The sequence below is a fragment of the Halichoeres trimaculatus genome, unplaced genomic scaffold (genome assembly GCF_033239565.1).
Source record: "Halichoeres trimaculatus isolate MK-OKI-2021-1 unplaced genomic scaffold, fHalTri1.1 fHalTri1_scaffold_13, whole genome shotgun sequence".
Classification (NCBI taxonomy): Eukaryota; Metazoa; Chordata; class Actinopteri; order Labriformes; family Labridae; genus Halichoeres; species Halichoeres trimaculatus.
Window position 1 is genome coordinate 7,616,395 of NW_027437191.1, and position 51,965 is coordinate 7,668,359.

Below are 51,965 nucleotides of genomic sequence, written 5' to 3' on the forward strand. Positions count from 1 at the left end.
AGGACAGAAGAGTCTGAATGGACTTATTAGGACAGAAGAGTCTGAATAGACTTATTAGGACAGAAGAGTCTGAATAGACTTAGGACAGAAGAGTCTGAATAGACTGATTAGGACAGAAGAGTCTGAATAGACTTATTAGGACAGAAGAGTCTGAATAGACTTATTAGGACAGAAGAGTCTGAATAGACTTATTAGGACAGAAGAGTCTGAATAGACTTATTAGGACAGATGGTCTGAATGGACTTATTAGGACAGAAGAGTCTGAATGGACTTGTAAGGACGGCTGGTTTAAAGGGAGTGCAGTTGTCCAGCCTGGAAGAAACCAAAGCATGGACTAGTTTCTCAGCATCGCTCTCAGACAAAATGTGTCTAATTTTTTTTTGATATTATGAAGATGAAACAATGATGTCCTTGAAACCTGTTGGATGTGTAGACGGAAAAGTGAATTTTTTTTCTTTATATATAAATAAAAAAACAACCCTCCTCCTTTATCCGGGCTTGGGACCGGCAAAGTGACCAATTAGGCACGATGGCGGAGTTATTGTTTTTTTTTTGTTTTGTTTTTTTTGTTTTGTTTTGTTGTTGTTGTTTTTTGTTTTTTTTTTGGGGTGGGGGGGGTGGGGGGGTGGGGGGTGGGGGGTGGAATCAAGTTTTTTTGACATCAAACTTGACTTTGTCTTTTTATTTCATGCCGTCTTTGTCCCCCCTCCTCCCTCTTTTTTTTCTCTTCCTCCTTTTTTAGGCCCCCTTTCTCTCCTTTCTGCGTTTTTTGTCTTCCTCAGATGTACATGCCCTCTCAGTATTCTCTCATTCCTTCTACTCATCTTCTCCATGAAAAGTTGTCAGTGTTTCTCCTCCTGCTCTTTCTCTCAGTCTTTTCTTCCTGTCTTTGTCTCTTCTCCTCCTGTCTCCGTCTCTCTGTTTCCTCCCGTCTTTTTCCCCTTCTCCTCCACCTCCTCATTTCTTTGTCTTTTCTTCTCCTTTTCCTCCTGATTTTTCCTCTCCTCTTCTTCCTGTCTCATTTTCTTCTCCTCCTCCTGTTTTTGAATTCTTTCTCTTCTCCTTCTTCTCCCATCCATGGTTTCTGGTCTCTGTCTCTCATCTTCGTCCTGTCTCCTTCTCCTTTCCACATTTCCCTGTCTTTGTCTCTCCTTTTTCTCCTGTTTTTGTCTCTCCCTCTTGTGTTGGATCCTTTCCTCCAAGTCCTGCTGCTTCTTCTCCAGTTTAGTCCTGTTCCTCTGTTGCTTCCATATCAGCCTTTCCTTCCACTCTGGAGTGTCCTCTGAAAGAAAGAGAATATTCAAGGTAAGTTTGGAGTGCAGTTGAAAAAGTCTCTCTTCTTTGACTTGACTTGGGCAGATTTTTGCTGAAATTGTGTCAGTGTTTGATAAAAGACTTAGAAAATCTTCTCTACCATCTCAGTAAGACATGAGAAATCACCAAGTGATCACAGAATGTGGAAATCCTTTTTCATGACAATGACAAAGAGTTTAAGTTGGTTTCTTACCTCCAGCCTTGATCTTGGCCTCCTTCTTGTGGGTCTCCTCTTCCTGTTGTCTTTGTCTGCTTTCCCTCCTTCTTCTTCTCCTTTCCATGTTTTCCAGTTTATGTCTCTCCTCTTCTCCCTGTCTCTGTCTCTCCTCTTCTTTCTCTCTTCCTATCTGCTCTGCCTCCTCTAAAAGTCTCGCCAAGTCCTCATCCTCCTCTCTGAGTCTCTCCATCTCCTTCTGTCTTCTCTCGTTTCTGTTTTTTTTATCCATCATCTCCTGTCCTTCTGCTTCTTCCCTCTGCTGTCTTTGTCTCTCCTCTTCCTCCTGTCTTTGTCTTTCCTTTTGCTCCTGGCTCAGTTTTTCCTCCATCTTCCATCTCTCTCTTTTTTTTCTTGCTCCTGTCTTTGTCTCTTCTTCCTCCATCTTATCCTTGCTAAATTCACTGGGTTCTCCATCTCTAGTCTTGTTGTCTTCTCCTCTTCCTGTCTTTGTGTCTTCTATATCTTTTCCTTCTTCTCCTCTCCTCCTTCTCCTGTCTTTCTTTCTCTCCCCTGCCCTGTCTAAGCCCCTCCTCTTAGTCCTGTCTTTTTCTGTCCTCTACTTCTTTTTGTCCTTGTTTTTTCTGTCCTGTCTCTGTCTCTCCTCAGCCCCCTGCCTTTGTCTTTTCTTTTCCTTCTCCTCCTGTCTCTGTCTCTCCATTTCTACCTGTCTTTGTCTATCCTCCTCCTCTTCCTCCTCCTCCTCCTCCTCCTCCTCCTGTCTTTGTCTTTTCTATTTCTCCTCCTGTCTTTGTCTCTCCTATTCCTCCTGTCTTTGTCTCTTCTCCTCATCCTGTCTTTGTCTCTCCTCTTCTTTCTCTCTTCCTATCTGCTCTGCCTCCTCTAAAAGTCTTGCTAAGTCCTCATTCTCCTCTCTGAGTCTCTCCATCTCTTCCTGTCTTCTCTCGTTTCTGATTCTTTCTTTCTCTGTCATCTGGTAAATGGTAAATGGACTTGAGCTTATATAGCGCTTTTCTAGTCACAGACCACTCAAAGCTGCTGTACACCACAGGTCACACTTACCCATCCTCACCCATTCGCTCTCACATTCACTCACTGATGGATCCAATCTTTACTATGACAGCTATCCATCAGTACATCTAACACAGTCACGCCCTTTCATACCCATTCACACACCACTGACGCAGCAGTGGGAGCAACTTGGGGTTAAGTGTCTTGCCCAAGGACACATCGCCATGTGTCACCCAGAGCTGGGCTTGAACCTGCAACCTTCCGATCACCGACCAAGCGCATTCTCCAACTGCGCCACCGACGCCCCTCATCTCCTTTCTTTCTGCCTCTTCCATCTGCTGTCTTTGTCTCTCCTCTTCCTCCTGTCTTTGTCTTTTCTTTTGCTCCTGGCTCAGTTTTTCCTCCATCTTCCGTCTCTCTTTTTTTTCTTGCTCCCGTCTTTGTCTCTTCTCCCTCCATCTTATCCTTGCTAAATTTACTGGGTTCTCCACCTCTAGTCTTGTTGTCTTCTCCTCTTCCTGTCTTGGCCTCCTTCTCTTCCTTCTTGTCTTCTCCTTCACCTGTCTTCCTTCTTCTCCTCTGCCCTGTCTCAGCCCCTCTTCTTCATCCTGTCTTTGTCTGTCTTCTTCTTTTTGTCCTTGTTTTTTTCTCTTCCTCCTTTTTCAGGCTCTCCTTTCTCTCCTGTCTACATCTTTTGTCTTCCTCCTGCTGTTAGTCCCTTCTTTAGCTCCTGTATCATTGTCTCCTCCATCTCCTTTCTATCTCTGTCCTCCTCCTCCTCCTCCAGTCTCAGATGTTCATGTCCTCCAGTCTCTTATTCGTTGAGGAGACTGGTCGTAAAGTCCTGTCTGGTAATCTACAGAGACCCTGGAGGAAGCTTCTCTTGCTGGGGACTTCCTGTCTGTGTCTCGTCCTCATGTGAAATAACATCTGGATCTTTTTCCAGCATCACAATCGTTTGCTGTCCAACGTTGTCCTGATGTGTCAAACAGGTCTGAACCTGGCTCTGTTCGAACCACCTACATCGGAGGTGCCCAGATTAAAAGTTCCCTACGCTGGAAAGCATATTCTCTTCTTTCTTCTTCCTTTCTTTCTTTTCTCCTCAGTCTTTTCTCCCTCTTGTGTTGGATCCTTTCCTCCAAGTCCTGCTGCTTCTTCTCCAGTTTAGTCCTGTTCCTCTGTTGCTTCCATATCAGCCTTTCCTTCCACTCTGGAGTGTCCTCTGAAAGAAAAAGAATATTCAAGGTAAGTTTGGAGTGCAGTTGAAAAAGTCTCTCTTCTTTGACTTGACTTGGGCAGATTTTTGCTGAAATTGTGTCAGTGTTTGATAAAAGACTTAGAAAATCTTCTCTACCATCTCAGTAAGACATTAAAAATCACCAAGTCATCACAGAGTATGGAAATCCTTTTTCATGACAGAGACAAAGAGTTAAAGTTGGTTTCTTACCTCCAGCCTTGATCTTGGCCTCCTTCTTGTGGGTCTTGGAGATGGCTTTGACCGTCTTGTCCCTCCGGTATTCCAGGAAGCGCAGTTTGAGGTTTGATAATAAGCCTTTATTTTGAGAAGCTGGATCTCTTCCCCTTTCCTCTTCCTTCTCTCCTTCAGCCTTCAGCTCCTCAACTTCTTGCTCCATTTTCTCATCCTGCTCCTCCTGTTCTTGTGTCAGCCTCTCCTCTTCTTCCTGTCTCAATTTATCCATCTCCTCCTGTCTTTTTCTCTCCTCTTCTTCCTGTCTTTTTCTCTCCTCTTCCTCCTTTCTTTTTCTCTCCTCTTCCTCCTTTCTTTTTCTCTCCTCTTCCTCCTGTCTTTTTCTCTCCTCTTCTTCCTGTCTTTTTTTCTCCTCTTCTCTCTTTCTTTGTCTCTCCTTTTCCTCCTGTCTTTTTCTCTCCTCTTCCTCCTGTCTCTGTCTCTCTTCTTCCAGTCTTTTTCTCTCCTCTTCCTCCTGTCTATGTCTCTCTTCTTCCTGTCTTTTTCTCTCCTTTTCCTCCTGTCTCTGTCTCTCTTCTTCCAGTCTTTTTCTCTCCTCTTCCTCCTGTCTTTTTCTCTCCTCTTCTCTCTTTCTTTGTCTCTCCTTTTCCTCCTGTCTTTTTCTCTCCTCTTCCTCCTGTCTTTGTTTCCCCTTGTCCTTCTTATTTACTATCTGCTCTGCCTCCTCTAGAAGTCTTGCTAACTCCTCATCCTCCTCTCTAAGTCTGTCCAACTCCTCCTGTCTTCTCTGTTGTCTTATTCTTCTCTTTTCTATCATCTCCTGTCTTTCTGCTTTTTCCCTCTCCTGTCTTTGTTTCTCCTCTTCCTCCTGTCTTTGTCTTTTCTTTTCCTCCTCCTCCTGTCTTTGTTTCTTCTCTACTTCCTGTCTCATTGTCCCCTCCTTCTCCTGTCTTTGACTTCTTTCCCCTCTCCTTCTTCTCCCATCAATGTTTTTCTGTCTCTGTCTCTCCTCTTCCTCCTGTCTCAGTCTGTCCTCTTCCTCCTGACTCCGTCTCTTCTCTTCCTCCTGTCTCTGTCTCTCCTCTTCCTCTTGTATTATTCTCTTTTCCCTTCTCCTTCTTCTCCTTTCCATTTTTTCCTGTCTCAGTCTCTCCTCTTCCTCCTGTCTCTGTCTCTCCTCTTCCTCCTGTCTCAGTCTCTCCTCTTCCTCCTGTCTCTGTCTCTCCTCTTCCTCTTGTCTTTGTCTCTTTTCCCTTCTCCTTCTTCTCCTTTCCATTTTTTCCTGTCGTTGTCTCTCCTCTTCCTCCTGTCTTTGCCTCTCCTCCTCCTCCTGTCTCTGTCTCTCCTCTTCCTCCTGTCTCAGTCTCTCCTCTTCCTCCTGTCTCTGTCTCTCCTCTTCCACTTGTCTTTGTCTCTTTTCCCTTCTCCTTCTTCTCCTTTCCATTTTTTCCTGTCTTTGTCTCTCCTCCTCTTCCTCCTGTCTCTGTCTCTCCTCTTCCTCCTGTCTTTTTCTCTCCCCTTCTTCCTGTCTTTTTCTCTCCTCTTCTTCCTGTCTTTTTCTCTCCTCTTCTTCCTGTCTTTTTCTCTCCTCTTCTCTCTTTCTTTGTCTCTCCTTTTCCTCCTGTCTTTTTCTCTCCTCTTCCTCCTGTCTTTGTTTCCCCTTGTCCTTCTTTTTTACTATCTGCTCTGCCTCCTCTAGAAGTCTTGCTAACTCCTCATCCTCCTCTCTAAGTCTGTCCAACTCCTCCTGTCTTCTCTGTTGTCTTATTCTTCTCTTTTCTATCATCTCCTGTCTTTCTGCTTTTTCCCTCTCCTGTCTTTGTTTCTCCTCTTCCTCCTGTCTTTGTCTTTCCTTTTCCTCTTGTCTCTGTCTATCCCTTTCCTCCTTTCTCAGTCTCTCCTCTTCCTCCTGTCTTTGTCTCTCCTCTTCCTCCTGCTTCTGTTTCTCCTCTTCCTCCTGTCTCCGTCTCTCCTCTTTCACCTGTCTCTGTTTCTCCTCTTCCTCCTGTCTCTGTTTCTCTTCTTCAACCTGTCTCTGTCTGTCCTCTCCCTCCTGTCTCTGTCTCTCCTCTTCCTCCTGTCTTTGTCTCTCCTCTTCCTCCTGTCTCTGTCTCTCCTCTTCCTCCTGTCTTTGTCTCTCCTCTTCCTCCTGTCTCTGTCTCTCCTCTTCCTCCTGTCTCTGTCTCTCCTCTTCCTCCTGTCTTTGTCTGTCCTCTTCCTCCTGTCTCTGTCTCTCCTCTTCCTCCTGTCTCAGCCTCTCCTCTTCCTCCTGTCTCTGTCTCTCCTCTTCCTCCTGTCTTTGTCTCTCCTCTCCCTCCTGTCTCTGTCTCTCCTCTTCCTCCTGTCTTTGTCTCTCCTCTTCCTCCTGTCTTTGTCTCTCCTCTCCCTCCTGTCTCTGTCTGTCCTCTCCCTCCTGTCTCTGTCTCTCCTCTTCTTTCTGTCTTTGTCTCTCCTCTTCCTCCTGTCTCTGTCTCTCCTCTTCTTTCTGTCTTTGTCTCTCCTCTTCCTCCTGTCTCTGTCTCTCCTCTTCTTCCTGTCTCTGTCTCTCCTCTTCTTCCTGTCTTTGTCTCTCCTCTTCTTTCTCTCTTCCTATCTGCTCTGCCTCCTCTAAAAGTCTTGCCAAATCCTCATCCTCCTCTCTGAGTCTCTCCATCTCCTCCTGTCTTCTCTTGTTTCTGATTCTTTCTTTCTCCATCATCTCCTGTCTTTCTGCCTCTTCCCTCTGCTGTCTCTGTCTCTCCTCTTCCTCCTGTCTTTGTCTTTCCTTTTGTTCCTGTCTCAATTTTTCCTCCATCTCTCGTCTCTCTCTTTCTTCTTGCTCCCGTCTTTGTCTCTTCTCCCTCCATCTTATCCTTGCTAAACTGACTGGTCTCTCCATCTCTAGTCTCATTGCCTCCTCCTCCTCCTTCTTCCTTTGTCTTCTCTCCTGTCTCATTCTTCGTCTCTCCATCTTCTCCTGCCTAAGTCTCTCTTCTTCCTCCTGTCTTTTTCTCTCCTCTTCCTTCTGTCTTTGTCTCATCTCCCTTCTCCTTCTTCTCCTCTCCATCTTTTCCTGTCTTTGTCTGTCCTTATCCTCCTGTCTTTGTCTCTCCCCTTCCTGTCTTTCTTTCTCCTCTTCCTCCTGTCTTTGTCCCTCCTCTCTCTCCTGTCTTTGTCTCTCCTCTTCCCCCTGTCTTTGTCTCTCCTCTTCCTCCTGTCTCATTCTTTTCTTTTGCTCCTGTCTCAATTTTTCCTCTGTCTCTCGTCTCTCTCTTTCTTCTTGCTCCCGTCTTTGTCTCTTCTCCCTCCATCTTATCCTTGCTAAACTGACTGGTCTCTCCATCTCTAGTCTCATTGCCTCCTCCTCCTCCTTCTTCCTTTTTCTTCTCTCCTGTCTCATTCTTCGTCTCTCCATCTTCTCCTGTCTAAGTCTCTCCTCTTCCTCCTGTCTTTTTCTCTCCTCCTCCTTCTGTCTTTGTCTTATCTCCCTTCTCCTTCTTCTCCTCTCCATCTTTTCCTGTCTTTTTTCTTCCTCCCTGTCCTGTCTAAGCCCTTTGTCTTTCTCCTGTTTTGGTTTTTCGTCTGTCTCCTGTGTTAGTCCCTTCTTTTGCTCCTTTATCAGTGTCTCCTTTATCTCCTGTCTCTCTCTGTCTTCCTCCTCCAGTTTCAGTTGTCTATCCTCTACTCCTTTCATCTGCCTGTCCTCCTTTTCCCTGTCCTGTGTCAGTCCTTTCTCTTGTTCCTGTCTCTGTCTTTTCACATCCTCCTGCCTGTCCTTTTGATCCTGTCTCAATGTCTCCTTCATCCCCAGTCTGTCCTTCTCCTCTTGCTCTAATCTCTGTCCCCTGACCCCTCTCCTTGTCTCCTCCATACTTACCTGTCTTTCTTCTGTCCCCTGCTCCTGTCTTGGTGTCTCCATACTTCTAATGTCTCTCTTAAAGTCTCTCCTGCCTCTCTCCTCTCCTCTTTCTGTCCTTTTCTCTCCTTCCATACTTACCTGTCTTTCTTCTGCTTCCTGCTCCTGTTGTGGTTTCTCTTTCTCCTCTTGCTCTAGTCTAATTTTTTCTATCCTTGTCTCCTCCATACTTACCTGTCGTTCTTCTGTCTCCTGTTCCTGTTGTGGACTCTCCATACTTTCAATTTCTCTCCTCAAGCCCTTCCTGCCTCTCTCCTCTCCTCCTTCTTTCCTTTCCTCTCCTGTCACACTCACCTGTCTTTCTTTCTCCTTCCCCTTTTGCTCTAGTCTCATTTCTTCTCTCCTTGTCTCCTCCATACTTACCTGTCTTACTTCTGTCCCCTGCTCCTGTCTTGCTGTCTCCATACTTTAAATGCCTCTCCTCAAGCCTCTCCTGCCTCCCTCCTCTCCTCTTTTATCCTCCTCTCTCTTCCGGTGATGTTTTTGAATCAGTTGGGTTTTGAGTTTTGCTCGCTTCAGTGTTCTGCAACATCAATCAATCATAACAACTGTTTTATTGAAATGAAAAAAATTTAACTTTCCAATATAGCACGTCTCCATCTAGTTTCATTCATCTCTTCAAACTTATTTACAGTTTACTAAAGGACACTTTGTCCTGACATTAATCATTATGAAGAAGGTTCAACTTAAGGACTGTGTATTTTAAGTTCTGGCTGATAGTTGGAGTCATAATAATAACACCAAAATTCACTGCCCTTTGACACCACTGTAAAGCGTGATACTTTAATCTCTTGGCAAATGACAAGAAAAAAAAGTCTTTTTATTCAAGTGTTACAGAAACAGTCCCTGAAGACATGTCAACAGGTCAGTATCAATCATGAAGGCTTAACAAGGAGGCTTTTCCTTCACAATTTATAGACCAACTGTAGTCATCACAAGAATAGAAATTCACTTTTCATAAAATGAAGTCAGCATTTTTAAATCACCATCACTGTCATATGTCAAATTCATCCACAGAATTGCTGTAACACATTTTTAAGTAGGAGTTTAAAAAGTAGGATGTCTGAATGGGAAGAAAATTAATCCTGTATCCATCGTGTTGTTTTTAGTGTTATACTGCTTTCATGTTTATCTAGTTAGTCTGTCAACAGTAAAACAGAATCTATGCTAGCTAGCCCCTGGCATTAATTAAGAGCCTTGTGTGAGCTTTTGTGGTATGAGACAATCTCAGCTGACAATATTAACTGGTCAGACTTATTTAACTCTCTGGCCTGTAAATTAACACCACACTTTCTTCATGATTGTCCAAAAAAGGCCCACCTGCAGAGTGATCCAGATTTATTATTATTATTATTATTATTATGTATGTTTTTGCTACTTTTACTGCATAATGTTATTGAACATCTGTGCTTGTCATTAAGTATGAAATATTCACAACTTTTTGTTTTTAACCCTTCAAATGCCAATTTGTTTACACAATGCACCTGTTGGAAAAAGAAACCCTCAAAGTTTACATTTTGATAAATTCTCAGTGCCATCAATAATTCTTGTGTAATAATAATACAGATTAAATTTATTTCTATTTTTTGTGCAGTGATTGATTTAGAATTTTAACCCTTGAAATCCCCGTTAGATGTGTATGAGTGTGCGTTTTGCATGTGTGTGTATGTGTGTGTGCGCGCTCAGGAGCAGCAGGTCTTGCAGACCACTTCATAGCGGGCCTTGCAGGCAGGCTTTTCACATTTGGAGCACATGATTTACATTTTTCTTTTTGAGGTGCACACCTCACACTTTATCCTTATTTTATTGGAAGGTTAAGGTTAGGGTTAGTGCCTGATACAGTGAATACAACCTTCTTTCCATCTTAGGAAAGAAAAATGACCTGGGAGCAGCCAGGCCTCTTTATAACCTAAGCCCTGGCTGCACCTGAATAAGCATATCTATAAACAGTGCCAGAGATATTTTCTCTTTCCTCAGTTGCTTTATCTTTGACAAAAGAACAACATGTTCTTTTAACATGTACATCAAAGCCAATTTGTCTCAGAAACTGAAAAACAATCAATAGACCTGCACATATTAAAAGATACAAGTCACTCTGCATTATAATACACATTTGTGCTGTAATTTCACATTTAAAAAAATCATGCACAAACACATATCATTTCTTGGCATCCATCAGATCACACCTGGTTAAAATTGTGTCATTGATTTTTCTCCAGCAAGTGCAGCAAGCCACTAACACCCCCTACTGGATGCTAACAATATTACATGAACTTGCTCCTTCGACCAAAAATGAATTAATGAAATTAACTGAAATAAAATACATTAGAAACTACAATTTTCAAACGTTGAGTTTAAAATAAAAGCTATTTAATCTTAATTTTATGATTTTTTTTTACAGCAAATAACAAGGAATGAAAACATGTGGTTTGAATGAAGATGGAGCTATTCATGAAGGAAGGTAGTATTTGAAATAAATGGTATATTTTTTGATAAATTTGGGCGCTGAAGCTGAAGAATTGAAATTGGGGCGATGACACGAATCCTGGGAAAGTTTCAGCCCAGCAGCATTAACTCAGCTAAAATGGTCGCAACAAAATAAAGTGTCGTAAGCACAAACTGCCAGGTTCAGTGCCAGAGGGGAAACTGTTGTAAATGTATCTCCGAGGTCCATAACTGTACACACCACTCACACGTTGTCCTCCATCTCTGTTTAGGACTGTAGTGCAGCAAAGTATAGCCAATAAACGTGCAAATATATCGGAAACTATCTTTTGTTGCCGTGCCAACGGTTTTGCGACAACCAGTTTATGTTGGAGAGGTTGTTTGTGTGTGAAATGTGGTATGACATGCTGCGGACGTCTCGGCTGACAATATTACCCAGGCAGACTTCATTAACTGTTGTAAATGTATCACCGAGGTCCATATTTATACACACCACTCACACGTTGTCCTTAATCTATGTATAGCACTGAAGTGCAGCGAGTTGTTGGTAAAATATTAGCCAAAAACACTTCCAAATATATCAATAAGTAGCTTGTGTTGCCGCAGCAACGGTTTTGCGACAACCAAGTTTATGTTGTGAAGTTGTTTTTCCTTAAAAGTCCCGTTTTCAAATAATTTCGTATTAATATATTATTTTATTATTAATAATATAACAAATACCTCCCTGAATTTATTAATTTTAGCACAAAAAGCGTCTTTATTTCAACACAAATCTGTACGATTTAAGCTGTATCTTGTTATGTTGACACTTCAACACGATCAGAAACACGGCCTTCTCACAAAACCGTACCATCAGTCATTTGTCAAATTTATCCACACAATTGCTGAAACACATCAACTAAGAGTTCAAGAAGCACGATGCTCAAGAGGGAAGAAAATGATCCTGTATCCATCGTGTTATTGTAAGAGTTATACTACTTCAGTGGTTTTTAATTAATTCGCCAATAGTTACACAGAATCTATGCTAGCTAGCACTTGGCATTAAGTACGAAAACATGCAGCTGTGTGTGAGCTCTTGTGGTATGAAATGCTGCGGACGCCTCGGCTGACCATATTACTCGGGAAGACTTATCAAACTGTTGTGAATGTCTCTCCGAGGTCCATGATTGTACACACCACTCACACGTTGTCCTCAATCTATGTATAGCACCGACGTGCAGCGAGTTAAAGCTAAAATATTAGCCAAAAACGTGCAAATATATCAGAAACTAGCTTGAGTTGCCGTGGCAACAGTTTTGCGACAACTGAGTTAATACTGCAAAAGTTGTCCTTTTCCGATTAAATCCATATTAAAAGGAGAAAATATAACAACACCTTATTGATTTTATTGAATTCATTGAATTTTTCTTCAAATCTGTAGACTTAAGAAGCTGTATCTTGCTTTGTTCATATGTCCCAATATGATCTGAGACAAATCAGTGTGGAAAATGTCAAAAACTGAAACTATCACAGCTAAAACACACAAAACAGCATTTTAATACTAAGTGTTCACTCATTTTCACATTATGTAGTTAAACTAAGCACCCATTTCACAAAAATCATGGATTGACTAAGGTCCGTATCATCGCTGATAACTAAAACTCCGTCAAACCTTGAAAACGAACCACAATCCACAACAAGATACACAGAAAAACATTTATTTGATACCCAACAAGAAGATAATCACGACTAAAACAATGCATATTTTAAGACAGTACATTAGCCTAGCTTGACTCTCAAAAAGTGCGACATACCTCTCCAATTGCATTGGTGAAAAAGGCGGAAGGAACGCTCGGCGTGCATTTATACCCCGATGGAATTACCAGATTCGAGAATTAATTTGCACCAATCAAATTCATACGTAACCTGTGCGTGTTCTGTGCGTCCATGGCGTAGCCGAATTAAAAGAAAAATAATTATTAAAAATGCAAAAACAAGTCAAAATAATCAAATTAATACATAAAAACACGTCTAAATCATGGGGCATAAATTCTATTACAGTAAGAGGGCAGAAGTGACAACGAGCCGTTTCTTGAGATGTGCGGACTACGCGAATGCAAAGGTCACCCCGGGCCACTAGGGGGCCCCAGAGCTGCATGTTCATCCTCATCTGAAGAACCACGAATTAAAACGACCTACCTTTAGCAGCTATCTCATGTGTTTATTATTTCCCTAAATGCTAAAATTCTTAAAAGTTAAATATAGGATACGGATAAAAATATCTGTGACTGTGTGACAGTTTGTGTTAGTGCGTAGTGTTCTTGTGGCATAAATTGAGTCACCTTCGTCGGTTGCACTGTCGCACTGTGAGTAACGTGCAATCCTGGTATTAATCACTTCTATAAAGCAATGATTTATAACTGGACATCATTCTAGTCAGTGACAGCGAACAGCGTTTATTTTAGCGGAGGAAGAAAAGCGGAGGAAGAAAAGCGGTTTCAGGATAAAGGTAAGCCATTGTCCGTGTTTATTTGTGTAACGTGTTTTTAGCAAGTTTGCTCACTATTTGTCCTGCTAGGTGGCTCAGCTAGCCCTAAGTAAAGTTGGCTGGTAAGGATTTGCATGCATGAACTGCAATGTTAACGGACTGACAGACTGAAGTGAGTGAGACCAGACCCGTTTGACAGATAACAGAAGCAGCGTGTTGTTGTTATCTTGCTTGTCATATCCAGTGACAGCTGTCTGGCAGATATTTGCCACTAAATTTGACTTTATAATCACTCAGTATTATTTAATTAAATTGAATTTACAGTTTATTTTACAGGCCCCTAACTACAAGTGATGATGCTTCAAAAATATTTTTAAGTATTGGTATAAGCACCTCATGTATGTTAAAGGTTTTGGACTTTTGCGACTGGTTGAATTATCTTTTTTATTACTTTGACTACATTATGTGAATAAATGCCGAAACCTTGACAACTTTGTAACTGGGTACATGTTTTAAAGGGACACTGTACACTTCAATATTTAATCAGTATTTAATATAAAGCAGACTACTTCTATAAAGTGCAACATCACTGTAATTAATGTAACAGGAATGTCTTCATATAATCTAGTTTGCCTGATAACCTCAGGAGCTTTGTCTTTGCAGGAGCAATTTTAAAACGCTTTGGAGGTATGGAAGCAGAGGAGTCTTTAGAGCATCCTGACCAGGAAACTCCAGGAACTTCATATTCTGCAGGAGCTCCGCCTGACCAGGAAGTAGCAGGGCTGCCTTCATCTGCAGACTTGCATGTTCAGCTGCCTATTTTTTATTTTGGCCCAACCAGTGTGACGAGCTCCGTAGGACATTTAGCTCTGCAGATGAAAGTGACGTTGATGGAAAAGAGCTGGCTGTGGAGATGAAACAAAAATCCTGCCAACCCTGCTCTCTGATGACATGACTGCTCTAGAGCTTCTCACTTTCATCCACAAAAACATTTGAAGGAACTGTATCCCAATCTGTGGATTGTCCTGAGAATCACCTGTGCTCTGTCTGTGGCCTCAGCAAAGAGGAGTTTTCTCAAAGCTGAAGCTCATCAAGAATACCTACCTTAGGTCACCCATGGGACAGGATCGTGTGTAGAGGGGCAGTAAGTTAGTGGATTTTGCCATTTCATAAACATGTTTATGTATTTATTTCAACAGATGATGAATATGAACCACTACAGCCCTCCAGCTCTGCTGGGCGGATGATGGTTTTGAAGGAGAACCGTGGCTCAATTGAGAGTTTCAAGTTTTTATGCCCTTTGTTGTCCTTGTTCATTACTGTTTATCAGTTAATTAAAATATCAACAGTTGCTGAGAATAAATTTGCCTCCATTGGAGTCAAACAGAATCCCTTTGTATGGATTTCTATGAACTCGGTTATGTCAATATCTTGGGGTATTATTTACTTCTTTAATCTTTTCACTACTTTTAGACGTCTCTTTTCTCAAACCTCCGTTTACTCTGCTTTACTCAAGCCCCATTTCCACCATGTGGTCCGGTTTGGATCAAACAGTTTGGTACGGGTTGGATCGGTAAAGCTTGATCCTGTTTGCGTTTCCACAGCCAACCATGCCTCCTTCTTGGTCGGCGGTGTGTAAGCATGAATGCCAATAGCTGAGTCAGCTGCATAACAGCATGACGCAATAGAAGTGTGACACAGTGTACCATGCTAATAAATCCAAGGAAGAAGAGAAACATGACACAGTAAACAAAGAGCAACAATGAAGACATTCAGCAATTCATCTTCTTTGTGATCGGCATGTGACTCTTTGTTACAAAGCGCAACCAAGCTTTGTTTCACAGAAGGCTGTGTGTTGCCAGGAGAAATACAGCAGCTGTTGTTACACGCTAAATGATAATTCTTTCAACCAATCAACAAACTGCGGCCTTTCTAGCTTTGGAAACAGAGCTAGAAAGTTTCAGGCTCCACTTTCTGGGGTTGGATCGGTTTGTCTCACACCCAAACAGAAGGGTCCCAAAAAGTGGAACGGTACGGGTTGGTAATTTGGTTCATTTGTCATGGTCTTATTTAAAAGACCAGTTTCCATTGACAAAAATCAGAGCGGGGATCACAAAAAGGCAAATTGCTGGATATCTTTTATTGTTGCTCTTTGTTTACTGTGTTGTGTTTTTCTTCTTTGTTGGATTAATTAGCGAGGTACACTGTGTCGTGCTGCTAATGGTGTCATGCTATTAAGTACCGAGACTAAGCAAACTGTACAGCTTGGTGGAAATGGGGCCTTTAACAGCCTTACACTTGTCACAAGTGACATCTGGGTTTTGTTCCACGGTTTGATTGAATCTTTAGGCTTCTGTTTTATATTTAAAAAAAGAACATTTACTATAACTGGTCTACTACTGTTCATATTTTTAAAAGCAAACTCAAGACCTACCTTTTTAATCTGGCTTTTAGCTGAACTTTGTTTTATTCTTTTAATCTGCATCTTATGGGGGTTACTCCATTTTAATTTCGAAGTCACTATATAATGTTTTAGCACTTTTTATTTTTCAATTGTTTGGTTTTAAAATAGTTTTATCTTAATCAACTTTTAGCATTTTATTACCTTTGTCATATTTCATTATGGTTGTATCTATTTTATTTATTTATTTATTTATTGAGTCAGTTTTAGCCCCAGTGTTTCCTCATTTTCAATTCAAGATAGCGTTTCCTCAGTCCTCTGTGGATTTCTAAAGAGTCCTGTGCTTTATAAATTAAGTTTGATTTGATTTGATAGTGATTTTTTATGCAAGGATAAAAATTCTTCATTTCTGCTGTGTTTCATCAAAATTAACTCCGACACAGCTTCTTTCGTTACCTTTATTGTGATACCAAGATGATGCACACGGAGCTTATCATATCTGAGATACCTGATTTCTTTATAGAACGTCATTTGTGCCTCAAAGAAGGACTCAGGAAAGAAAAGCTCAAGAGAAGCAAACATAGAGGCAATGTAGGTGAACCTCAGACTTTGAAGAAAGTGATTAAAAATAATCTCTTGAATTTTCTGTTGTTATTCAATGAGACAAGTTTTGTCTAATTCAGTGTCAGACAATGAGTTTTATACAGCACTAGTAAACTTCTGGTGTCCCCTCTGCACACAGAACAGCTGATGACCACAAGGTGGCACAACAGCTCAACTTTCTACCACCTGAGCCAGAGAGCACCGTTTCTCAAACCTCCTTCTACTTTTCTGTCATTTATGTCACAACATGCTCTTTCTTAATGTGGCATATACTGTTTATTAAAATTTCAAATAAAAATATGAAGCTTTAAAATGTGAGAAAGGTGGAGACCATATTTTGGAGACCACTGAAGATTCATAAGCAGATTTATGAACATCACTTCTCACCATCTGAAAACTAGTTTGGTGTTTACACAGACATGGGCAGAGTGAAACCGTTAGGTTGTCAGCCCCTTTTTATGGATACAAACAACTGCTCCACGCCCAATAGTCTGGCTGAAGCAGACAGGAAACTTCAAACGTCTGTGATTCATGAGGAGAGATGATGGAGACAGTCTTTGGATGGGCTTGTCCTTTTACAGTAGTCAAGACCCCAGAGGAAGCAGACTCAGGGCATCGGGAGTAACAGATCATTTTAATCCTCTTTCCAAAGCTAAAGTAACGCCATCAGATAGTTTCTGTAGTGGCCCCAGCCTGCTGTTTTATTTTAAACAGAAGTAAATCTATTTAAGGGGGTTGTCAGTAGTGTTGGGTGTGTGTCAGAGTGTATGTGCTGAATAAAACAGGAGAAAACAGTCGTCAGGGCATACACACTATGCCAGGAAGAGCCACAACCAGAGCCAGAGTCCGAGAGGGAGGGAGACATGAAGAGAAGCAGGGGAGCTCTTGAAGTCAGAGCGTCACATCCAGGTGCAGCTGAGGACCCCAAGCCAGGACACGCCCCCTGCAACACACACACACACACACACACACACACACACACACACACACACACACACACACACACACACACACACACACACACACACACACACACACACACACACACACACACACACACACACAGGGTGGTTTGGAAATCCCCTCTGTACCAGCAGTGGCATGAATTCACCTATGGGCCAATCCAAATCAAATGCACAAACTACAACAACAAAAAAAAAAACAGGCATCCTTCATTTCTGTGGACAGAAACATTCCAGGTGCTGATGGGGAGACATGAGTTTAAGTATTTTCCATTTCTGCTATCTTCTTTGATTTGATTCTTTGTGCAATTGGGTGTTTTGCATTTCTGACCCTTTTTTTTTGTTTGTTTGTTTTGGGAGGTGGTTTTCAAAGGGGAAAGCAGAAATGTCATTTATTGATGTTTGAAAGTGCCTTGCATCTTTAGCCAAGTGGATCAGGGTTTTGACATTATGTGATGGGAAGACTGGGCTGGAGAGCTTGGTTGAGGTTTTATAAAAATACACCAGAAGCTCTTCTGCGTAACCAAGAGAGAAGATCCGGGTACACTCACTAGAGTCCAGCAGTACAGATATGGCAACAGACAGCGTCAAAAAGTCATTATAACAACTGTCTTGCAGAGTGCCTTGGAGAACAACAGGTCCTGTGTGGAGTAAAAACTACTGGAATTCTGTTGCTTTCCACCTGTCCAGATCAGACAGACTTTGTGGCTGTCGAGCAAATTCTCATGGCAGCTTTCCACAGAGGGACAGGAGTCTAGCTGAAATCTGACCAATTTGCCTTGAGGACAGCCTACACTCTCTAGGTCCCTGCTTTAGAAAGTTTAGCAATCTTCTGACAACTCCAAGGGAGACAACATGCATATAGTCCAGCACAAACGGTTTTATGCTCTGCAACCATGCGCTGATGAGGGGTGAGCATCCAGTTTGGTGGCTGGGATATGCCTGTTGGCTGAACTCCTCTTCTGATCCTGCACTGACCTCTTTTTGAGACTGGTAGTTGTAGACCACTCTGTTACTTACATACTGTCCTTCAGTGCTGCACCTCTTGCAGCAGTTGTAGCCAATGTGGGACTTGATGCATTTTAGGAATGCTCTAGCTGGGGCATCACAAGTAAAAACATTAACTTTTACATTTAATGTTTCATTTTGGAACTCCAACCCATTTTATTGGAGTGCCTTTAGTTCTGTTAAAAAGCTTCTTGTGTAATCAGCAACACTGTTTGGTTTTGCAGCTCCACAAAATGGCTCTACAATAAATGGATCAAGCTTTTTTTAGCCCACAAAGAACAGGCCAAAATTGGACGTTTGAAGATTCAAACAATGGCACACCATCTATATTGAAATTTAACTGTATGTTAGAGTCTGTTGGGGAAAAAAAGCCAGAATGCTCAGAGCACTATTTCAGAAATTCTGTCTCCACACTAAAATACAGGAAGTCATGGGACCATAGATCCATGACTTCAGCTTGAGGTGGAGTTCCCAGAACCTTTTGGCAGTAGATGCCCATGTTTCAGCAAAACAGATAGCAGCTCATCAATGGATGTGCACGTTTCCCTACTTTTACAACTCAATTTGCCAAATCAGTTTTAAGGTTACTCGATTCTTCCTCAGACAAATGTCCCATTTCATAGTCACTTTCACCATCACTGTCAGGAGGGTGATGAGCATCTTGGTAGTCAGCTCCTGTATCCAGCTGGTTGTGCAGCTGTACATCTGTTGTATCAGTTTGGTCCTGCGTCTGTATGTCTGTTGCAGATGAGGGACTGCAGCTTCATCAGACTCACTGGACTCCAACATTGCACACAGTTGTGCTTTTTGTCTCCTCCACTTTTTGAGATACATCCAGGAGCACAAGACAATAAAGTAAAAAAACATATGTTTAGTTTATATCATAGACTGTAAAATAATGAACGTCATCTTGCTGGGCTTGAAGTGAGGTCTCCACAAAAACTGCTCCCCCTGGTGGCTGGCTGCTGTACAAGTAAAAAATCTAGCTCTCCAGTCATCCCAGATGGGCTGTGGTCAAACTTTAAAAAATGTTTCTCACGTCCAAATGCAGTGGTAATTTAAAGATATAATTTGACTGCCTTGTATTCAAGTTGCCTTCTTTCTGAAGAGTTTTGTTTTCATTAGTTAAAAGAGGTTAATAACAAGGTTTTACATCACGTTTAATGATAAGTGACAGCTGCCGTTCTTGTTTATTTTTTTTCAGTGATAGTAAAATATGTCAGGAGGTAGAGTCAGGAAAGGATTAGACTCTGGAAAGAAAAAAATAATTTATATTTTTGTCAACTGGCTCCATTCAGATTCTTCTAGAATCCCTCATAGTCTCTACTGTGTAGACTCAGGCTGCACAACTGCTACCAATGGCTGCACCTGTGACGGAGGAATTTTGGCTTCAAAACTGTACAATGGGAAATGGCTGAGCCCCACTGTCCACTCTATATACAGTCTATGGTTTATATGATTGAAGAATAATTAGAAATTTAACCAATTTTACAAAAGAAAATCAAAAAACACAAAATGAGCTGCAAAATGCATTCAACTTGTGTAAAAATCTTCCACAACATGTATGGTTGTTTTGTTTTGTTTTTTTATGTATATAATTTGATAATTATGGGGGTTTCCATACGTTACTTTAAAATCAAAACAGAGTGTAAGGATAGGTTTGGGTTCAACTCACCGTTGATGACTTTAAGTGGTGGCCTGGAAAAGAAGAGCCAGAAGAATTTGAATCGAGAGGCTTCCCAGTAGGGCTTGACATCAACTTTTTTGCTCACCCGCCACTGGGGCTGGTGGTTTCCCAGAGTTACTAGCCACTCAGCATTTTCACAAGCCACAATTTTGTTGTTGGATAATTATGTTTGATATGATTAAAGTCGACAACAAAATGCTAAAGTTTACATGAATTTAAAACCTTTTTATGACCCCGGTTCACACTCAAATCAAAACTACATAAATGTTTAAAGGTACAGGTCTATATCAGGTATTCAGTTTTGAAATGGTTGTGTGTAAGGCTGTGCTCCATTGATATGAAAATATGCAGTTCAGTCAGGAACACTCGTCATACAGTGAACCATTTATTGCCAAATGGATACAGCTAGAACTGGCGTTACAGCTCTGCTCTTCAGAGTACTCTGCTCAGCTGGGTAGCAAAAGGTAGCAGGGATAAGACAGAGTGATGACGTGAATAAATACGGCGCCTTGTTGTTAGACACACACTGAGATTGATTGAGAGGGGTTAGAGATTGAACGTCAGCCTGTCAGCTCATCACGGCTGGGCGTATGACTTCTGTGTCCTGCATGAACTTTCGCTAACTCCACTTCAGTCTGGAACACTCTCGTCATGCATTGAACATTCATTGCTAAATGGATACAGCTAGAATTGGTGTTACAGCTCTGCTTTTCAGATTACTCCTGGGTTAGCCGAGCAGCCTGCTCGAGCTTTACGGGGAGTGCAGAGCAAAACCCAAAACAACAGGGCCAAACACCAATTTGAACTGTATGCTGCAGCGAACGCCCTCCGGGCAAATGTAGTGACCGTAAGCTGAGAGTTACCAGTGTCCCATGATTTCAAAGTAGACGCGGAACCAGTTCAGCAGCAGTGGTGGTTTCTTTAATGCAGGACGAGTGTGGGGTGCAGAGTTGAGGAGGGAGACCACATCTTTGGCAGAGGAGACGGAGTCGTGAGGTGAACCAGGATCTTGACATGACTTTTCCTTTGTTGGTCAGGACTAAGGGCTCATATGTTTTTTCAGAGGGACGGCATTGAAGACACCAGGTCATGGATGACAAAGAATAAAGAGAATGTTAGTTCCTGAGATGACGATAGATTAAACTTTAAGGTCTCTATCAGATTTAGAATGTTTAAGGTAAACAGTGCAGGAATAAAGATCTACAGAAATATCTGACACAGTGAGGTCATGCAATGGGGAAAAGCATTCAGAGCTAGATGTGTATTCACCGCACCCAAGAAACCAGTAAAAGTTGTGAGGAAAATCGTTCGAATAAAAGATCCACAAATGCTCCAAAACACCCCTGACTTAAGTGAGACACCAGCTTGTGAACAGAAGATAAAGTAAATGGAAGGCACTAATCCTTGCTGTCCGGATGCTCATTTTTAACACCATTGGACAGGAGATAATGTCAGGGTTCCGTTACAAGCTACTTAATGCTGGATCTAAACATCTCAATTGGAATAGAATACCCACAAGATATGCTTTAATAGAACTCAGCTCAACAGAACTCAAAACAGTGAGCCATGAAAGCACAAATCATGGGAATGTTAACTGGAATGACAATAACTGAGAATGAAGAACAGAAAGAGGTCAAGTGGAACCATGCAGAATCATACATTCTTTAAAAATTGTTTTTTGCTAGTCCTTGACACATGCGTAAGATGCAGAGTTCAAGTAAGACTGCAGGGGCCCTTCAATCTAGGACGGGTTGTCTGAATGGTGGGCACTGCAAGCCTTGGGGTGCTGCAGGGGCAGAGGTCCCTGAACTCCTGGAATTTAAATCCAGGGTTCATACACATTTTAACCAACAAATTTCCATGACTTTTTAATAACTTTCCCATGACTTGGCAGCAAGTTTCCATGACAATATGTGACCTCTAAAACATCAATGTATGCATGAAGCATAGGAATAAAACTATGTCAAAGTATTGCTGCAGTGTAAATGTAAAAAAAATAGATCTCATGACAATTATGGTTTTATACAAAATGAGGTTTATTGGAAAAAGGCATCATAAACATGTTAAATAACAAAAAATAACATTTAATGTGGAGAATCAATTTACAGTTTGAACTGACATTGTAATTTAACAATAGAAAAGACAAAAGGGATGAATAGGACACCTGTGCAAAAAGAAAAAGACAAGACAAAAGAAAAAGACACTTTTCTTTCCATGTTTTGGCTGTATTAAATCCCCAATGACCTACCACTAAGAGGAAGAGTACATGTGTGAATTTAGCTCATTTCTGAACCAGGTTCCTCAAAAATAAAGAACGACCAGGGCTGAGAGTGGGTCATGTAAAATGTTAACACTGAGAATCTACTCTGTTTTTATGCAAATGAGGCTGCATGAGGGATTCATCTCTCATCATCCACTGTCAGGGAGACACAGGGGAAGCAGACTGAACTACAAAAATAAGACTGAACATCTGCATTTTGCCACATTTGTGTGAAACAGCCTCTGCTGTTTTTATCCTACAACAAAGAGAAAACTTTTTAACACAGTGCATCAAGGAGGTGAACCACAAAACCTTGTACACAGTTTCCTGCTGTATGTGATTGGTAACAGTCAGCTTTGTGATGGAATAAAAACTTAGTACTACTACTCTGCTTAAGAAAAAAGGTAGTTGAGGGACATTCCTGCTTCTTTCGATAAAGTGCAAAATCCCTAAAAGTGAAGCTGCACAAAAGGCTTCGTCTGTTTATAGGACTGGATAGAAACAAACATCATTTTACGATTCAGTTAAAGTCTATCTAAAAGGAAAATGTTTCTGAGCTCTAGATTTCAGAGGCATGTTGCAATGAGAGCAGGATTTTATGGAAGTGTTAGGACACTGTAAAAAAAATGTTGAGCTCTGACTTTTTTTTTTAAACCCAAGTTCACATTAGAGTGAAAGCTTCACATCAGTGTGCAAGCTGGAGCCTCCTCCCATATCAACAGTCCATACATCATTCATTTTTTCATTTCTGCCAGTTTCTCATCAATTTGCTTTTCAATCATCAGCAGAGAAGCTCTCTTTTCTTTTACAGTACGCCGGAAACTGTTGGATTTGGCTACGTATGTCAGTTTGCTTGTGGTCTCTGCTTTTTCAGCATATTCATTGGCTGACTTTTCTAGGGCACAAATATCAGCCTCAACTGTAGCCCTCTTCTTTTTCAAATCATGGAGTTCATCAATGAGGGCCTTCTGCTTCAGATCAACAGTTTGCTTTTCTAATACTCTTTTCTGTTCATCCAAGTAGGCATAATACTTCTGTCGAGCACCTGCTGCTGACATGAGCAGCTCTTTAATGATGTTTACCTTTGTTACACCCCCAATAGATCGAACATGGTCGACAATGAGTCTCTGTGCCACCAAAGACAGTTCTTTCTGATTTTCCACAATCAATTCTTTGTTGATGGAAAATCCTCTTTCCATATTGGCCTGTCCATGAGACAGGGCCAGTACAAGCTTCATCAGATCCCACACTCTGCAAAAAGATGGGTTTGTCCCTACTGTCTCATAGAGAAGGCTGTCAACTCCATCTGTGATGGGATCAAACTCCCTGAAAGCAGAGTGACAGCGAGCCATATCACAAACCTCCCTAAACTCTCTGAGGGTATCGTCACATACAGCATCATCTATGTGTTTACATTCAACAAGTATGTGTAACATTCTTGTCATTTGTTTAACACACTGTTCCTTGGATTTAGCCATGCGTCTTGGGTCAAGGCACTGCATACTTCTCACTAATGTGTGCTGCAATGGAGCCTTTTTCAGCAGCTTCTCAAGGAGGGTGATCAAAAGCCTCTTGCAGTCTAATCTCACCTCGATCGCCTGCCTCTCTGACACCTGTTTTGAGGATCTGAGTTGCTTCAGGATGGTGTCTGCTGAAAATCCAATGTCAATTTGTGAGGCATCCTTATGTAGGCTGTTGTCCTGGAAGGGCACCTCCAGAAGTTTGAGTGTGGATGTTGCCTCTTGCAGGTGTTTGTCCACCACAAATCGGCCCATAAGCCCTGCAAATGATTCAAACAAAAGGAATGCTTTGTTTGAATGGATTATTAAAATATGTACATTGTTCATGTAAAATAGAGTAAGTAAACAAATGAAGAAAACAATGTAAGCAAGTAGCTGCAATTTGAAGACTTTTGTTCAAATGTCTGAAAAGTGCAGGGCTGAAGCTTCACTCACATAGTCCCACCCTTTCTCTGTAACTCTTGACTGGTTATAGGCTTAAACCATAACACAGCAATACATGCATCACTTTCATTTGTGTTAAACATCTGATGTTTCTGCATTTAATTACTATTTACCTCATTCTAGCTTATCCAGTTGTAGTAGCTAGTTATTTTGCACAAAACATAATTTAAATAAAGTTATTTTTTTCAAAATCGATTGAAATTGCTACAGAGTGTTATTTCTATACCGCATAACCACAGTAGCATGCCTGTGTAGCTTGTACAACTTACAAGTGAAGCTTTCCAATCACGTATTACACATGCTTGTTGCTCATCAGGAGAATAAAATGATCAGTTACTTATATATAACATATAGTAATGTTCTGACAGGACAGTGGCAAAGGTGTGTAAACTCACTAACTGTTGTTAGTGTTTTCTTCACAGTGAGCTCTCTGAGAGCAGAGGAACATGTTCTGATTTACTTTAGAGAGAACATGTTGGGTTGTGTATAAAGTATGCAAAAGACACATCATCAGACAAAATAGGTCCTACAATGAGGTAAAGCAGAGGTCACTCTGCCCACTTCAGAGTCAAACACAGTGGATATGCAGAGACCTACCACAGGGAAACTAAACCTCAGTGCTGAGCTCTCTTCAAACTGTCTGTTCCTTGTGTTTCAGCTGCTCTGAGTGATGATTATATATATATATATATATATATATATATATATATATATATATATATATATATATATATATATATATATATATATATATATATATATATCACATTTATCTTATACAAAATAGCTCATTTTACGTTTTTTTTCCCTAAAGACAGAGACATCATGTAAACAAATTGGCATTTAAAGGGTTACAACAAAAGAAATGATTAATATTTTTGATTAGGACTGAAGCTGGTGGAATGATTTGAGCAAAAAAAAAAGCAGAAATATTAATCTGTTAGATTCTTTAGCAGTTTTTGGTAACCTCAAAGGTTTGTATGCTATGAATCTGACACTGCAAAAAAAAAAACAATGAATAAAAATATGTTTAAGCAGCAAACTTAGATACATTTAAGCAGGATATTTCTTTATTCCAAGCCCTCTAACATGTATTATACAAAAATTAACTCATGTTATATGTGATTTTTAATAAAAACGCTGACATCATATAATCAAGTTGGTATTTTTAAGGGTTAAAATAAGAAGAAATCATTACATCTTTGGTGTTTTCGATTTGAGCTTAAGTTGACTGAATGATTTGTGCAAAAAGAAGTACAAAATTAATTATTTTGTTAGATTTTTGTGAGTGGGCATTTTGTTCTATGGTGACCTTAAAGGGTTGTATGTCATGAATCTGACACTACAAAAAAATAATACATAACAATCAGTTTTATCACCAAACTTTGGTATATTTACGCCTGATTTTAGAAAATATTCCCAGCTGTCTAACATTTTTTATATTGAATGAAACTGTTATATATTAGATTTTTTTTCATAAAAACAGGTACATCATGTAATCAAAATGGCATTTAAAGGGTTAAAATAAAAGGAAATCATCACATACATTGTATTTTTTATTAGAACCTAGGCTGATTGAACGATTTATGCAAACGCAAGAACAAAAAATAAATATTATTACATTTGATAGCAGCTTTGGTAACCTCAAAGGTGTTTAAATCCACAAAGGTTAAATATGTTATGTTTGTGCTCAAAATTCTGCACTTGGCTACTACACACCTTTTCATTTTCAAAGCAGTGTGTTTTTACCATGAAAAGACTGGATGTAACAAATCAAAAGCACAGCAAAAACATTATAAATATGTTTAATCTTACCTTTGATCAGTTTATTCATATCCTCGCAGAGGCAGGGCAGCATAGGTTTGTCCGTCTGATACAAGATGAGGAAGGGGTTGATTTCTTTTGCAATGCTGTTAAACGCCGCCACCTTCACGGTGAAAAGAGGATCAGCACATCTGTTCTTCACCTCCTCGAATGACTTCACCTTCGGCTCGGGAAGCTCACCTGTCCCTACTATCCCGACGTAGTTTTTCACGTGCGGCCAGAGCCGCAATCCTCTCTTTGAAACGTTGATATTTTCCACCCACCGATGCTTGCAAAATTTAAGCATTGCTGTGTTGCATCCAGTTGCTTTCACAAAATCTTCGTGTCGGGCTGGACTATCGTGAAACAGCCAGTAAAGACTTGAGAGTCCGTGCTCAACTTCCCATCCTGTCGATTTGCATCCATCTCTAAATGCGTTGTGCAGTATATGCAAACCACACGAGCCTATGTTGATAAGTGTCCTTCCCGCATCAGTCTGCACTTGCTTCTGGAGTATTTCAAACACTTTCCAGTTTACGTTCGGTCCGTCCATAGAGATTTGGATCAGATTCCGAGTTCCGATCTCTGAAAGCAAGTTGTTCAGAGTTTCAACAATGTCTGCAGCCGTTGCATGGCCCAGAAACTCCGAGCCGACGTACGTCGTTTTCACCTCGGACCCGTCCCACACTCTGACATGCATGTCTACCTGTTTAGTCTGCAGGTAGTGATCCAGGCTTTCGTCAAATAACATGACATATCTTTGTTTTGACACTCGATGTAAAGTGAGTCCTTTAAAGTAGGGCGCCAGTCCAAATGTACACAGATATGCGCATTTGCGCTCGCCACATGCAAATTTCGTTACTATTTGGCTGTCTGGAAACATAGCCTGGAAAAGCTGGCTTATGTCCTCACATGACTTGTATGAAAAGTGGGCATTTGCTACCTTAAGCGCCCACAAAACTTCGGAAGTTAGCACTTCATTTCTGGTGACAACATGTGAGAGAGTCCCTTGTTTCAACGAGGAGGTGGTAGTGCTGCTGCTGCTGACTGTCGGCGTCACCGTGGCCATCACCGTGGTCTGTGGTCGGAAAAAGCTCGTGATGGCGCCGTCTTCGCGCAGTCACAATAGCGCGGTGCTTTGCTCCTTTAGCATGGCTAGTCAATGCTGCCTCCCCCATGTTAGAGATATCAAACGTCTTATTGCATAAGACACATCTAGCATTGCCTTTGTCCTTCGTCTTCTCCAGCCACGATTGATACTTATCAGAGTGTAGCCACACGTTGTTAAATGAGCACTTTCCTGGCATCTTGGCGAGCTTAACCGAAGCATGTCAGCGCACATCCGACCTGCCCCTTGCTAAGTTACACTGCGCATGTCAGCATTACACGCCGGGGTCATAGGCTAATCAGATCAACTTCCGATGTGAAATATTTATTGATCGATTTTAAAAATCAACCTTACAGACTGTTATTACCTTAAGTTACATTTATGTGAGAAAAAAATCATGACTTTTCCAAAACTTCTGGGGTAAAATTACGTTTTCAAAACTTTTCCAGGTCTGGAAAATGGCATTTGCAAATTTCATGACTTTTCCAGGTTTTTTCAAAACGTACGAACCCTGTTAAATGATCAGAATGAAGCATCTGTAATTTATTATTGAGGCCTGGCACATGTGCTGCACGAAGGGTAAAATTACCCATGAAGCAAGACCACATGATGCCACGATGTAATCTATTGATGAAAGGAACAAAAAAATGCCCTTTATAAATGCCATTAACCATGCCAATGCCTTGTTATTGCAAAACTACGATCTGTTTCTAGACCTTTTTTTATTGAATTTATTTATTTTAAAATATATTTTATTCATTTATTTTATTTTTTTATTTTAACTTCTTTTTAAGTCATTTATTCATTTATTTTTTACCCAGAGGACACATGCCACGACTATCAGCTAAAGCTTCAGTAATACTGTAGAATGCAAATCTGAGGGAAAGACTGCAGCTCTTTTAGCAATGCACCTGCGAACTACTAATGATAAAAAATCCCTCCGAAGCCTACTGGGGGAGCGGCATCTATATAGAAATTTAAAGGGGACATATCATGCTTGTTTCTCCTTTTCACTATGCCAGACTAGGATGCCTGTAAAGCATTTCTGCCCTCAGTACAAGTTATTTAGTTCCTTCATTGCTCCACAATAGCATTCTCAATATCCTCATTTTAGGCCATTCTGAAGATCTTGTTAAAACGCTTCGTTTCGAGAATGACCTCCAGTAACCTCGCAACGTCACAGCCCTTTGTGCTCTGATTGGTCAGTTCTATCAGAGGGGCAGAGGGGGTAGAGCCAGGGGGTGGTTTTTGCAGCATGGCAGTATTTACAAAATCGCTATATTGGATGGGGCGAGTTTGCCGTTTGCCAAAACTTCACCGTAAGGCATTGATAGCAGTAATAAAATGGCAGAGTGTAGGATACGTCCCATGGACCCTGAGTCAGACCTGGACGGTTCTGCAGCTCAGGAGGAAGAAAATCCACCTCGACACAGATCATCTTAGGATGCTTCAGTGTGGTGAGTCAAACCGGTACTGTAACATGTATAGTTTATGAGTGGAAATATAAGCAGACTTCACCAATAAACTATTTCTATAACAGGGCTCCATCCTGCTCCTTCATTTTTCTCTGTCTGTTTTATCCATCATGCTGAAAGTGTAGTCTAAAGATCGCCTCTACCGTCAGTTCGTCACTATGTTAGCACTCAGTCAAGTTAGCCAGAGCTAGCAGGGAGCTGTATTTATACTCGGCTCTTGGTGGGTGTATCCCTCGGTGGCGGTTGTGTGACTAACTGACATCACAGAGGAGGAGCTGCTTTATCAGATTACTCCAATAAAAAGAAAGGATCCTTGTGTCGTCACAAAGGTCGAAATCTCGAGGCCAAATAGCAATGACCTATTTTCAGACGCATCAAATCTCGTTCTAGGATATCAGAATAAATACAATATCTCATTTTTTGAAAATTCAGGAGGTGAAAGGTCTTGTTTTCAACTTTATTATTTTATATGTAAGTATTAAATCACGGATCAGCATGATATGTCCCCTTTAAGGTAATAGAACTATCTGTGATATCATTATAGAAAAAAAATGTCATTCCAACTGTCACACAGTATTGACCTGAAACTGAGGTCAGATCTACACCCTCCATCCAAAATGACAAGAGAGTTCACTGTCTAAAAGTAATGCCTAAGAATTCAACAGATGTTTATTTTTATTCATTTATTTTTTATTATTTTATTTATTTATCAATTTATTTATTGGGATCAATTGTTTCCTCGGTGGAAAGGGGAACACTAGGTTTGTTACAAACGTCCTTAAGTGCTCTGATGCAGCGAACTGGTTTAGACTGAGGGAAATCTACCAACAGAAAATCATCCAACAGAGGGAGAACAAAAGGTAATTTGAGGTTATTCAGTAGGATCCAAAACAGAACTACACAGAGAGAGTAAAAGAAGCATGGACTTCAACAGCCTAATGGCTGCTTTGGCAGAAAGGATTTATCATATTCAAAAACAGAGTTCTGCCATAAGACACTGCCAAGTCAGACATAATACTAAGTAAATCTTCAGTTCAAATCTTGGTTGAGGATATAGCTCACAGATAACGACTCCGGGTGCGTCTCAATGCGTTAACTTCGTGCCTCCTCCGTCCTATCGCCTCTGCGGCACCAGAAGTACTTTCTTGGTCGCCATTTTAAAGACTGTCCCAAAGCGATAATCGTGCTCAGAGGACAGAGGAGAGAGGATGGAGGAGACTGATCGAGGAAACACGAAAGCTGGCTTTGCAGAGGTCTTTTCACTGACAGACACATCCTCATATGGAATATCACAGACTTCACATGAAACTTAACAAACACAATGGAGTTTAATGAAAGAGACAAGACGAGCTGAGGACCGGCACAGAGGATCGTTCAGAAACTGATCATAAATCTGGTAATCAAGTGTTTGTCGTAAGTTTAAAGCTCAAAATACTGAACACAACCATCATGAAATCAATATAATAGAGGATTAAACTGAAAACGGAAAAATAATATCTTCCTGACACACAATAAACGGGGTTAATTGATAAGTTTCACAGTTCATGATCTAGATAAAGGCTAAATAACTCATAAATAATTTAACAATTATGCTTTTTTTGAAGTGATCCATGAGCTTCTAAACAGCACACAAAATAAACAGAGAGCAGGTTTTCTTCACGGTAACATGTTTGTTGAACAGGTTAAAGAAACAGCCAAAGCTCTATTACTGTTTATGTTTTATTAGAGTTACTACAGCGCACATGTGCTGAGTGCAGACACTCAAAGGCCCAATGCTAATGTCCATACTCACACACTCACTGACTTTGAGGTGCGCTCCCGCAAAGTTCATGAGGGCTTAGGGCTGTCCCACAGTCAAATCACAAAGTGCCTGAGGGATCTCTTGCTGACTTGGATCTCTTGGAGCCCTTACTGCACCCTTTCCGTGAGTCTGCATGGTTGAAGACTTACTGTGAGGGAATTACCCATAGTGCCAAAATCCCTCATCGTCTCTACTGCGCAGACTCTGGCTGCACAACTGCTACAATGGCCTGGGGCATGGCGTGCTACAGGAGAGACGGCAGTAGACACTCTGCGACATTACGAACAAGAAGTAAAGTTTATAAACTGTCCTGGATATTTCCTGAACTGTTCAACAAACCTAAGGGCCTTTGTAGCACTCAGATTATAGTTAATTGGTATTTGGACTTGAGTGCATAATAGTTGTATAGGCTAATATCAGAAAACTTAGAGTTCGCTCATGGAGGCTGAGGACCAGCTTAATAAACACAGAAACCCAAGGGTTGAATGCACTTGAGAAAATTTTATACAGTGAACAAGGTGGATAATTATTTACATATATACACAAGGTTGACCATGACCAAATTTGGCATTAGCATTTATGAATGACAGAAACAAGTAGAATTCATCAATCAAATCAAAATGTTCATGTTATGTATCAGTGAGAAAAAGGGAATCAGTATAGGTTCATGAGTCTTTTGGTTCAGAAATCAGTTTGAGTGGACAGTCTTTTGCTGCAGGAATCAGTTTGAGTGAACAGTCCTTTGCTGCAGGAATCAGTTTGAGTGAACAGTCTTTTGCTGCAGGAATCAGTTTGAGTGAACAGTCCTTTGCTGCAGGAATCAGTTTGAGTGAACAGTCTTTTGCTGCATTTAAGTGTGAAATGGGTGCATGGGGCATGGGCTTAACGCCTCCTACCACACAGGTGGAACTGATGATGAGGATGAGGATGAGTGTCCTTCATAAAGGTTCTGGGTAGCTCGCCATCCAACTGAGGATCCAGGATCAAAATCAAAGGGAGAAGGAGGGAGGGAAAACAACCCGGCCTCAACCAGTCAGAGGAACTCCACGACTGACCTCGCGACTTCCGCGTCTCATCTGCTGCAGCCCACTCAGGTTCTCCCCTAAAGAAGTAGAAGAGAGCTTGGAGGTCATCAAAGGCTGCATCAAGAGCAAGACCAATCTGGATGATTCCAGTGGCGAACCGTGAGTACTACAGCTGGGCCTTCACCTCAGCCCTCACAGCCCAGAAAAGAAATCATCGCAGAAAAAAGTAGTTAACAAAAAACATTTTCATTGAATAAATAAATAAATAAAAATAAAAAAAGAGGCTTTACATAAATCAATGACTAAAATTATTAAGTGAGTTTACAAAACTTACTAAAATAACCTAAAATGATGAAGAAAATGTCTTTAGTTTTTATCTTTGTCAATCTGTGTCATACATAAACTCATTACTTTTACCCATCGAGAGTACTGGCAGGCTGCCAACACTCCTGAATATGGAGGGAGTCTCCCATTTTTAAACCCCTTCTCTGGCTGTTCTCCTGGCTTGTGATTTCTCCTTATTGTCCCCCCCACTTTAAGTATGCTCCTGTGATCGCTAATATTTTTTGAAAGTAAATTAAGTCCCGTACTTGGGCGTTATATCGAAAACTCAAAAACCATCCACCCCCTCCCTCTTAGTTGGTTTGATCCAAAGACGCTGCAGGAGACCTCAGAGACGGTGACAGATAACTGTGCTGCGCTTGATGGAGAGTTGATCAGAGCCTGAGCTGTGTTCTAACTTTCTTTTTTGGTGTTGACATGACATGTCGTGAGTTAAACTAACGTAGCTCTGCTCTAACGCAGCATCCTCTTCAATCAGGAGAGTCTAGAGCAGCGTGAATCATATAGTAAGAAGGCTGACTCTAAAATAGTGAAACTTGTGTCGTTGTGAAGTTCTGTCTGTCTTCGGTGTGTGATGCACATGTACGCGACAGCGCTCTCTCTTTAGAACAGGGGAGAGTTCAGATGGAGGAGACTGACTGAGCCAGTGAAAGAGAGGGAGAATTCAAACCACAATGTCTTACACAGTGCTCGTGATAGATGGAGTATTAAGACATAAGCCCTCGCACGACCAGATGAAATTTTTACTCGCACACGCTGAAAAAATGCTAACAAGCTAGCCACAACTTCGCTCTTGTCTTCTGCCATTCCTCTCACCGCTCTGCCCACTGTTCGGACTTCACGAAGGCCTATGCTCTTCTGTTTTTGTCCCGCCCCCCAAAAAAATCAAATTGTGATTGGTCAATTGTCCTGTCTCTCTCCAAACCAAAACACAGCCTGGCCTTCGTGAAGTCCTAACCACTAAAGGAGCCAGCAAACCGGGCTCCGATAGAAATAACGTGTTTCAAGACAGTAACCCTTTCATTGCTGAAGTGAACTTTGCAGTACACTTAATTTCAAAACTTACATGGTGTATTAAATTTATTTTATTCAACTAAATGAGAAATTATATATATTCATATAGATATATGATACGTATATTTTTTGGTCCAGATTTTTTAAGGCCTTCTCTGAAGGCCTAGAAGTCCCTGAAGGTTCCCCACTGGATGATTCCAGCACTCAGCCACTGAAGACACAACCTGAGCTACCAAAGAGAGCCAAGACTGTACTTTCCATTTCACCATTTCTTAAGTTTTTTGAAGGGGTCCTGGAAAGTAACCAGTCCAATGTGCCAGATGCCAATGGAAAGTGTGAGGAGAACCCATACTACTGTCCTGATATCATCAGTGTTTTGCTGCAGGATTACATGGGGATCTTCCCACTTTGTTCAGGCCTTATGCTGCAGGATCTATGCAGATATGCAAGTGATGCAGATCCAAGCAAAGTTGATACAGCAGACACCAAAACAAGGCTTACTAACTGACATGTTGAAAATTGGTTTTCAATCACAAAGAACCAGTTTCTACTCAGGGAATGCTTCCTCAGACCTGGCTCTTTCATTCGGAAGCTGCATATCTCTCTGTGTGAATGCTACAAGGAACACATCTTGCAGCATGGCTTTGATCGGGTGCTGTTGGGCAGACCATTGAAAGACACAAAAGAACATACTGAAGAGCAATGGGGAAAACATAGTGTGCCTGCAGCTCCGAAAAGGACAAAATATTTCCACCCTCCCAGATCCCAGCTCCTATGGGAGTGAAAAGACACATCCAAAGACAACAGATGAAGACCTATAAAAAAGTATGTAATAAAGATGCATTGTCAGATTTAAAAAAAAAATGGATAATTACAAGACCTCTGCAGGTCAAATGCTGCAACTACTTTGTTTAAAATGTAATATTTATTTCAAAGATTGAACATGTTGGCGCTACCCAAGTAGCTGCCTGTTGCAGCAGCTCTCTCGTCTTTGTCTGTTTCTTGTAATTTTTTTCGTCTCTTTTTCGTCATCTTTGTATTTGGAGTGGATCATTTCTTTGAATGGTTCATTGTCGGTCAGGACACCAAACTTTTTGTGGCTTCAGCGATATTTTTACTTCTTTTCTCCTGTGTTTGTCTGGAGATCCTACATGTAACCATGGCTGCATTGTTTACATGGGAACTCAGCTGTTAGCAGCCTGTAGCATGTCAATGCTAACTAGTGTAGGGCTTAATGATTTCCCTCGAGCTGAGGAGGAGGAGGTGAGGACGACGTGCCGGTTCTCGGATGTGAGCTGGGAGATGACAACGTGGACCTGTCCTTCCATCCATCGTTCTTGGGAACGTGGGATCTAGCTCCAGGGGATGGACGAGCTAGCTGTGATAACCCAGCGGCATCGTGCTGTTCATGGACGTGGCTGACGGAGCTGACATCGGACGTCGGCGACACATCGGAGGAGCTTCGCCTGCTGTGAGCAGACAGGATCCAGGAGACAGAGAATGAACAGACTGCTGGGGAGGCTCAGTCCTGGACCCTGTGGAGGTGGAGACTGGCTGGGCTGGAGAGTGGCGGACGAGTGGTGGATGGGAAGTCGTCATCTAATTTCTTATGGACCTTTTTGCACTTTCTATACACTTTCTTACTTTTGTTTTCTTAAATGCTGCGGTGACTCCTGAATTTCCCCTCGGGGATAAATAAAGTATTTTCTATTCTATTCTATTCTATTCTATTCTATTCTATTCTATTCTATTCTATTCTATGTTCTTCTCATTCTCATAAATTGATATGTTGATGTTTATAAGATATAGGCTTCTTTACTGTAAGTCAAACACTTACACTACTTTATCATATTTAATTTTCCTGTGTACATGTTGTGCATATTCTTTGATTTGCTTGATTTAATTCTGATTTATGTGATTTTATTTTTCAGAAGGTCGTTAAAAGGTCAAAAATTGGTTCACAACAGAGCACAGGAGACACTGGACAGGTATGGCATTATATTTTCAAAAGTTTTCTGTTCTGTTGGGCAGTTTACAAATCCTCCTTATATTCTGACTTAAGCAGATCTACCTCTTAAATATCATAGATACTTGCAGCTAAAGATGACCAACAAAAAGGGGATGACCAGACAATCACCACTTCAACAACAACAACAACAACATCATCAACAACAACAACAACAACAGCAACAACAACAGCAGCACAATTGGTATTGGTGTTTTGTTTTTTTGTTTTGATTGGGCTCACTTTGCTTCAGCTACTCAAATTAATAGTCTATGAAAAAAAAATATTGTTTCATGCTTATATAACTATTTGAATGCTCGTTCTAAATTAACAGCAGAAAATTTGATGCAATACAGACTGTGAAATGATTTTCATTGAAATGATTTTTGCTGTCATTGAACAAGACCGACACAGACATACTTAGAGGGAAACCAATTCTCTGGCACCACACAATTGGCTGCTGGGTGAGGTAAGTATTTCTTACATAACAATCATCATCTTTGCATTCACAAAGAATCTGAAGTTTTAGAGAAATTATTTATTGAATTATTTATTTTTCAGACAATCCAGCTACCTCAGAGCCATTCTGAACATGAATGCTTTGGTGAAAAGAATATAACTCTTAAACCATTACTTAGCTAGAGTAAAGGTTTTTGGAGCACGGTCTGCCATGAGTAATCACTGATTGCGCATGGTAAATATAATTGATCTGTATAAATTAAAATGTATAAAACATAAATATTACTTTTAAAAACTGCTTTTATTTGCTATAACTGTATAGGTTGACTTTGACAACTATGATGGAGTGATCATCAGTGTCGGGACACAACCACTGGAAATTCCTGGTGAGTATTGTAAAACAAATACTTAAAAAGAAATAATAAAATAATTGTGAAATTGTAATGGCAGGTTTTCATTTTAGTTTCTGCACAAATTGAACAACAATGTGTACATCATGGATCCCATGGGTCAGACTGAGGACAGTGACTCAGGCGAAGCTGCATCACGGTTTCGGTAGGTGTGATAATTTTAATTTACAGTATATTATCATGTAACACCTGATATTGGACCACTTTACACACAATTGCATATTGTGTTATTTAGATTTTTTTTAATCAAATAATGGTTAATTATCTGCATATACTAATCATTTCAATGTTTTTTTTAAAAAAAGCTTTTGTGGCAAAGTATGCCCCCCATGACATCATAACAATAAGGCTACATTTTTTACTGCATTTTTCAACAATCACTACAGGCAGTACTTCACCATACAACAAAACCGCTACCAGAAGACTGATTGGGTGGGTGTTAAGTGGAAGCCAGCTACAATTTATCACTCCATCCAAAAAGATGGTTACAGCTGCGGCGTTTTTGTCATGAAGGTGAGCTGTTAATCCACGGATCAATTTTCTGAATATTGAAAAAGAACAACCTTTTTTTCACATGATAACCTTGATTTTACTATCTAAAAAAGTAACATTTTATGTCTACTCTTTATTTCACAAAGAAAAATAGATGGCTGAAATTGTGGTCGGGGCTTTTCCTGTAGTCCCACAGGACATCAAAATACCCACATCACGGAAAGCTTTAAAAGACCTCAGGATCAACATGCTGAAAAGCATTCTGCAGTGCTCTGGTTTGTTGATTGTTGTTGACATGATGTGACATTATCACAATCAATTACCTATATTGCATCCAGCCAACATAGATGTTTCAGCTTAATTTTAGGGGAGTTGTCATAGGATTCATGTCTAATACAGTCAGCTGTGTCAACTCATGTAAATATGTTTTGACTTGTATAAACCTGTATGTTGATTTCATATCCATTACTTACCAAGTCTTAAATCAACCACGAGGCAGTTTTTAGAATTGCAATATTTCAGTTTTTAGTGAAAAAGACCACTGCTCATGTTTTGGCGAGGAGAATCCAAAAGGACAGGAAGGAATGACAAAATGGGTGAGTTTACTTTAAAAAATTATATATTAAAATAAGTTTGATGACAGATCATTCATCAATAAATGAAAACAGATGTGATCTAATTATCTGTGTAATAACAGTGTATAGTATACAAGTGTTCAAAATCTAATACTGTTGGATAACTGATTTTAATTTTTTTTTCCAGATTTAATGCGCAAAATGCAAAAGGTGGTACCACCCATGTTGTGTGGGAATATCAGATTCAGAGTGGCACCTCGAACAAAATGTGACATCATAAAAATGGCAATGTGGCCTCTGTTGATTTCAGAAAGGTATTAGGTATCAGAAAACTTTGAACACTGACATTGCAACTTTATCTTTAAATATAAACCCTTTAGGCAAACTATCTAATTCATTTATAGGTGTAACCAAGGCCATCATGGACAAAGGATCACAAGAGTGACGTTCAAAAACATCAGGTGAATCCTGTGTTTTTTCTTGTTTGAATTATTTTTCTTGTTTGTTCTAGAAAAATAAAAAATAAATGACTTAATTAAACATGCATTGTCTCTTCCTTTAATGACCATGAAATCAAAAAAGAAACATGATCACGGAATAAGTTGTTCACATAAACAAATCAGTTAACAAACAAAACATAAAACAATAGCCCCAAAAAAGTATGACAGATTGTTAGGTACTGAGTAGGTAATTCATATTTTTTGGGGGGAAAACATGTTTGTAAAAGGGTCATAGTGACAATCTTGACGGATGACAGTAGAAGTTGGTAAGTTGAAATTCCAAACTATTTCAAAATTAAAAAAAAGAAAATAATCAGTTATGTTCAATGATAATTGATTGTTTCTAAGATATATTTACATGATTTTCTGTGAGATAATGGTTGTGTAAAATCAATATTCACCTCACAAAAAGATGACAAATAGAATGAGGTTGGTAGTTTGAACTTCCTGTGAGCAATTTCAAATTTAAACTGAGAAATAGTCCCCAATTAGGTCAATATTAACTAATTATTTTTGGGACACTTTTACTTAATTTTCTGGAAAATAATGGCTGTGAAAGATCAGTGCTGACCTGGAAAACAGATATGCAGTTGGGTTTTTTGGGGGGAGTTTGAAGGTTGGAATTCCTGAGCGCCATTTCAAAATAAACCTGAGAAATTTGCAAGACTTTTGATTTATAATAAGATGTACAACAATTAAGATGTATAATAAGTTTTTTAAAAGAACGTTTTTTTTTTTTTAAATATTTTCTGTCATTGTCTTAACTGAAAATTCAGACATAGTAATTTTATGATGGTCCCTAAGCGCCCCGGCTGCCGCACGCTACTCCGACATTCAGCTATGTTTTTTGGAGTTTTCGCCACTACTGCCGAGGTTGGTGAGTTGATGAGACCTGTGAAATGTTTGATTTACTTATCTGTACAATATAAGACCAACCTGGCTGGAATTGGTACGGTTTTCATGGTGCTATAAAGATTTGAAACAGAAAAAAACAGCAAATCTTGAATATAAAACAAAATTTACTGCGCCAGAGTATGGCACGGCTTGAATGGCCAGTGTGACTGCGCAGGAGACTACGTATAAATGAATCGTGGAGGAGGAACGATATTTGAACATCTCAAAAAGAGTCAACCAAACAAAGTTTATTTGTAGCTCTTAACACATTAACAGTGTGCAGTGATTCCCCTTCAATTTGTGGCAGGATGATGTGTCTGATCCATGCTTCATTATGAGCTGCATTGTCAGCTAGTGACCTCATGGTGGCACTCGATAAAAGGGAGTGTTGGCGGCCTCCCCTCCCTCTTGCTCTGGCCATCCCCGTCACTTCCGGGTCCCGTCGTTCCTTTCCCCTCGCTGTTGCCGGTGCAGGTATTGTCGATCATTTGCTAAGTAACTGTCTTAACCTGTTAGAGCCCCCGTAGTTGCTGGGTGTTGTATTGTGTTTGCACCAGCAGTGGGCAGAACTGATTTGGTTTAATGTTGGATGCCTACCATGAGATATGTGTTCCCTCAGTTACGGCTGGATAGTAAATCTTCAAGAGAACTTATCGTCTCGTCAGTTAGACTCCTTCCCAACAAGTTATCAAGTTCCTTAAACAACTATTTACATGGTGTCAGAATGTGAACGGACTCATCGCCCGTGAGTATCCTCCCTGCACTCCACCGAGCTCTAAAAGTGTTGGAGAAAGCGCTAATGCTAAAGCTAGCCGGAGCTACGTCGCTGAAATGGCAGAGTGATTTCGCAGACCAGGCCCTGTTGTGTTTGATGGGAATATCGCCGAGAGCTGGCGGATGTTCGAGAGGGAGTACGACATCTTTATTGCCGCAGCACACTTAAATAAACCTGCAAGGACCAAGGCATATGTCCCCCTCAATCTAGCGGGACCGGAAGCCATAGAGCGGGAACGTTCGTTAGTTTATGCAGCTTAAGTGCGCGAACCAGGTGAAAATGGAGCAGTTATCAGCCCTGCGGAGTCCAGAGAGGACCCAGAGTTTTTGAAAAGGAAATTTCGGGAAATCTGCAACCCCCAAAACAACAGAACCATGGAGAGGCACAGGTTTCATTCAAGAAATCCGAGACAAGGTGAGAGCATCGAGTCATTCATCAGTGATTTAAGGATTAAAGCTAAGAGCTGCTATTTTGGAGATTTGACTGATGAGCTGATCTGTGACCGAATCGTGTGTGGCATTACCAGTTATGTTTTGAGAAAGACGCTCTTGAGAGACAGTGACCTGAGTCTAAATAAAGCGATAACCGTCTGCCGCATTCATGAAATGACAGAGGAAAGCAGTAAGACGTTAGCCACACAAGCAATCAATGTTGACGGCATAAAGTCAGTTTCGCACAGAAAGCATCAGCCCAAATCACAAACACTCTCCCCGCCCAGAACGGTCTCTAACTGCAATAACTATGGGGGTAGCCATGCAGCTAAGCGGGAAAAGTGTCCAGCGATAGGACAGCAGTGTCACAACTGCAAGAAACTGAACCATTTCAAGAAATGCTGCAAGTCTAAACCACGCAACTAGTCCACCTTAAATAAAAGAACTACATGACACTCAGTACATGAAGTGGCGGTAGAAGAGCCTGTCACATGCAGCGAAGAGACATTTTATGTGGACGGTGTTGACACTAGGCTTGTCACGATACTGGATTTCTAACTTCGATACGATATTTTGAAAAATATTGATTTTCTATACAATTTTGGATACCACCCAACAAGGGCTTGACATTAACATTTTTGCTCACCAGCCACTGTGGCTAGTTGTTAGCCAAATTTATTAGCCACTCAGCATTTACAATTTTGTTGTTGGATAATTTTGTTTAACATGATGAAAGCAGACAAAAACATGCTTAAGTTGACTTGAACTAGATTTTGTAAACTACAAAAATGTTTAACCCCATTATCAGGGATTAAGTTCTAAAACGGTTGTGCTCCTTTAATATGAAAATATGCAGACAATTAAGACAAAGTAATTAAAGGAGGAGTTTAATATTGCATTGAATGAAATTTGTTATGCTTGAAGGTTAGTTGAAAAGATAAAAACTAAACTGAAAAACTAGCAAGAAAAAATGTCTGCTTAGATATTTATTCACAACAGTAATTTATCAGTAATAAACTAAGTACCATACTTTCTGGACTATGTCACTTCGTAGTATTATTTTACATTTTTTAAAGTCGTATCAATCTCAACGGTACCAATTTTTGATACTTTTTTGTGCTCATTTGGTAAAAAAATATGAATTTGTTTAATAGTATTTTTTGTGTTTTTCAATTTGACATATATATTCTTTAATATATAACCTTGTAATGCTGTGTTCATGTCCAGCATGGTCAATCTCCTACCCTTCCACTTCCTCACAGTCACAAAGATGCATTTAGGTACCTAAACATGGTACCTTTTGATTTTTCATGAATCGGTACCCGGTACTTTTGACAGATTTCGGTCGGTACCTATAAAAGTACCTAATTCGGTACCCATCCCTACATATAACTGTTATAAATGTTTATTAGGAGGTTTAAATATTGTTCCTTCAGCTACTCGTATCTGTGACCAGTTTCTCTTCTCTACGTGCACTCCTCTCCTCTCCCCCTCCCCTCCCCTGCTCTCCTCCCCTGATCGGTGCAGTGTGAGTTTAAATGAGCTCCGTCCTCACTTTTAAAAAGATAGAGGAGTTTTGGCGCTAGTTTGTGACTTAAACCCCGGAATCTTTTTACAATAGAGAGCTAAAAAGACGTGAGTGAAGTTTTAAATCACGTTATCAGGAGCTAAACACTGTGAGCTGTCAGGCTGTCCAAGACGGAGGCTCGAGACGAGCGCGTCCATTGAGCAAACACTGTGTGCAGACAGTGCTCATGGGAGTTGTAGTTTCGTCGTCTCATACTGCAATGGGTTTAGTATTTCAGATGCCGTTTCATTAAACCACAATGAAATAATTCAACCCGCCAAAGTGGCTTGTAGGTGTTACCCGCTACAGCTGGAATTCAGTGTAAGCCAGCGTCTTTCTCTCTCACTCTCAACTACGAGGCAGGACTCAGGGAGGGAGGGGGTGCATGCACTCGGTGTGCCCTCTGTGTGTATGTTTTGACGCCAGCACATGTCTAACCAGGGAAAGATGTTAAGTAACCATCAAACAATACTAGGCGAACTTTATATTGAATAATTTGCTAAATTTCAGGATCGATATTTACCGATGATATGATATTTTTGACAACATTACTTGATTCAGGATGCATTTTTCTCACCTGGGATGGCATGGGCTTCCACGGGGGACACATATTTCATGTAATTTCAGCCAAACTGAAAATTTAATTTTTTGCTCCAAATTTCAGGTCGGGACCTTACGTTCTGAGGTCAATGTGGTAAAACCTGTTACAGAGGTTTTAGCCCTCAGACTTGATTCAGGATTCATTTTTCTCACCTGGGATGGCATGGGCTTCCACGGGGGACACATATTTCATGTAATTTCAGCCAAACTGAAAATTTGATTTTTTTGCTCCAAATTTCAGGTCCGGACCTTACGTTCTGAGCTCAATGTGGTAAAACCCGTTACAGAGGTTTTAGCCCTCAGACTTGATTCAGGATGCATTTTTCTCACCTGGGATGGCATGGGCTTCCACGGGGGACACATATTTCATGTTATTTCAGCCAAACTGAAAATTTGATTTTTGGCTCCAAATTTCAGGTCCCGACCTTACATTCTGAGCTCAATGTGGTAAAACCCGAAACAGAGGTTTTAGCCCTCAGACTTGATTCAGGATTCATTTTTCTCACCTGGGATGGCATGGGCTTCCACGGGGGACACATATGTCATGTTATTTCAGCCAAACTGAAAATTTGATTTTTTGCTCCAAATTTCAGGTCCCGACCTTACGTTCTGAGCTCAATGTGGTAAAACCCGTTACAGAGGTTTTAGCCCTCAGACTTGATTCAGGATGCATTTTTCTCACCTGGGAATGCATGGGTTTCCACGGGGGACACATATTTTATGTTATTTCAGCCAAACTGAAAATTTGATTTTTTGCTCCAAATTTCAGGTCCCGGACCTTACGTTCTGAGGTCAATGTGGTAAAACCCGTTACAGAGGTTTTAGCACACAGACTTGATTCAGGATGCATTTTTCTCACCTGGGATGGCATGGGCTTCCACGGGGGACACATATTTCATTTAATTTCAGCCAAACTGAAAATTTGATTTTTTTGCTCAGAATTTCAGGTCCGGACCTTACGTTCTGAGCTCAATGTGGTAAAACCCAAAACAGAGGTTTTAGCCCTCAGACTTGATTCAGGATGCATTTTTCTCACCTAAGAATGCATGGGCTTCCACAGGGGGACACATATTTTATGTAATTTCAGCCAAACTGAAAATTAGAATTTTGGCTACAAATTTCAGGTCCGGACCTTACGTTCTGAGCTCAATGTGGTAAAACCTGTTACAGAGGTTTTAGCCCTCAGACTTGATTCAGGATGCATTTTTCTCACCTGGGATGGCATGGGCTTCCACGGGGGACACATATTTCATGTAATTTCAGCCGAACTGAAAATTAGAATTTTTGCTCCAAATTTCAGGTCCCGACCTTATGTTCTAAGCTCAATGTTGTAAAACCCGAAAACAGAGGTTTTAGCCCTCAGACTTGATTCAGGATTCATTTTTCTCACCTGGGATGGCATGGGCTTCCACGGGGGACACATATTTCATGTAATTTCAGCCAAACTGAAAATTTGATTTTTTTGCTCCAAATATCAGGTCCGGACTTCACGTTCTGAGCTCAATGTGGTAAAACCCGTCACAGAGGTTTTAGCCCTCAGACTTGATTCAGGATGCATTTTTCTCACCTGGGATGGCATGGGCTTCCATGGGGGAAACATATTTCATGTAATTTCAGCCAAACTAAAAATTTGATTTTTTGCTCCAAATTTCAGGTCCCGACCTTACGTTTTGAGCTCAATGTGGTAAAACCCGAAACAGAGGTTTTAGCCCTCAGACTTGATTCAGGATTCATTTTTCTCACCTGGGATGGCATGGGCTTCCACGGGGGACACATATTTCATGTAATTTCAGCCAAACTGAAAATTTGATTTTTTGCTCCAAATTTCAGGTCCCGACCTTACGTTCTGAGCTCAATGTGGTAAAACCCGAAACAGAGGTTTTAACCCTCAGACTTGATTCAGGATGCATTTTTCTCACCTGGGATGGCATGGGCTTCCACGGGGGACACATATTTTATGTTATTTCAGCCAAACTGAAAATTTGATTTTTTTGCTCCAAATTTCAGGTCCGGACCTTACGTTTTGAGCTCAATGTGGTAAAACCCGTTACAGAGGTTTTGGCCCTCAGACTTTATTCAGGATGCATTTTTCTCACCTGGGATGGCATGGGCTTCCACAGGGGACACGTATTTCATGTTATTTCAGCCAAACTGAAAATTTGATTTTTGGCTCAAAATTTCAGGTCCGGACCTTACGTTCTGAGGTCAATGTGGTAAAACCTGTTACAGAGGTTCTAGCCCTCCGACTTGATTCAGGATGCATTTTTCTCACCTGGGATGGCATGGGCTTCCACAGGGGACACGTATTTCATGTTATTTCAGCCAAACTGAAAATTAGAATTTTTGGCTCCAAATTTCAGGTCCCGACCTTACGTTTTGAGCTCAATGTGGTAAAACCCGTTACAGAGGTTTTAGCCCTCAGACTTTATTCAGGATGCATTTTTCTCACCTGGGATGGCATGGGCTTCCACAGGGGACAAGTATTTCATGTTATTTCAGCCAAACTGAAAATTAGAATTTTTGGCTCCAAATTTCAGGTCCGGACCTTACGTTCTGAGCTCAATGTGGTAAAACCCGTTACAGAGGTTTGAGCACTCCGACTTGATTCAGGATGCATTTTTCTCACCTGGGATGGCATGGGCTTCCACAGGGGACACGTATTTCATGTTATTTCAGCCAAACTGAAAATTAGAATTTTTGGCTCCAAATTTCAGGTCGGGACCTTACGTTCTGAGCTCAATGTGGTAAAACCCGTTACAGAGGTTTTAGCCCTCAGACTTGATTCAGGATGCATTTTTCTCACCTGGGATGGCATGGGCTTCCACGGGGGACACATACTTCATTTAATTTCAGCCAAACTGAAAATTTGATTTTTTTGCTCAGAATTTCAGGTCCGGACCTTACGTTTTGAGCTCAATGTGGTAAAACCTGTTACAGAGGTTTTAGCACTCAGACTTGATTCAGGATGCATTTTTCTCACCTGGGATGGCATGGGCTTCCACGGGGGACAAATATTTCATGTAATTTCAGCCAAACTGAAAATTTGATTTTTTGCTCCAAATTTCAGGTCCGGACCTTACGTTCTGAGCTCAGTGTAGTAAAACCTGTTACAGAGGTTTTAGCCCTTAGACTTGATTCAGGATGCATTTTTCTCACCTGGGATGGCATGGGCTTCCACGGGGGACACATATTTCATGTAATTTCAGCCAAACTGAAAATTTGATTTTTTGCTCCAAATTTCAGGTCCGGACCTTACGTTCTGAGCTCAATGTGGTAAAACCCAAAACAGAGGTTTTAGCCCTCAGACTTGATTCAGGATGCATTTTTCTCACCTGGGATGGCATGGGCTTCCACGGGGGACACATATTTCATGTAATTTCAGCCAAACTGAAAATTTGATTTTTTGCTCCAAATTTCAGGTCCCGACCTTACGTTCTGAGCTCAATGTGGTAAAACCCGAAACAGAGGTTTTAGCCCTCAGACTTGATTCAGGATGCATTTTTCTCACCTGGGATGGCATGGGCTTCCACGGGGGACACATATTTCATGTAATTTCAGCCAAACTGAAAATTTGATTTTTTGGCTCCAAATTGCAGGTCCGGACCTTACGTTCTGAGCTCAATGTGGTAGAACCCGTTACAGAGGTTTTAGCCCTCAGACTTGATTCAGGATGCATTTTTCTCACCTGGGATGGCATGGGCTTCCACGGGGGACACATATTTCATGTAATTTCAGCCAAACTGAAAATTTGATTTTTGGCTCCAAATTTCAGGTCCCGACCTTACGTTCTGAGCTCAATGTGGTAAAACCTGTTACAGAGGTTTTAGCCCTCAGACTTGATTCAGGATGCATTTTTCTCACCTGGGATGGCATGGGCTTCCACGGGGGACACATATTTCATGTAATTTCAGCCAAACTGAAAATTTGATTTTTTTGCTCCAAATTTCAGGTCCCGACCTTACGTTCTGAGCTCAATGTGGTAAAACCCAAAACAGAGGTTTTAGCCCTCAGACTTGATTCAGGATGCATTTTTCTCACCTGGGATGGCATGGGCTTCCACGGGGGACACATATTTCATGTAATTTCGGCCAAACTGAAAATTTGAATTTTGGCCCACAATTTCAGGTCCGGACCTTACGTTCTGAGCTCAATGTGGTAAAACCTGTTACAGAGGTTTTAGCCCTCAGACTTGATTTAGGATACATTTTTCTCACCTGGGATGGCATGGGCTTCCACGGGGGACACATATTTCATGTAATTTCAGCCAAACTGAAAATTTGATCATTTACTCCAAATTTCAGGTCCGGACCTTACGTTTTGAGCTCAATGTGGTAAAACCTGTTACAGAGGTTTTAGCACTCAGACTTGATTCAGGATGCATTTTTCTCACCTGGGATGGCATGGGCTTCCACGGGGGACAAATATTTCATGTAATTTCAGCCAAACTGAAAATTTGATTTTTTGCTCCAAATTTCAGGTCCCGACCTTACGTTCTGAGCTCAATGTGGCAAAACCCGTTACAGAGGTTTTAGCCCTCAGACTTGATTCAGGATTCATTTTTCTCACCTGGGATGGCATGGGCTTCCACAGGGGAAACATATGTCATGTTATTTCAGCCAAACTGAAAATTTGATTTTTTGCTCCAAATTTCAGGTCCGGACCTTACGTTCTGAGCTCAGTGTAGTAAAACCTGTTACAGAGGTTTTAGCCCTTAGACTTGATTCAGGATGCATTTTTCTCACCTGGGATGGCATGGGCTTCCACGGGGGACACATATTTAATGTAATTTCAGCCGAACTGAAAATTTGATTTTTTGCTCCAAATTTCAGGTCCCGACCTTACGTTCTGAGCTCAATGTGGTAAAACCTGTTACAGAGGTTTTAGCCCTCAGACTTGATTCAGGATGCATTTTTCTCACCTGGGATGGCATGGGCTTCCACGGGGGACACATATTTCATGTAATTTCAGCCAAACTGAAAATTTGATTTTTTGCTCCAAATTTCAGGTCCCGACCTTACGTTCTGAGCTCAATGTGGTAAAACCCGAAACAGAGGTTTTAGCCCTCAGACTTGATTCAGGATGCATTTTTCTCACCTGGGATGGCATGGGCTTCCACGGGGGACACATATTTCATGTAATTTCAGCCAAACTGAAAATTTGATTTTTTGGCTCCAAATTTCAGGTCCGGACCTTACGTTCTGAGCTCAATGTGGTAGAACCCGTTACAGAGGTTTTAGCCCTCAGACTTGATTCAGGATGCATTTTTCTCACCTGGGATGGCATGGGCTTCCACGGGGGACACATATTTCATGTAATTTCAGCCAAACTGAAAATTTGATTTTTGGCTCCAAATTTCAGGTCCCGACCTTACATTCTGATCTCAATGTTGTAAAACCCGAAAACAGAGATTTTAGCCCTCAGACTTGATTCAGGATGCATTTTTCTCACCTGGGATGGCATGGGCTTCCACGGGGGACACATATTTCATGTAATTTCAGCCGAACTGAAAATTTGATTTTTTGCTCCAAATTTCAGGTCCGGACCTTATGTTCTGAGCTCAGTGTAGTAAAACCTGTTACATAGGTTTTAGCCCTAAGACTTGATTCAGGATGCATTTTTCTCACCTGGGATGGCATGGGCTTCCACTGGGGACACATATTTCATGTAATTTCAGCCAAACTGAAAATTTGATTTTTTGCTCCAAATTTCAGGTCCCGACCTTACGTTCTGAGCTCAATGTGGTAAAACCCGTTACAGAGGTTTTAGCCCTCAGACTTGATTCAGGATGCATTTTTCTCACCTGGGATGACAGCTTCCACAGGGGACACATATTTCATGTAATTTCAGCCAAACTGAAAATTTGATTTTTGGCTCCAAATTTCAGGTCCCGACCTTACGTTCTGAGCTCAATGTGGTAAAACCTGTTACAGAGGTTTTAGCCCTCAGACTTGATTCAGGATGCATTTTTCTCACCTGGGATGGCATGGGCTTCCACGGGGGACACATATTTCATGTAATTTCAGCCAAACTGAAAATTTGATTTTTTGCTCCAAATTTCAGGTCCGGACCTTACGTTCTGAGCTCAGTGTAGTAAAACCTGTTACAGAGGTTTTAGCCCTTAGACTTGATTCAGGATGCATTTTTCTCACCAAGGATGGCATGGGCTTCCACAGGGGACACATATTTCATGTAATTTCAGCCAAACTGAAAATTTGATTTCTGGCTCCAAATTTCAGGTCCCGACCTTACGTTCTGAGCTCAATGTGGTAAAACCCAAAACAGAGGTTTTAGCCCTCAGACTTGATTCAGGATGCATTTTTCTCACCTGGGATGGCATGGGCTTCCACGGGGGACACATATTTCATGTAATTTCAGCCAAACTGAAAATTTGATTTTTTGCTCCAAATTTCAGGTCCCGACCTTACGTTCTGAGCTCAATGTGGTAAAACCCGAAACAGAGGTTTTAGCCCTCAGACTTGATTCAGGATGCATTTTTCTCACCTGGGATGGCATGGGCTTCCACGGGGGACACATATTTCATGTAATTTCAGCCAAACTGAAAATTTGATTTTTTGGCTCCAAATTGCAGGTCCGGACCTTACGTTCTGAGCTCAATGTGGTAGAACCCGTTACAGAGGTTTTAGCCCTCAGACTTGATTCAGGATGCATTTTTCTCACCTGGGATGGCATGGGCTTCCACGGGGGACACATATTTCATGTAATTTCAGCCAAACTGAAAATTTGATTTTTGGCTCCAAATTTCAGGTCCCGACCTTACGTTCTGAGCTCAATGTGGTAAAACCTGTTACAGAGGTTTTAGCCCTCAGACTTGATTCAGGATGCATTTTTCTCACCTGGGATGGCATGGGCTTCCACGGGGGACACATATTTCATGTAATTTCAGCCAAACTGAAAATTTGATTTTTTTGCTCCAAATTTCAGGTCCCGACCTTACGTTCTGAGCTCAATGTGGTAAAACCCAAAACAGAGGTTTTAGCCCTCAGACTTGATTCAGGATGCATTTTTCTCACCTGGGATGGCATGGGCTTCCACGGGGGACACATATTTCATGTAATTTCGGCCAAACTGAAAATTTGAATTTTGGCCCACAATTTCAGGTCCGGACCTTACGTTCTGAGCTCAATGTGGTAAAACCTGTTACAGAGGTTTTAGCCCTCAGACTTGATTTAGGATACATTTTTCTCACCTGGGATGGCATGGGCTTCCACGGGGGACACATATTTCATGTAATTTCAGCCAAACTGAAAATTTGATCATTTACTCCAAATTTCAGGTCCGGACCTTACGTTTTGAGCTCAATGTGGTAAAACCTGTTACAGAGGTTTTAGCACTCAGACTTGATTCAGGATGCATTTTTCTCACCTGGGATGGCATGGGCTTCCACGGGGGACAAATATTTCATGTAATTTCAGCCAAACTGAAAATTTGATTTTTTGCTCCAAATTTCAGGTCCCGACCTTACGTTCTGAGCTCAATGTGGCAAAACCCGTTACAGAGGTTTTAGCCCTCAGACTTGATTCAGGATTCATTTTTCTCACCTGGGATGGCATGGGCTTCCACAGGGGAAACATATGTCATGTTATTTCAGCCAAACTGAAAATTTGATTTTTTGCTCCAAATTTCAGGTCCGGACCTTACGTTCTGAGCTCAGTGTAGTAAAACCTGTTACAGAGGTTTTAGCCCTTAGACTTGATTCAGGATGCATTTTTCTCACCTGGGATGGCATGGGCTTCCACGGGGGACACATATTTAATGTAATTTCAGCCGAACTGAAAATTTGATTTTTTGCTCCAAATTTCAGGTCCCGACCTTACGTTCTGAGCTCAATGTGGTAAAACCTGTTACAGAGGTTTTAGCCCTCAGACTTGATTCAGGATGCATTTTTCTCACCTGGGATGGCATGGGCTTCCACGGGGGACACATATTTCATGTAATTTCAGCCAAACTGAAAATTTGATTTTTTGCTCCAAATTTCAGGTCCCGACCTTACGTTCTGAGCTCAATGTGGTAAAACCCGAAACAGAGGTTTTAGCCCTCAGACTTGATTCAGGATGCATTTTTCTCACCTGGGATGGCATGGGCTTCCACGGGGGACACATATTTCATGTAATTTCAGCCAAACTGAAAATTTGATTTTTTGGCTCCAAATTTCAGGTCCGGACCTTACGTTCTGAGCTCAATGTGGTAGAACCCGTTACAGAGGTTTTAGCCCTCAGACTTGATTCAGGATGCATTTTTCTCACCTGGGATGGCATGGGCTTCCACGGGGGACACATATTTCATGTAATTTCAGCCAAACTGAAAATTTGATTTTTGGCTCCAAATTTCAGGTCCCGACCTTACATTCTGATCTCAATGTTGTAAAACCCGAAAACAGAGATTTTAGCCCTCAGACTTGATTCAGGATGCATTTTTCTCACCTGGGATGGCATGGGCTTCCACGGGGGACACATATTTCATGTAATTTCAGCCGAACTGAAAATTTGATTTTTTGCTCCAAATTTCAGGTCCGGACCTTATGTTCTGAGCTCAGTGTAGTAAAACCTGTTACATAGGTTTTAGCCCTAAGACTTGATTCAGGATGCATTTTTCTCACCTGGGATGGCATGGGCTTCCACTGGGGACACATATTTCATGTAATTTCAGCCAAACTGAAAATTTGATTTTTTGCTCCAAATTTCAGGTCCCGACCTTACGTTCTGAGCTCAATGTGGTAAAACCCGTTACAGAGGTTTTAGCCCTCAGACTTGATTCAGGATGCATTTTTCTCACCTGGGATGACAGCTTCCACAGGGGACACATATTTCATGTAATTTCAGCCAAACTGAAAATTTGATTTTTGGCTCCAAATTTCAGGTCCCGACCTTACGTTCTGAGCTCAATGTGGTAAAACCTGTTACAGAGGTTTTAGCCCTCAGACTTGATTCAGGATGCATTTTTCTCACCTGGGATGGCATGGGCTTCCACGGGGGACACATATTTCATGTAATTTCAGCCAAACTGAAAATTTGATTTTTTGCTCCAAATTTCAGGTCCGGACCTTACGTTCTGAGCTCAGTGTAGTAAAACCTGTTACAGAGGTTTTAGCCCTTAGACTTGATTCAGGATGCATTTTTCTCACCAAGGATGGCATGGGCTTCCACAGGGGACACATATTTCATGTAATTTCAGCCAAACTGAAAATTTGATTTCTGGCTCCAAATTTCAGGTCCCGACCTTACGTTCTGAGCTCAATGTGGTAAAACCCGTTACAGAGGTTTTAGCCCTCAGACTTGATTCAGGATGCATTTTTCTCACCTGGGATGACAGCTTCCACAGGGGACACATATTTCATGTAATTTCAGCCAAACTGAAAATTTGATTTTTGGCTCCAAATTTCAGGTCCCGACCTTACGTTCTGAGCTCAATGTGGTAAAACCCAAAACAGAGGTTTTAGCCCTCAGACTTGATTCAGGATGCATTTTTCTCACCTGGGATGGCATGGGCTTCCACGGGGGACACATATTTCATGTAATTTCAGCCAAACTGAAAATTTGATTTTTTGCTCACAATTTCAGGTCCCGACCTTACGTTCTGAGCTCAATGTGGTAAAACCCGTTACAGAGGTTTTAGCCCTCAGACTTGATTCAGGATGCATTTTTCTCACCTGGGATGACAGCTTCCACAGGGGACACATATTTCATGTAATTTCAGCCAAACTGAAAATTTGATTTTTGGCTCCAAATTTCAGGTCCCGACCTTACGTTCTGAGCTCAATGTGGTAAAACCTGTTACAGAGGTTTTAGCCCTCAGACTTGATTCAGGATGCATTTTTCTCACCTGGGATGGCATGGGCTTCCACGGGGGACACATATTTCATGTAATTTCAGCCAAACTGAAAATTTGATTTTTTGCTCCAAATTTCAGGTCCGGACCTTACGTTCTGAGCTCAGTGTAGTAAAACCTGTTACAGAGGTTTTAGCCCTTAGACTTGATTCAGGATGCATTTTTCTCACCAAGGATGGCATGGGCTTCCACAGGGGACACATATTTCATGTAATTTCAGCCAAACTGAAAATTTGATTTCTGGCTCCAAATTTCAGGTCCGGACCTTACGTTCTGAGCTCAATGTGGTAAAACCCAAAACAGAGGTTTTAGCCCTCAGACTTGATTCAGGATGCATTTTTCTCACCTGGGATGGCATGGGCTTCCACGGGGGACACATATTTCATGTAATTTCAGCCAAACTGAAAATTTGATTTTTTGCTCCAAATTGCAGGTCCGGACCTTACGTTCTGAGCTCAATGTGGTAGAACCCGTTACAGAGGTTTTAGCCCTCAGACTTGATTCAGGATGCATTTTTCTCACCTGGGATGACAGCTTCCACAGGGGACACATATTTCATGTAATTTCAGCCAAACTGAAAATTTGATTTCTGGCTCCAAATTTCAGGTCCCGACCTTACGTTCTGAGCTCAATGTGGTAAAACCCGTTACAGAGGTTTTAGCCCTCAGACTTGATTCAGGATGCATTTTTCTCACCTGGGATGGCATGGGCTTCCACGGGGGACACATATTTCATGTAATTTCAGCCAAACTGAAAATTTGATTTTTTGCTCCAAATTTCAGGTCCCGACCTTACGTTCTGAGCTCAATGTGGTAAAACCCGAAACAGAGGTTTTAGCCCTCAGACTTGATTCAGGATGCATTTTTCTCACCTGGGATGGCATGGGCTTCCACGGGGGACACATATTTCATGTTATTTCAGCCAAACTGAAAATTTGATTTTTTTGCTCCAAATTTCAGGTCCCGACCTTACGTTCTGAGCTCAATGTGGTAGAACCCGTTACAGAGGTTTTAGCCCTCAGACTTGATTCAGGATGCATTTTTCTCACCTGGGATGACAGCTTCCACAGGGGACACATATTTCATGTAATTTCAGCCAAACTGAAAATTTGATTTTTGGCTCCAAATTTCAGGTCCCGACCTTACGTTCTGAGCTCAATGTGGTAAAACCCAAAACAGAGGTTTTAGCACTCAGACTTGATTCAGGATGCATTTTTCTCACC

At 41.1% G+C, this 51,965-nt stretch overlaps 2 protein-coding genes across 2 annotated transcripts; both read right to left on the reverse strand.

Moving 5' to 3' along the window:
* Positions 1-830: 830 nt before the first annotated feature.
* On the reverse strand, positions 831-1,945 carry LOC141801682 (uncharacterized). The gene is made up of 2 exons (XM_074684826.1): positions 1,508-1,945; positions 831-1,282 (listed from the first exon to the last, which is right to left on the reverse strand). Exons 1-2 carry the CDS (start codon positions 1,911-1,913, stop codon positions 870-872), a joined length of 819 nt encoding a protein of 272 aa, XP_074540927.1. The 5' UTR covers positions 1,914-1,945; the 3' UTR covers positions 831-869.
* A 1,574-nt stretch (positions 1,946-3,519) lies between these two features.
* Positions 3,520-7,031, reverse strand: LOC141802294 (uncharacterized). Its single transcript, XM_074685832.1, has 5 exons — positions 6,643-7,031; positions 5,959-6,588; positions 5,106-5,574; positions 3,948-4,481; positions 3,520-3,722 (listed from the first exon to the last, which is right to left on the reverse strand). Exons 1-5 carry the CDS (start codon positions 6,973-6,975, stop codon positions 3,520-3,522), a joined length of 2,169 nt encoding a protein of 722 aa, XP_074541933.1. The 5' UTR covers positions 6,976-7,031.
* Between the last annotated feature and the right edge of the window lie 44,934 nt (positions 7,032-51,965).

What these genes read in the sequence shown, in the direction of transcription:
- LOC141802294 (XM_074685832.1), bottom strand. Translation starts at nt 6,975, where the DNA reads ATGGAGAGGAGAAGAAGGAGAAGGGAGATGAGACAAAGACAGAAGGAA. An exon ending in ACTGAGACAGGAGGAAGAGG is followed by an intron (nt 4,482 to 5,105) that starts AGAGACAGAGAC and finishes GACAGGAGGAAA; the next exon opens with AGGAGAGAAAAAGACAGGAA. An exon ending in GGCCAAGATCAAGGCTGGAG is followed by an intron (nt 3,723 to 3,947) that starts GTAAGAAACCAA and finishes TTTTTCTTTCAG; the next exon opens with AGGACACTCCAGAGTGGAAG.
- LOC141801682 (XM_074684826.1), bottom strand. Translation starts at nt 1,913, where the DNA reads ATGGAGGAAGAAGAGACAAAGACAGGAGCAAGAAAAAAAAGAGAGAGA. An exon ending in GGCCAAGATCAAGGCTGGAG is followed by an intron (nt 1,283 to 1,507) that starts GTAAGAAACCAA and finishes TCTTTCTTTCAG; the next exon opens with AGGACACTCCAGAGTGGAAG.